At 32.4% G+C, this 72,089-nt stretch overlaps 1 protein-coding gene across 1 annotated transcript; it reads right to left on the reverse strand.

The window, feature by feature from the left end:
- Nucleotides 1-6,928: 6,928 nt before the first annotated feature.
- Nucleotides 6,929-59,454, reverse strand: LOC129223372 (syndetin-like). Its single transcript, XM_054857952.1, has 26 exons — nucleotides 59,319-59,454; nucleotides 56,774-56,848; nucleotides 54,856-54,969; nucleotides 50,187-50,258; nucleotides 49,902-50,026; nucleotides 48,357-48,474; nucleotides 48,183-48,218; nucleotides 46,337-46,419; nucleotides 45,321-45,462; nucleotides 41,995-42,129; nucleotides 40,736-40,868; nucleotides 39,461-39,644; nucleotides 33,953-34,051; nucleotides 32,244-32,334; nucleotides 29,045-29,233; nucleotides 26,316-26,428; nucleotides 26,140-26,234; nucleotides 25,085-25,176; nucleotides 24,476-24,502; nucleotides 24,227-24,337; nucleotides 17,440-17,537; nucleotides 16,419-16,515; nucleotides 14,402-14,560; nucleotides 12,932-13,053; nucleotides 9,773-9,962; nucleotides 6,929-8,170 (listed from the first exon to the last, which is right to left on the reverse strand). Exons 1-26 carry the CDS (start codon nucleotides 59,361-59,363, stop codon nucleotides 8,057-8,059), a joined length of 2,859 nt encoding a protein of 952 aa, XP_054713927.1. The 5' UTR covers nucleotides 59,364-59,454; the 3' UTR covers nucleotides 6,929-8,056.
- Nucleotides 59,455-72,089: the final 12,635 nt, after the last annotated feature.

Below are 72,089 nucleotides of genomic sequence, written 5' to 3' on the forward strand. Positions count from 1 at the left end.
GTGTCATTACATTTCATTAACTTCCCCATATAGAATGAAAAAAATAAATGGAAAATGAGGAGTAGTGTTATTTGTATAAGCGATGTTCAGACTAGTATGGTGTGGGAACTTCCACTCTCATCCACTCTCAGTGATGCCAAAGGGATGAAAGTCCATTCAACGAAATTTTTTTTTAGTATCCAATAACTAAGCCGATACTTACACACGGCAATTCCCTTCGAAAAAGTTTCGTGTTGCGGGCGGATAATTCGCGTTAGGTCTAAAATTCTTTACCGGGGGAAAAAATCGCGTTACAGCCATTTTGCGTAAGTCGGACTGCGTTGTAGCGGGAGTCACTGTATTTTGCTTCTGATTTCTATATAAATAACTATATTACTATACAAATGCTTTTACTAATGATTAATTGATTTCAAACGACGAAATAAGCAGTAAAACTGACTTTTGAATCAAGACCATCACCCGTTATTGTTTGATATTCAAACGTCGATGTAAGTTCTTTCTACGTTGATCATATTTTTTGTGCTACTTGGGGCAGAGAGTTTGACATTGGCGAGGCATTGAGAAGAAGGGACCGCTTCTCTCGTTCTGCATAACCAACCAATGTCTCCTCCCAAAGTAGGGAAATTTTATTTGCAGTAAAGTATACAAACAGTTTTGTTAATTAAAAATATTCATTTCTTTCCAGCTTTCTTTATTACTAAATGTGCTTTTAAGTTGTTTAATGTTGGGTTGTTGTTAATCTTACTTTTGCATTTAGTTATTTTTTTTTTTAATTTTTTTCGCTATGAATTGGGCTATTAATTATTTAGTTCTTTGTTTTTGTTCGTGCATAACACAAAAACGCTTATTCGAACTAGTTTTTTATTATCAATGAAAAAAAAAAAAGAAATAACATGAAAAGGAGGAATTTATTTTTCTTATTTTTTCTGTAGTGCACATAATTTTTTAAAGTCTTTTGTATTGATTTCAAATGAATGCAATTCTTGCAGCTATGCTTGATGATCACACTGTTTCAGGTCCATATTAAAATATCTTACCGGTGTTAGGAAAACAGTGTATATTCAGTGTATGTGTAAAAAACTGTTTCATTCTATTTTTTAAAGCCTCCTTAACTCCACATCTTTATTGGGAAAAATAATGAAGTGTAACGGTATTTTTTTTTTTTTTTTCAACTGGTATGCAGTATTTAAAATTTGTATCCTGGCGGCCAATAAACATAAGTTTTTCGCACAGGGAAGCATCAAGTTTTTCCCGATGCGAAAATTCTTCGCCCACTCTTCATCAGACATTATACTCCATGAACTGTCGTTTTTGCCCAAAGAATTAACACTTCTCAAATTAAGCGAGTGCATCGTATTAAGCAGCTAACTTCGAGAAGCAAAACCAAAACAAACTTTAGAATGCTCTCGACACCAGTCAGTTTTCTCACTTAAAACCTGGTTCTAGAGTATTTTTAACCCGGATTAGCGGTAGCTAATGCGAACAGTGAGAAAAGGGAAATGGGTTAACTTTAACTCGGATCAGCGGTAACCAGGATCAAATGTTGAAGTGCGAACAGGGTATATAACACTGGGTGCGGCGGACGCATTAAAAAACATTTTTCCTTGAAAATATATCTCAATTCGGAGCTTACTGCCGAAAATACGGTATGTATTAATTTTTCCAATTTTTGTGAACAATATATATATATATATATATATTTATTACAATTCCTTAATACTTAAAAAGATCAGTATCAATCTCAACCCTTTTAATTTCTTGGATATTAATGTTACAATTGGCTCCGTATGTGATACCACGATTTATGACAGGAATACCAATTTAAAGTTAACTGCTTTTAGGATTTCTCCTCATGCCTAAGTAGAGAGGTTTTTATTGGTATTATTGTCTCCCAAGCTGTTAGTTGGGAGTCTTGGATTTCACACTAAATATTTGGCACCTATGTTTGAAAATATAAGAAGGGTTAAGACTTTTTGCTGAAGCAACAAAGAGTAATATAATATATGAAGAGCATCCATAATAAGTGGTGCCATCGTTAAGAGTAATATTGATTTAACTTAGACACAAAATCTGTAAAATAATAATTGCAAGTTTATTCCTTTCACATGGGTACATGCTTAGTACTTGACACTTTATTTAAAATGTACATTGAGCTAATAAATTTAAAGTGACACTGAGAAAAAAGGTTTAATGACAACATAATTGAATAATAATAATAAACAGCAAATGCCACAGACATATACATTAAAAACTTACATAGAAGTATAATAGTCAAATCGTGCCTTTAAAAATTGGACTAAAAAAAGCCGAGTTGAATATTTTAGATATAACTCAAGTTTAAAAGGATCAAGAACAACAAATACTCCAGTTTGGCAATAAGCATTAGTAAAAAGATCAAGTTTCTCGTACCAATATAAAAAATATAATACTGTAGAACCTCATTTATCTAGACTAAGTGAGACCAAAGGCAATCCGGATCAACAAAAATCTGGATAACACAGGTCAGTATGAAAAATAAGCAAAACAAGTCCTTAAATAAACAGACATACTTTGTATTATAGCAAAAATCAATGATTTGTAACAAAATTGCATAAAATTGTTTCGGACAATCCACACTTTACCTCTACATAGTATAAAATGAAGTCCCCAAAAAGCGTCTGTGTGTTTGAACTCGCAAAACTCGAACTACCCGACCGATTTCGATGAAATTTTCACAGTTTGTTCCTTTAAGTCCTGAAAAGGTTTGCAGACGAGTTCGAATAAAATTCGATAAATAGTTCTTTCTTTATTCCAATTTACGTCCAATTTACACATAAATTCTCAAACATGGGGGTGAAAAATTACTTGCATATATTAATATTACATATCGTTAGAAAGGGTAGAATTTTCCGCGTTCTACGTAATTTGTTTCAATGCTCTAACTTTATTACAGCCGGAGTTATTTGCGTTTTTAGCTCGATTTTTTTTAGGCTTAGCTGAAATTTAGGTACTACTTTCCTCATTAAATAAATCAATAAAAAGTGAAGGAATTGTCCCACAGCTTTCTTTTTGAGGCCATTGGAAAAAGGGACCTTTTTTACTCCAGATCTAACTCGACCTATGGTCGAAAAAATGAGCTTTTATCTCGAAAGGAAAAAAAGTTACAAGCCTTTTTAAATCAAGTTTAAAAAATTTCGATTCCTTTCAAATTGTGAACCATTTTCTTTCGCATTTTAATTCCTTAAACGTATTTTATTTTGTGTTCACGCATTTTAAATCCATCTTTCTGGATTTCATTTCTTAACAGTATTTTAATATCTGTCGTCATTGTTTGGAAGAGAAATCATGATGTTTTTTTATTTATTTTTTACGCCTGATTGTTGAATATACGTCACTTGACACACTTTTTATTTTCAAGGTAGACCGGGCAAAGCAGCTAGTCATTTATATTACTCAATCAAACACTTCAAAAATAAAAAGCGAATGTTTGGTGCACTTACAGTTCAGCCATCAAAATTTTATAATTAATTTTTGTGTGAATATAAACCGTTTTAAAACTTTGATCCAGATTGACTGGAGATTTGGATGAACAGGGTCACATAAACTAGATTCTACTGTACAGAGAATACTCAGCAGCATAAAGAAAAAACACATGTGTTTAGCATCTTTACATACTGCTTTAAATGACCAGAGAAAAAAGGAAAGAAACAACAAAAAATTTCATGACAACAAACTTACTTTATGAGATATGCTCCCCCGAAGTTGCAAATTTTCAAAAAAATCCAGTTTTCAACGCTAAAAAAATACATGTGGGGGGCCAGATAAAATTTATTTTATTTGTGGTATTTCAAGAACTTTTTACCAGCTTTCTAACAAAATAAAAGTTGTTTTGTTATTCAAAGGTGTTTGGCAAACATAAGGGTCTGAATTTTCAAATAATTGCACTGAAACAAATCAATTTTTTTTCCACTTTTTAATCTTAGTTTTTTGTTGAAAAGTGTGCTTCCCTTGCAAGAATTTTGGTTAAGTGTTGTGAAAAATTTTGAACACCTGAAGAGCCACCATTTCACTGCCAGTAAGCAAGCAGAGTTTTTAAAATAAAAAAAAGACGCTCTGGATAAGGGAATGGGCGCCCATAGGCAAAATTTTAAGGGGTGAGCTGGCTCAGATATTTTCCTCATGGTTTTACAGGATATTTTTCCTGTAGAAACCGATTTCAGTACCAATTAGAGTTAATAAAATTTAACATTTTTAAAAATAACTTATTCGTTAATGGCAAAAGAAGAAATGTTCTAAAGTACTAAAAGCAAGGAAGTTCTAATTTCTAAGGGGGGGTTACCCCCTAAATGCCCCTCCCCCCACCTCCCATATGGGCACCCTTGGATGAGGTAGAAGTTTTGGTACTTGGAGACTTCTCAGAAAATTTTTCTTCTGTTGTGCAAGACGAGATCCAGACCTATCACTGGTCAGGTATTCAATGCACACGCCATCCTTTTGTTGTATACTGTCAAAAAAATTGGAAATGTTCCAACTGAAAGTTTTTGCTTTGTAAGTGATTACCTGGATCACTACACTATCGCAAAGATCCTTGTTAAAAAAATTAAGGCAAACCACACTTCAGTTTCAAAATTAACCTACTTTTCAGCTAGGTTTGCTGCACAATATAAAAATAGAAAGGACTTCATTAACCTCAGCCACCATGAAGAGGACTTAGGTATAAAAGCAGAGTGGCATTTTTTTGCTATGTCCCATGGGAAAGGCCCATGCGAAGGGATTGGTGGAACATTAAAGAGGCTAGTTCGAAAGGCTAATTTACAGCGCCCAATTAATAATCAAATCTTAAATCCATTAGCACATGATTATTGCACCAAACATACTAATGGTTTATGGCTATTTTTTGTGACTAATTTGATGACAGAAATAAGCAGCGACCAAAGCTGACCAAAAGACATTTTGATATGAGCAGAGAGCCATTAGCTCTGGTGTCTAAGATTGTATGGACAACAGCAATATATGAAATTCACAAAACATGAGTAATATAATCAACCAAAAATGAGCAATTATATAATAAAGAATCAAATAGGTTTTAACAAATAACAACAAGTATTAGCTCAATGATAATTATTCCTGAAGAAATTAGAATAAAATTGCTCAGTCATTTCAAAATTTATTAATTTTACACAATATCTTTATGAGGATTCTAGAGACATAATCCTCAAAAATTGCACAGAAATCCGACTCTGAATTTAAAAGAGGACTAAAGTTAATTGAATCACAAAGTTTTATTAATAGTTTTAACATAAAGAAGCTGTGTTTACTGAGTTCCTTGCTTTGCTATTGTAACCAGGATTTATAATTCTTATGTTATTTCTAATAATAGTTCCTTTGCATACTCCTGAATCATCAGTCACATAACTTTAGGGGTAAGCATATTATAGACTTGGATTTGACAAATTTACACACTCACTCCAACTAATTTTTGTACTATTACCACTACACAACAGAAGCAAATTTATGCGCAATGCATATAAATGTTCATGAAGGATGTTGTGAAGTGATAATTAATTTGAGTTTCTTTATTACATGCCACACACAGGTGCATTCTAATAACCTTTTCAAAAATATCTCATGTTAAAACTTAAGCAAAGAATAACTTTAAAAATTGAAAAGATCCTTGTAACCCTTAATTACAGGTATGTAAAAATTTTGCAATCTTTTGTGCTCTAATAATATTAATTTTCTTTTACTTCTGCACACAAATCTTTTACACCTCAGTCCCACTAAAAAAAATAACAAAAGGGAACGTAACAGGTTTGAAAAATCATTCCCAGAGTTTTGATTTGTTTTGCTATAATACAAGAACTGTACACTTGTAATATGACTATAATAGAAGAATATGGCCACTAACATCTTAATTTTTCACGAAACACATACATAGGGATTATAAATAAATAAAGTCATACACCTTTACAACAAAATAGTTGCAAGTTTTCTCGTAATTGCTTGTTCCTCTTATTTCAGAATTTAATACAATAAATTAGAAGAAAAATCATGTACTGAAAATAAATATAAAGCCATTTTGCAGATTGCACTTGAAAAAATTCTACATAAAGCACAGAAATGAAAGTTGAACTGCTTTGGTTACACTAGATTTATTCAAACATGCATGCACATACCAGTACAAATCTATGTTATTAATTTTTTTTAGTTGTAATGTGGAAGGAAAAATTAAATCCTTTCACCCTTCCTCAACAACATAAGTTGCAATATTTAAAGAAAGTTTTCCAAGGAAAAGTAATGATCTTTGACTTCCTCTTGTATTGATTGAACCCTCACACTTATATAAAAGAATTGGAAAACTGTATTGACTTACAACAGAATGAAATAATACTTTTTTATAATCTACATGAATAAAACAAAAAATGTGTGCATATATGTGAGTTTATCTAGTCCCTATACAAATTCGCAGTTTCCATCGGATCTGTACCAAGTTTGGCAGGGAGGTCCTTGGGCACCTGGGAAGGAATGTAGGGAGATTTTCGAATGCCAAAAAGGTACCGAACTGTTCAGATTTTAATTTCACGGCCCGAAAATGGAGTTAAATGGCTCTTTCTATCCGAAATGATCATCTGATCAGTCCAAATTTAGCCTCATTAGAAAGCCTGCGAAAAATACCCCTGATATTGAAGTAATTCCTTTGAATTTCCAAAAAACCAAGGCAATAAAGTCACCGGGAAAAAATTTAAAAGCATTATCAAGCCTAAAGGAACAGAAATTTTATTTTGGAAATTTATCATTTGAGCTATCTCATTTTAAATTAGCGATTTCATTTTAAGTTAGCGTGAATAAAACAATTCAGAAGATTGCCACTTTTTTTTCTCGACTGTGACTAAAAAAATTTTTGTTTGTTTCGAGGTAAAAATTTCCCCTTTTGATTATTATTTGGCAATTTATTTTCTTTCTTTTTTTCAGGATTTTAGGTGTATTTATGGAGGGTTGCGTTTAATTTATTCGGGAATTTTTTTATTTGCCGTTTTCTTTCTTTCAGAATGATTATTTTGACGGGATATTTTATAGTATTTTTTCTTTCTAATTGAAGCCTGATTGTTGAACATGTGTCACTCGCCATCATTTTTATTTTAGAAGACCATGCAAAGCCGGGCAATGCAGCTAGTAACAAAATAAGAATAATACCTCTCTAAATTAATAAATTCAGAATTTTTTTCAGTTAAGGGTTTTTAAATCTGTTATCTATTGATCTGTACAGTAGTCCCCAGTTATATCCTACTTCTTGGGAGACAACAGCATGATGACATGGAAAACATATGTCTCAAGTTACCTGGAAAGTCGAGTAATCCAAAAACCAAACTGACGAGGTTCGAATGTCTATAAATATTTTTCTACATTGCAAAAAAGAAAAAAAATCTGTTCAATTTAACAACTTGAAACATTTATTTCAAGCCGCAAGCAGTTCAACTAGTTTAACAATTGAGCTTAATAATCACCTGTTTTGTTATGCACAACAGAAACTTAATGCAAGATAATCTAGACAGTCACACATAAACTTTTCTGACAGCAGAAAAGATGGACAAACGCTGTTAATTTTTTAAAAAAATATAAAATAATAATTACTAGGTGTAAAAATCAATGCTTTTTATTTGATGTCATGAAAAATAAATTTAATGAAAAGAATATGCAAAAATTTATTCAGCATACTTTTCCATTGATCAAGCAGCACCTATTCTAAAACTTTTTACTAAGTACTAAACGTTTTTATCTTGACTTCATATTTTTCTTTTGCGCTTGAATAAATAGAATAAAAATTAATTTTTACAAATCCTATCAGTAGTTCAAGACGGTATGTAACACAACAAAATGAATTTACTTACAAATTTAATGAGTAAAATCTTATAATGATGAGTTCTTTACAATTATTACAAAATAGAAAAATATGCAATGAATTAATTACACAATTATTATTTTTTTCTTTTACTTCAAACTATGTTATAACTTATACTACACAGTTACTGGCATATCACAAAATGTTTATATTACATAAGTCAAGGTTATACTTTGGTCACCTCTTCAACTTATCGCCCTCTTCTATTTGGCTAATTAGTTTTTGTCTTCCTTTTTTATTTAGTTGTGTAATACAGTTCACCAACCCTATGAGTTGACGATTTGTGTACTCCTGTGGAATAAAAGAATTTTTTACTTTTTAGCTCAACCAGAACATGATCGATATTTGAAAGAAAAAAAAAGAATAAGAAGCAAATTTATGCATGCAAATGCAGGATTACAACGGGGTCGTTTCCAAAAGTTTAAAAGTATTTTTTTTTCTGAAAGAACATGCTTAAAAACATAGGATCTAACCATTTTTTAAATAATTTGTTTAAGTTAAATATTTTTAAAAAATTACTTAAATTGGTGCGCTTTTATTATTTACATTTCTTGTCGATGACATCACAAATGATGATATGCCATTCAGTGTTGCCATTCACAGAGCAAAATATTTAATTCGCATCTTTACTCACATGTATTGGCAACAATATGGTTGATAGCAAGCGTAGAGCACAATTTTAATTCGCTTCTTGATTATCATAACATGGAAACGCGGTACAAAATGCGCCAAAGAGCATCAAATGTGATGTCATCAAGACCACACCTTGTTTGTAAAATCGGACATTTTAAAAAACTAATTAAATAATAACTGTTGGGGAAAATGAAAGAATTTTTTGGGTCCATGTTTTTTTTTTTTTTGCTTATTCTATCAATTTCAGTGACTAAAAGTACTACTTTTGACTGAAGGAAACAACCCCATTAGATTTTTCTCTCAAGGGCAGTTTTGATTCATAAATAATTCTTTAATAAAAATAATACGTACACACATTTCAACAACAGTTGATTTGAGCATTTGCATTTTTAGATTTGAATTTTGCAAAAAGTGTCAAAATGGGTAACTTTACTTTTTTTAAAGGGAAAAAAGATAATGGAGTGAATGCCAGCCACAGCACAGTGAAAGCCACAATTTGAGTATTTGCATTTTTAGATTTAAATTTTACAAAAAGCGTCAAAATAGGCAACTCCACACATAAACCGTTTCATGTCCTGTACATAATTGTTATGTTCATTTTTTTAAAGGAAAAAGATAATGGAGTAAATACCGGCTAAGGCAGTGAAAGCTGCCATTTGGGCATTTGCATTTTTAGATTTAAATTTTACAAAAAGCGTCAACATAGGCTACTCCACATATAAATACATTTCATGTCCTGTACATAATTGTTATGTTCTTCTTTTTTTTTTTTTTTTAAAGGGAAAAAGGTAATGGAGTGAATACCGGCTAAGGCAGTGAAAGCCGCCATTTGGGCATTTGCATTTTTAGATTTAAATTTTACAAAAAGTGTCAAAATGGGCAACTCCACACATAAAGACGTTTCATGTCCTGTACGTAATTGTTGTTCACTTTGTTTTTTTTAATTGAAAAAGGTAATGGAGTAAATGTCAGCCATGGTACAGTGAAAGCCGCGATTTGAGCATTTGCCTTTTTAGATTTAAATTTATCAAAAAGTGTCAAAAATGGGCCACTCCACAAACAAAGACGTTTCATGTCCTGTTCTTTATTGTTATGTTCATTTTTTTTTAAGGGAAAAAGGTAATGGAGTGAATGCCGGGCACGGCACAGTGAAAGCAATATATATGCATTTAACTATTCTTGATGGCTCAATTAAGCAGGCAAAAAACAGAAAAGCTCTAGATCGAAAAAACATTGGAAACACAAGCATAAAATAATTACCCGGTGCGAGCATATCCAGTGCTCTAAATTGGGCTCCAGCATGTAATATGCTTTGATGTAACTTTCAACAAGCTCCTTTCCAGGCAGAGACTTCAGGTCGGTCAAGTGTTGGACCTTGCTGAGAAATTGCTGGTAATCTAGCTGCATCAGGGCCCTCCCGCCATTTGTGCATTTCTTGGCTTGGGAAAACCTACAGGAGAAATTAGATTGCAAGGTTTTATACTGATATCACAAGGTCTCATACTGCTTCGAAACAAATTACACTTATTTATTGATTTGCAAAAATTTGAATTTGAAATTTAATTAAACAAATGGTTAGAGCTTAAGCTAAATGTTTTTGAATTTCACTATCAACAAATCTTTGCTGGAAAAAATAACACAGATAAAAGTTTCATGTAAAGAGATACAGAAAGCCAAGTATGACCACATGAAAAATGAATAAATAGATAAATAAAATCAAACAAGTTCAATTCAGTCAAATAATTCCCAGTCGAATTCCAAACATTCTTCTCTATTTTTTTAATTGAATGATTAAATTTCTGGATATATTAGAATCAATAAGTTTCAAATGTAGGTTAAATGAGAGAAATTTATTCTTATTAAGTTCAAAAAAAAAAAAAAAAACTATCAAGAGCAATGTAACTCTTTCATCAACTGAATACAATAAAAAAAAATAATAATAATGTTTAGCAAAATCATTTTCCAAAAACGTGTAACAAAATGTACACAACAAAGACAAGATAAATGTTCAAGAGTTATGACAACATTTCTTTAATACCATACAGTTACATTGAAAATAAAAGTTTCTGTGTACAAAACAGTGTATTAAACTAAAACATTCAACACACATTTAGTTTTGGTTTCAACAGGAATATTAAATACAACATAGTTAGACAGAATATCAATAAGAAGTTCCGTCCAGAACTAAATGAGCCTAATTCCCGTACATCAATATCGACTTTTATCTAATTAGCATTCTTAAAATTAGCTAAAATTGCAAATTTTTTCAAACATAACTTATTAATATTTAAACTGATTTCAAGAAATAAAATATGCCTTGCTCATCTAAAAAAACAGATGCATAAAAAAAATAGTAGCACCATTTAAACAAAGCAGCTAAGATATTATTTTTCATTAAAAAAATCTTTATTTGCTTTCAAAAAGAATTAAAAATAATAAGCTCAACAAAATAAACACATTATATCAAAAAAAATTGTGTTTTTCCACTGTTGACAAAAAAAAAAAAAAAAAAAAAATACAAAAAAGAATAAATGTACTTAAATTAAAAAATAAAAAAAAACAATAAATAGCAATAAAATGCGAACTTAAAGAAATAATGTTAATTATCAAAAAAAAAACGTCTATGTGCTAATGTTTATGTTAAAATATAAAGGACTCTGAATTTCTCCGCCGAAAACTGAATACATAAATTAAAACTTTAGATTGAAAATAAAAACAAATCATATCAACAATAATCATTTCGCATTAAAAACCATGACTGCGGGTCGGAGTCAATCTCATTTTGGGGTATAAGAGCAAACGTTTTTTAATTCAAAGACTTGGAATCGGAATCGGTCATTTCACAAAGTCCGCAATTCTGCCCAATGTCTGCGGATTCGGATTTATTTCAAGATAAAAGAGTCAGAGCCGGAGTCAGACTTTGAAATTCAAAGAGTCAGATTCAGTCATTTTCCTTTCATGTCCAAATTTTTACGGTCGGAGCCTGACTAATTTTCGGGTACAGGAGTTAGAGTTGAGTGCCATTAAATTTCAGGAGTGGGAGTAGGAAGTTAATCATCAAGAGCTATTTCCAACAAAATTTGTAAGAAGTAAATCCGCCTTTAAGTACGGGATCTATATTGAGTTTCAGTTTCCCCGTAGGCGCTAATGCTAAGGGATTTTAACTGTTCAAAATTGAACGGAAAATTGTTCAAATTATAAAGATATTTTTTATATATGTTCTTCTTTAAACACTTTTTCCTACAAAGTTTGTTTGAACCAAATTTGCCTTATATTCAAAATATAAATTCAATTTATATTTGCCTTGGATTTCTTTGTAGGCGCTAATGTTAAGTTTTTTTGAAATGTTTAAAATTGATCAAAAAATTGCTCAAATTAAAAAAATAAAATATGGGAATGAGGTGTCCTTGCCAAGATCTTTGGAACAAAAAAAAATTGTTAGAATTGGACAATTCTCTCAAAAGTTATTAGGGGGGAAGGATGGGGACAGACAGACATTGTTCCTCATCTCAATACCCTACTTTCCAATTTTAATTTTTCCGATATTTATTTAATTATTTTTGACTCTTTTTTTTTTCGTGATATTTTTAAGTAACTTTTAGCCTTCTTTCATGCTTTTTTTCTTCTTTCTATGACTTTTAGTGGGAAAGTAGGCTAAAAAGGATTTATTTATATCATTAGTTAGTTCCATCATGAATTGACAGGACTCTTAAACTACTCGGGGGGGGGGGGGGGGGGCGATAGAGCTTTTAACGGGTACTTACTCTCGGCAAAATACTGAAATGGGTTCAGGAGATATGGGTCTAACTCTACAACTTTTCAGTCTGGATTATGCATTTTAACAATAAAAAGTTAAACTTTGCAATTTGTGTAGTTGACTTTCAGGGGAAAAAATCTGCTGATTTATGAAGTTAACATAAACCCCTAACAAAACCTTAATTCTTTTTCTCCCCGCTCTCAAGATTACAAATAACATTTCTTCCTAAAAGTCAGCACATAGAATTCAACTGAATGTTAATATTACCCAGGCCATTTATTTTTACTTTCTTCATTCAACTAGGATTTCTTGAAACTGGCAGATTCTTAATTTTAGCAAAACCTTATAATTTTTATAATACACTGCTAGTTTGAATTTTTCATCCTTAAAAATACACTTACATGTTCATACACAACTACCATGCTTATGTGTCTGGTGCCTTGGTGGAATTTTAAATAAATTTTATTAGGTAACTGCTCTGACTTAAGTTCTCATACAAAAAAAGCACCGAGCGAAACCGTTTAAACTGGCATGGTTAAGAGAATTGACAAGTTGTGTCTACATAGTCTTGTTTATCTCAGTCAGGTAGTTGCAAAAATACACGAATAATCTCGTAACTGGAAAGCAAATAATGTTGGTCAAGGTTAAAGTACATAACTCACCCTTCAATAAAGGAATGATTGGCCAAAGTTATACAGTGCTCCCACAAGAGGTCGTAAGCTTCCTTGGGAACTGGAATGCGTTTTGAAACCTCTGACAGCCTCATGCTGAATACTTGCAGTTCCTTTTGACAAAAAAAAAAAAAAAAAAACATTGAGAACATATACTAGAAAATCTGCTTTAGAATATAAGTACAGCAGAAGACACATCAAATACAAATTGGTGAATATTTTATTTAAGATCTAAATGACCATATTTTACTTGAACTCCCAAAGGAAAGAAAACATATTGAATGCTATGTTTGTATTTTTTAGACATTAAGATCTATCAAAGTTTTTTGAAACACATCATCATAACTTTAATAGTATAGTAGAACCTCATTAATTCAGACTGATTGGGAATCAGGTCACCCAAATCAATGAAAGTATGGATTAAACAAAACTGAGCCAAGGTACATAAACAAACTACTGTATACAGTAAAAATTGTATTTTGAATTCAAGAGAAAATTACAAAATATGGTCTACAAAAGTAACACATTATTGCAAGGTTGCCAACCTAGGAGAAACAATTTGAGAAGCATCTGTGGTGATTTTGAGGAGCATTTTGAAATTTTGCAGAGCAGCTCAGTATCTTGTAAAAAATCAATAAAAAATACTAAAATAACTTATTTAAAATTGTTCTTGAGTATAATCATTTTAAGCACTAGAGTAAAAATAATTATTTTTTTAAAGTAATAAAACAGCTTTAAAGATTATTCCATGCTTTGAGTACAACTTTAATTTGCCATACTCACATGTCTGTCATAATAAAATAACAAAATATATCGCAATCAAGTCTTTTCAGGATCGTGATCAACTGAAAATGCTTGGCCGGGAAATGCAGAGGAAAATAATTTCTTTGCGTAGCTATGGAGTTTCGTTATTTTTGGCGGAGCAACTCCGCAAAATGTGGAGCAGTTGGCAACCCTATTATTGCACTAGTTGGCTTTTCATTTATACAGTATGAACATCTAAATGGTTGTCCCGATTACGCAAAGTTCGGTTTAACAGTGTCCGGATTAAATCAGTTTATTATATGCATTTTTAATGCTTAAATAATAATAATTATCAAATTGCATTGTTCAGTGCAAGGTTTCAATATGCATAGTGGGCCTTTTAAAAACATTTCATACTCCAAATTTATAGATAGAGAAAATTGTTTTAAACAAATGTAATTGTTTTCTTTTTTTATTAAATCAAAAATAAAAAAGTAATTCAGTCATTATTTGAAGTTGCAACAAAAGATTCTCCTAAGTACTTGATTCCATAAGAAATATTTGTAAACACAGTAAAACTTAATGACACTGATCCCTCAAAGGAAAGTATGAATCAATTTTGTACTTGGTTAAGCGAAATAATATATAATTGATTTGAAAAGAAAATAATTAAGATTAAAAATACTCATTTTGAACAATGAACATCAAAAAACTCACTCTTAACAAGATGTCAACATAGCTGCTGTGTTGAGACATGATTTCATTGATGTCCCACTTGACAGACCCCATGAGGAACACCACTTGCTCGTAGTCGATGGTCTTTGCAGCAACAGCCATGTAGACGGGACGTCTCAGTTCTGCAGCTTGACTGACAGTCTAAAAGTATTGATAGGAAAAATTTAAAAAACGAGCAGTGACAATCAAGGACGATACAAAGGAGGGGAGATGGGTGCAATTGTCCCTTCCTTGAGGGATCCTGCACAGACAAATTTTCCCGAATTGAAGTCCAAAAACAAAAGTGTAGGGCATCTTTAATGAAGCTAAGGAAAGGAATGGGGTTTTCCCAATTGAAGTTTCAAAAATGCAATTTTAGACTATCTTTCGTGAAGTTAGAAGAAGTTTGAAGGCCTTCTCTCGTGCATTTTCAAAAATTTAAATCTTAATGACATGGTTGTAGGCATCTCAGGTAGTGTTAGGGGAAAGAATGAGTTAAGTGGACTTTCGTCCAGTAACTTTTCGAAACTGAAGTTTCAAAAAGCACAATTTTAGATGACCTTCGATGATATTAGGGAGAGAAAATTTTGAAACATTATCCCAGAAGTAACATGAAATTGAACTTCTAAAACACAATTTCGGAAAATTCTTCCAACAGAAAAGAAAAGAATAGGTTCGGGGGCCGCATTGGCTAAATCTCCATACCTTAGTTGTTTGAAATAAAAATGATGTGGGAGCTCCCCCCCCCCCCCCCAAGCAGGTGTAAATCGGATACGTAGTAAGAACTAAAGTAAAAAAACATTTGCCCCCTCCTTGAGAAATTTCTGGATCCGTCCTTGCTGAAAATACTTTGCTGCATGAATATTGCACTGTATCCTAGTGCAGTGCTTGGATCAAACATAAGTTTTCATTTAGTAGGCTTTTCATATCACCCACGATAGCAGCATCCAACATGGCTATGACTAACATCTCATTACCACAAATCAGATACAGTGAAATCCCGTTACCCTCCTCCCACCCTATGTGCAATTGTGACAATTTGTGATGAGGGGAAGGGAAGGAGTACTAAGAGGCGGGACACAACACATTTTTTTATGACAACATGTCTTTGAAAACAACATGACATGTGACAAGGGGAGAAGAGGATGTACAGTGAAGTTTGACAGTTTGTGACACAGGGAGGGGGAAGAGGGAATTAAAAGAGGTTGAAAAAAAAAAGGTGATATCACTTATGAACAGTCACTTACAATTTTTTTCTTTTTTTTTTTCTTTTTTCATTTTTCATTTTTTTTTTAAGAATTCCCACTTTTACTGGGTTTCTTCATTTTTTTTGAAACTACATTGAAATAATTATAATAATAACAACAAAGAAACAAAAAGAAATAAAGTTTTAAAATTTATTGAATGTAGTTTAAGCTTGAAAAAAAAAGAAAAAAAAGCAGCAGTGATTTTACAAAGTAGTAGTTTTTTCAAGATTAACAAATCTTTCCCGTCAAAAGTATAGTAAAAACTTTTTTAAAAAAATCATCTCATAATTTTTTTTCCAATATGGAAATAAAATTTGGCAGAACTAAATAAAATAATTTTATTCTTGCTAAATATTGTAGATACATTAAAAAATAAACAATTGAAAAAAAAATAACTTTAGTAAAAAAAAGTTAGAGTTTTAACATTTTTTTCTGCAGCTATATCAACTCTGACCACCTTTTTTTCATGCATATAATAAAGTTTAAGTAGTGATTTGAAGCAACAGACACAACTTGAATTCTTCACTTCATTTATCAGTTTAATATCCGAACATAAAACACATATCTTTAAAAGCATGGAACAAGTACAGCATTTCATTTACTTTTGAATAAATTCTGAAGTTTCTTGAGTTTTCCAGATTTTATTTCATTTTTTTAAAATAGCTTTAAGATTTGTCCAAGTTGTGAACAGCTCTATAATTAGGAATCATCATTTTGTTGCTTGGAAGTATGGATAATTTATACAGCAGAAGAAATGCACGGTAAAGAAATACCTGAGAGCAAAATTGTTGCAGAAAAGCTCGTTTTGTGGGCGGAATGAGTATTTCTAGATGAGGATGTAGTAGTTCAAATTGCTCAGCTAAAAATACTCTGAAAATAGAAAAAGGGAAAATTATGCACACTATTTAAACACCAATGCCACTAATCACAAAAAAATAATATTTAAAAAAAAAAAAGCAAATAACGAGGATATTCCTGATTAGATGAATCTCAAAATGAAAAACTGGAGCAGTTATAAAACTAGATTAATCACTGTTTAATATGATTGCAGTTTAGATTATCAATCTCCTATTGTTATTAAAATAAATCGGCCCTAATTTTCTCTATGTGTATGTTAATATTATCACTTTATGTAATAATTAAAACATTTAACATTATCACTATCCAATATCCCTAAATTGAATTTCTGTTGAAAGTCAGAAACTGCTTTAACAATTTAAGATTTTGAAAAAAAAAAGAAAAAAGACACGGCCAACTAAAACATGATAGAAAAGCTTTCAGATCTAACACTCCAAGAGTTCGAGTCATGGATAGAAATTGATCAAAATATTGTTGAAGCTTCTACAAACATTATCATAAGTTTGAGAGTTTGTTGTAAAAATACAGACAAATGATGAAACTGATGAGTCAGAATATAAATACCTAGATGCTGAGCCTCTTCCTACAAATACTGAAACCAGGAATGCATTGGTGGTATAATTGAAGCATGGAGTACAACACCGCTTCAATGAATTAAAAGAAAGATTGGATATGATTTATAAATGACAGAATTTATAGAACTGACATTATTTTTTGCTAAACAAATATTTATTTTCTTAAATAATTTTCTTTTTCTAACTTGGTTTTTTTCGGCATTCTGAAAAGGACTAGGGAAGGGTTATTGAAGACCCGGTAAACCCTAAATTTTGCTGCATGCTGGCTGATGCAGAGCAACACAATATTAAAAGAGCTACCATAGAGAAAACATGAGATACCTAATTTTTAACATCATTAATTTCAAAACTGAACACTTACAATGATTCTGCTGCTGCAACTCTTTCAGCTAAACCATACAAATCTTCCACTTTTCTCAAGTTCACTGCACTAGACAAACTAGGAGGAGGGATTTTATCCTAAAAGTGACGTAAAATGATTTGGATTAACACAAATCTCTTTACACATCATTTAGCTATTCAACAACTTCCAGATTATGAGCATTAACTGCTATCATAAAAACAGTTTTGCCTGCTGATTTTGATTTGTAATAAATATTTATTTAAATTTTACTTTACCCAAGACAATTTGGGGAGGAAAAAAAGGGGGGGGGGAGAACACACTTGTATTAAACTTATAATAAAGAGGCATCCTTGATCATTAATAAAATGACAGGGTTTGCTTTTTTCTGAAAAAAAAAAATGATTATCATCAGAAAACATTGATGATCTCAGATTTTGATGGTTTCAAGAATTTACAGGAATATTATATATTGTTAGAAAATACAACGGCCTAGACAGCGAAGGAGCCAGGGGGTGGGGGAACACTCCTCCCCAAAGTACTCGCATAGTTCAAGTCTGGAATTTAATCGAAGATATAAATTCCTGCCAAAGCCAGCACGCCTCAGCTTAAATTATAGCGAACTTTTCTTATGTTCTGTAATGCCCGTACGCAGAAAAATTTTGGGCTTTTATACTATGACGTAAGTCTGGCATTCATGGGCTGTTACTCTATATTTACATGGGCGCAAAAAATTGCATTCACTCCGCCTTCTAGATACAAACCCTCAAAAAACTTAAATAGCACAGAAAAATCAACAAAAATACCCGTTCTTGTCTGAGTCAGTAATACTTATGAGAAACAATAGCTAATTCCATTTGTTCTTTTTTAACTGAAAGAACCCAAAACACAGCTTTGATGTGATTAAAAAAAGAGCTACATCCTTGACATTAAAACGTAGATGACAATAAATATAAAGATCAAAATAGTATTCATTTAGAGGGGGACGGAAGATTGACATTTAAGCATATACAAATTTGTAACATTTCCAAAATAGGAAATTAAACTTCACTTTTGAACATAAAGTCTGAAACCTTCTCCACATGGCTGTTGAAGTACAAACTGTTTAAAAAAAATGTAGCCCCACCCATAATCTCCCTCTACTTGCGTAAGTTATAGGAAACTTCAATTATTGTGGCTTCTTGGCATGATTTAAAATGTTGCAAAATTTGTGGTAATCGTGCTGGGATACCTTGGATAATGCTCCCCCTTTTTACTTGGAAAAATGTATGTCACTAATTTTCGTCAAAGTGATATTGTCGCCTAATCCAGGGATACTTTTGGTGACTGTAAAATGATGCTAAAGACTTTCATGTGAAATGTTTCTCATATAAGTATTAAAATTTGGAGACCGTTTGTAATTGTGCAAAAAGACAAATTAATGGAAATTTTTGGGCCATCTAAGGATTGGCCGAATTTAGTTGGCGGAAAATTTTACTAATTAACAAAAGTTTAAAGGTTTTCTTCCTGGCAATATATTGGTTATATCGTGAAAGCCAAGAAACAATATTGCATAGTCTTGGGCTTCAAAAACAGTGAAAGTTAAAAAATGCTGATGGTCTCAGCCATTGAAATCTTTTTGAAAATCTTTTGAAGAGATTCCTGGGCGATAGAAAAAAAGTAAGTATCCAATCAGTGCAAATAAATAAGAAAGCCATTAAAATTGAAAATAATTAGCCAAATGCATTTATTATTTTCCAATCTCATTGAAAAAACGTTAATTCAATATTTGACTTGAGAAAAGCCTTGAACGGTCACACAAAAAGCAGAAAGGATACACAATTGTAGCTATCGACAGATAGTTGAGATGATGCACTAAATACTGAATTGGGTTGAGGAAAGCCTTTGAAAGTGAGAACAAATAGCTTATAACTCATTTTTTATTCAAATTAGAAATTTCGAACAGATGCCATTTAGAGCAGAAAAATCAGCGCTTTCGATGGTCATATAATGTTAGTAGGTGCAAGCATTTTTTCACCCCCATATTAGGGAATTTATGAGAACCTAAGGACCTCTGTGCCAAATTTGGAATTAATCTGACTTAAACTGGATTTCTGTCAGGAACATACACACAAACACACACAAATAAATATTAATTTTTATAAAAATAGATTATTGAATGAATAATATTTCCCCGCTGAACCAAATACCTCGCTATATCAAATAATATTTCTTGGAACTGACTATATTGGATTAAGTGGGGCCGACAATATCTGCACTCTTTAAAATCTAAGACTATTTGCATTGCCCGGCTTTGCATGGTCCACCTTGAAAATAAAAGTTACGTCAAGTGACGCATGTTCAACACTCAGGCTTAAACAAAAAAAAAACAGTAAAATTTTGCGGCAGATTGCAGAAAAATAATCAAAAAGGAAACATGTTAAATCTCCCGATTATAGGAAAAGCCTCAAAACAAAACCCACAATTTTATTTCTTCATATTCGAGAAAAAAACGGCAACACATCTTTCTTCTCAATGATTTTCTTCATGCTACAAATTTTAATAAAAGCACTGTAGCAGAATGTTGATATGAAGTGCTGAATAATAATTTGAATGGAGGAAAGCCTTCGAAAAATAGTGATTTTATGTTGAAATCTAAGCATCATAATTAATAGTGTTTATTTGATATCTCCGCTAATTTTTATCAGAGGATTATGTTAAATAGCCAAACATAAAGACGGGAGAATTAGGAATCTGTCAATACCTGGTTTGATGGTCAGTCAGTTCATTGGCGTTCGGAAGAAGTAACTTGGACATACATACATATGTACATACATAGGTACATACAGGGCCGGATTATCCATAGAGCAGAAGTAGCAAATGCTACGGGCCCCGTGCTTCTGGGGCCCTGCACCATGAGTAAAAATTCCAGAAAAAAAAAACTACTTTCCGTACTTTAACCCGTTTAAATTTCTCCCTATCTTTCTCTTTTTATTTAGATTTAGCTTTTCTAAATACAAATACAAATGTGATGACCAGCAACAGGCTCTGGGCCCAGCTAGGCTGGTCCTAGTCAATTAATTAGTCCCCAATGAAGATCAATGGCCCTCTTAAAGCTATCCACTCCCTTGCTCATTACCGCCTCTTCCGGTAAGCTATTCCAAGTGCCCACGGCCCTGCTAAAGTAGTAGTTTTTCCTGATTTCCAAGTTAGCCTGAGATTTAAATAGCTTAAAACAATGACCCCTTGTCCTGCTTTCCCCGCAAAAATTTAATCCATTTACATCTTTCATTTTGATAAATTTAAATAACTGAATCATGTCCCCTCTGACTCTCCTTTGCTCCAGGCTGTACATGTTAAGCCTATTAAGTCTGGTATCATAATCTAAATCTGAGAGTCCCCTTACTAATTTAGTTACCCTTCTTTGAACCCTTTCCAATACAAAAATATCTTTCTTCAGATAAGGCGACCAAAACTGAACAGCGTACTCCAAATGAGGTCTTACTAAACTCCTATATAAAGGCAGAAGAACTTCCTTAGATTTGTTTGAAATAGATAAAAATGTGATAAAGTGTAAGTAAAAATGTGTGTGAGATTTGAAATAAATGCTCAGGTAAATTAAAAATCTTATTTTTCCCATAGATTGCTTTCCAGAAATTTCTCCCAATTGAAGTCTTAAAAACCCAATTTTAGTTGATCTTTCTTAGTGGAAGGAGAAAAAGCTTTGTTGGGTCAGAAAAGTTTCAAAACTGGCCGAAAAATTACAATTTTAGGCAAAGTTTGGAGAACGGAGAATTGGGTTTTCTTTGGATTTTTTTTTTTTTCTTTTTTCAAAATGAAGTCAATTTTAAGATATCTTAGGAAATTTAAGGGAGTTAGGGTCCTCAAACTTTCAACTATTCAAGCCTAAAAAAAAGAAAGTTTTGGTTGTTTCATAACAATAGAGGAAAGGGGAAGGGGTTCTTTCCTGAAATTGTGCTCAAAACTGAAGTCAATTTCAGGATATTTTTGGGAGGGTTGGGTTTGAGGGATCGACCCATGGTATAGCTGAAAACATATTTTCAAGCTACGTGGGAAGATTAGAGAAAGGGATGAGGATCTGAACTCCCCCAGAAACAATTCTGACTTCAAGTTTCAAACCGTGGTTTTAGATTATCACTGGAGACGTTATCGGGTGGGGGGTGGGATACGGGTTTGCTAAGCAAAATGTTAGAAACTAAAATCTTCAGGACACAGGCCATCTTTAGTTCTAACTTTAGGTAAAGAGTGATGCTTTGGAGCTTTTCCCCCGAATGTTGAGAAGCTAAGGAAGTAAATGGGTATTCTCCTTTGGAACTTTTTTGAAATTTTGAAATCGAGATGGTTTAAGTTCTTTCTCCGGAATTTTTCGGAATTTAGGCTCTAAAAACTCAAATTTAAGCAATTTTTGTTGATAGCAAGAGAGAGAGAGAGGATGCTGAAATTCTTAAAGCACAAATCCTAAAACCACATTTTAAGGCTTTCTTTGGTGATGTTAGACAAGAAAGGAGAAAGGGTTTACATCCAGAAATTGTTTAAAAGTAACTTTCTTCTTAAAACTTTCAAAATTGGAGTCCCGAAAAGGTCATCCTAAACTCTCTTTGGTTACTCAACTTCATGTGAATTTATCACCCTCAAAATTTTCCGCCCGTGACACGAGCCCGTAAATCCGGCACTGTAAACAACAATGAGCAAAATTAAGAGATCATGATGGAAGAAAAGAAAAAGATTCTGAGACTTCACACTAATGATGAGCGAAATAAATGAATTGTAATGAGAATATTATTTTTTGATGAACTAAAATAATTATATGTAGAAGAAAGACTTTAAATATCGTTTATAATTTTTTCCTCTGAGTGGGAGGGAACTAAAAAGCTGCCACCCATGAACCGAACCTAACCCCTTTCTTTTGCATCACCAAAGGTAACTGAAAACTTTCTTTATTCGAACTAGAAATTCAGAAAATTTCAGGAAGAAAATTGTTTAACATAATCGAAAACCCGCTAAAACTGCTATCTAGAACTTCAGTTTCGAAAAATTTCCATAGGTGTAAGCCCGATCCCATCCTACAACATCGTCTAATAAGCTGGCCTGCAAATGCGTATTTTGGACTATAATTTCGAAAAATTTCAATGTAAGTATACCCCCCCCCCCCTCCAACATTGTTAACAGTGGTCTAAAATGTACTTTTAAGACTTTAACTGCGAAAACTTTCCGGGTTGCCTCGGAGAGTGCCTGAATCCCATCCCATACCGAAACGTAACCAGCAATGGCCTACTATCTATCACGTTTTCACAACTTCACTTTCGAGAAATTTCCAGGGGATGGCTTTCGTGAACTCCGCCCCAAAATCACCAAATAACGTAAAAAAATACCATTTCAGAGTATATAATTTCGAGAATTTTTGCTTAAAATTGTGTTTTTAGATTAATAACACATAATAAATTCAAAAATTTTCCAATGGGACCTCCTTGAACACCACTCTTTCCTATTTCTACAACATCATTAAGGATAACCTACAGTTTTATTTAAGACTTAAATTTTAAAAAACTGCCTGAGAGTCGCTGTGAACCCAAATTTTTTCCTTTGATCTTACCTAAGATGGGAAGCAATTACGTTCTTTGGCTTCAGTTTCTCCAAAAAATGACCTCCGAATCTTCTCTTCCTAATATGATCAGGGGTTGAAATAGGGGGTTAGAATTGAATTTTTAGAATTGAAATATCAAAAATTTTCCGGGGGAAAGTCCATGGACTCCCCTCTCTTTATATCATCCAAAAATTTGCGTTTTTGGAATTAAAAGTTAAAAACGTGTAGTAACGGGAAGACGAGGGGTAATAGAAGGAGATCATAACCATCGTATTGCTCTAAAACTAAATTCACATTTATGTATTCATGCATGTTATAAGTACACCTCCCGTCTCCATGAAGAAGTGCTATATTGTTTACTATATCATTCGAAAACGAAGGGCCCCTTGGAAACACTTGCTACGGGTTCCGCGCTGGCTTAATCCGGCCCTGGGTATATATGCTGAGTTCTTAATTATATAACATTATTTTTCACTAAAAATTTTGGCTGTTTTTTAAATTAAGAAAGAGAGTTTTGTAATTTGCTCAAGAATTTGGGATGGTCATTGCTGGGAAACAGATTCTGCTACCAGGAGCAAAACTAATATACACAGCATTTAAAGGGTGTCCCAAAATTAAAGCAAGATTTGAATTTCCCACCATTTTTTCCATAAATTGTTGGCAGCCATGAAAAAAGAACAATTTGACAGTTGAGAGTTTAGAGTTAGTAAAAATGTGGTGTTATTGTACCATACAGCTAGAGAGAGTGAAACATTTCAATTACTGCATAAGGCATTTCCTAGTCGCGTACTCTCTCATTTCGGTCATCAGAATTGGCACCCTAGATTGTGTGATTTAACATTTTAAAATTTCTTCTTATGGGGTTATTTGAATTCAAAGGTCTATGTCAACAAGCCCACAAACACCCGTGCATTACCGATACCGAGCGCCAATAACAGTAACTGCTTGACTAGCCTCAACTTTCATTATTTTTGAAACAATTGTTCAATAATGAAAGCACGTTATTGTATTGTATAACGCTCCATTTTTGATTACCCTAAACTCTCAGCTGTCAAATAGTCCTTTTTTCAGGGTTGCCAACCATTTATTGCAAAAATGTCGGCAAATTCAAATCTTGCGTTAATTTTGGGACACCCTTTATGATCAGCAAAATGCAGCAATTTTTAGGTGGTTTCTAATTGCATAGATTTAGCTAAATTTGTAGTATTTTCAGATATAAATTACCTTATTTCGGTTATCAAATGTTTCAATTACTTCTTCACACATCAAATTCTCTCTTATGCGCTTCAGTGATGTTCTTAACTTATTGCTCAATGTGTTTTCAGTTAGGTCACTCTGAAAAGAAAAGAAAAAAAACTCAAAACCCCCATGCCATTAACAATTCATTTTAATTTCAAAGTAGAAAGAATTTATTTTCAAGCAAAACCTTTACTTTCTAACTTAATGTTGCTTTAATAAACAGGGAAGTCTTACCATTTCTTTTGCAAAGAAGATGTATACCTAAAAAAAAGTATTCTGTTTTAAATTTTTCAAATAATTTTTAAAAATTTCAAAAATTCTAACAAAAGTAAAGTATTAAAAAACATTTTGTTTCCATAAATGGAATTGACTAATGGAACATAATTTTCTATTCGACTTCTTGGGCCTTCAAACAAAATGAAGAAATTTTTTTAAGTTAATCATTTTATAACAAACAACTAATCTAAAAAAAATAACACCACAAAGAACATTATAAAAAGTATACATCAACAATAAAAGTATTTTAATTAATATTTTAACAAGTAAGAAAAAATAACCAAACTTTTGAAATTACAAACTTTCTTAGCACATCATAAAGATTTAGTATAACTATTTCTATATGATTTTTTGCATTCAACTTTACATATTTACATAATACTCCCGACATACTCTGATAGCAATAAAACAGAAATGTCTTTTGCTTTTTAATTATGATTAAGATTTAAAAAGAACCACATAGTTAAAAGGAAAATATGGAGTTTACTAATCATAATTAGCAATTAAATGTATCATTCAGTTCTGAAAAAAAACAGGAGAGTGGAAAAAATGAGAAAAACTACTTACCGAGTACATATAATAGTCAAAGAGCTGAGACATGCAAATTAAGACATCAAAAGCTATTGGCTTCAAAACACTCATCATTTGCATATATTTACCTTTAATAATGGACAAACAGAATCCATTAGAAAAACATAATCCAAAAGTACTTACAAATTCAATGGTATAATTTCAGTTAATTTTCTGTTCAGAACAAAAAATACCTCCCAATCCCAATTACACCACCAATACTGTACTGGAATATATTGTACATAATTGAGTATTACATGGCGCTGGGAGGGGGGAGGGAATACAGTAATGTATTTTTGTATATGAACATTTACTATTTCAGCAGTGAATAAAAAATAAAGCAAAAAAGACTTGTACAAAATTTATTCCAACTTTTCAGAAAAATATAAATGATGTTCAATATTATATACTTCTTATTAATTTAAAATTAGCATTATACAAAAATGACGTGATCATAACAATTTTATTAATTATAGGGTGCCTACTCAAAAAAAATTTTCAACTTCCCTGACTTTTCCAGGTTTTCTATACCCTAAACAAAAAATTTTCCAGGTACTTTTTTAAAGGTTAGTTTAGCTACTTTCGCTATTTTTTTAATGGTTGGCTGTGCTAATGTGACATTTTTATACACCTTGCGTTTATATAACTGTTTAAACAAAATGTGGGGTTGAAGAACTAGTTTAAGGAAAGAAATATTTTCTTTTAGTAAATTCAAGTTGCATGAAATTTTTGACCAAATTTATTTTAATAAACTATGAAAAACAAACACAAATCCTTTGAAACTGGTTATAATTTTTTAAAAAATCCATCTTTTCTGCATACAAAAGTGAACTTCTCTGACTTTTCCTTGACATTTTCAGTACAAAAAATTTCTCTGACATTTCTAGGTTTTCCATGTTTTCCAGTAATTATAACACCAGTATGATCATGGTTGATGTTTTAAAATATTACAACATGAGTGTTGGTTCAAAGTTGTACAGAGTATTTGGGACTGGATTTATTAAAATTACAGGTTACAGAAAGCAATTCATTTCACAATAAAAACTGCTTACCAAATGATCTAAGTACATTCAAAGCTGTATTAGTCAAAATTGCAACATGTTTTTTCCTTCCTCCAACACTTCCTTTCTTATTTAATTTGGAATGACTGCCAAGAAAGAAAGATAATGAAAAAATAACAGTTGGTAAGTGATAAATGATTAAGAAACTCAATAAGTCATCAACTTACATTTTACGTGGAAGATCTTCTGTATTTTCCTCGATAAAATCTTTTTTAAGCTCATCAGGAATTTCAGAATCGTCACTGTCTGAATCATAACTTGTCCTGTTCTGTTCGTCATTCTAAAGCAATGAATTTTTTTGCAGTAAGTTACCAGCCCTAAGGCAGAAATACATAAAATACACCGCCAGCTCAGTCATTCCATCCGAGGACTGCAGTTTGAGTTGAACCGAACCATTGCTGCGGCCACTCATCTGGTGTGCTAATTCTACATTAGCTACCAGTTCATTTGGCTCTCTTGGCTCCTTTAAGATGGTTTCCGCCTCCAGCTCAGTTACTTCCTATTCTAACCTAAGGCTGAAAGTTAAGAGGTGGGGAGTGTGTGGAGAAAAGTTACTTTCTATTCCGGGCTGATGAGTGCTAAAACGTACAAAACTGCTGTCCTCGGATGGAATGACAGAGCTGGTAGTGTATTTTATGTAATGAATTTTTTGCTTAATGGAATATTTGAAATATGCCTGCATTCACAATTACTGTGGTGATGCACAGAGATGCAAATGAGCATACTGAAGTAAAGTGTAATGATTTACTTTTTTTGAAGGTCAAAGTGAATGATAAGATGGAGAGAAACAACAACTGTTTTGACGCCATGTCAGCGTGAAATGGTGTTGAAACTTCTTAATCAAGCTTTTACCTCTCAAAGTATTCTTCAAGTTTTATCTTTGAGTGTTTTTGAAATACATGTTCAAATGTTGATTGTGTTATGTGCTAAACTGGAACTTGCATTAATGCCTGAATTATCGCTTGAACAAAACCCAATAACTACCTTAGCCACAAAATTCAACCATACGGTGTCTTAACAGTTTTAATTTTTCTAGCTTTGAAACTAACTCATTTTGTTGCAAAGAGAAAGTCTCCAATAAGATAGTATGCTTAACAAAGAAAAAAAACTTAATCGCTATCTAGCATTTGTATTGTATACAAAGATGATTTTTCTTAAAATCAATAGCCATATTAGAATAGCTTTTACATTCCAAATAGAAAATACCAAAAATCTGCACATTGATGCATACATAATAGCAGAAATAAATGTTAGTGTATGAAATTACTAGAAGTACTTACCATAGTCAAAAGGTTCAGTCCCAAAATGAAAAATGATTGTGCATTGAGTTTGAATAATGCAAATAGCGATATTGGTTTTCTATGGAAAAGGAGTACATACTCTTAGGACTATTTGGCATGACAACACAGCCTATTTTCAAGTACTTAATAGTCATACCTTATTGAATCAATATCATCCATATTGTGATAGCATCAAAATAAATAAATAAATATATAAAATATCAAGGCAAAAATACCACATTTTGTCAAACTGATAATGCACCCCATGGTTTAAGAGCAACATAAATAATTTCGCTATGTTGTATACCCTCACAGACTCAGTATCCAATAAAGGTATGTATCGAGTAAAATAACATATTACAACTAACATGTCTGTTTATTTAAAATAAAGAGCAATTGTAGGTAAATATGGATCTAAGGGATTGATAAAAGGTTTGATAATTTGGGTACTTGATTTGATCAGGGGCGGATACAGACTATAATTGTGTTTTTTTTTGGGGGGGGGGTCAAGTTGAATAATGCCCTCTTTCCCATGAATGAACCTACTGTTTTGGGGATGAAATATTTCTGAAACTGCTTAAAATGTAATAGAAAGCACCGAATTGGTCAGGAATAAGGCACCTAATAGGTAATAAACGTTACAAATTAATTTTATAAGCAATGAAAACAAGTAGTAGTTCCAATATTTGCTTTCAAAAATAATTAGTAAGTTGAAAAAACTACTGAAACTGTTCACAATTTATTGATAAAATGTTTGAACACAATGGACAGATCCTATTGTCTGCAGTTTAGAGGCGGGGGGGGGGGGGGTCATGACCCCCATGACCCTCCCCTTGTATCCACCACTGGACTTGACTGGGTGTACACAATTATTGGACGATTGAGTAATTCTTTCATTACCCTACACCAGCATCTCTTAAATTGTATTCTGTGGAACCCCAGGGTTCCACGAAGGTCACTCAATGGCTCTGTGAGACTTGCACTGCTTCTATTGAGAAATAAAGCTCAAATTATTTTTTAGAAAATCGATGAAAATAACATCTCTTCGAAAAGAGGGGGAGTATAACAACTAGTTCTTTTGTTACCAATCAAGATCAGGGTTTCCTTACGGGGGCTACATGAGGAAAATCTGGAGAGGGACACAGAAAGTCGAACTTATCACAGACATCCAATGGACACGACATGTTTCTTATTGTAGAAAAAGAATAGCACTGGAAAATTTAAGCAATGATAATAAAATTCTTCTTTGTGTTGTATGTATGCTGTATTGTCATGTTTAATCAAATAAATCACTCTTAGAATGCTGCATTAAAACAATACAGTAAAACCTGTCTAACACGATACTGTTGGGCCCTAAAAAAATAGCTATAGACAGATTATGGCTATAGACAGTTTGATTATTCATGCTGACATTTTGCTGGGACCAAGAAAAATATAGTTATAGACAAGTTTATTGTTACAAACAGTATCATTATACACAGGTTTCACTGTACCATTAAAGAAAAACTATGGGTTCCACGAAAAAACTAGAAATTAAAAAGAGTTCTACTAAAAAAAAAAGAAATTAAGAAACGCTGCCCTACACAGATATAGCATAACAGCTCTATGCAACTCACCTCTTTAAAGTAGAGATTCTCTTCTCCTTCATCATCATCAAATTTTTCATCAAAAGGATTATTGGACTCTGTGTTTTGCCTCTTGAAGAAGCTTTCTCTGCGACCGGGACTAGAAGGCTTATCTGGCTTTTCCGATGGAGATGAGAATGATTGATGCTTCACGACGGAACGTGTAAGAAATCGGAATTCCTACAATGTTCATGATTGAAAAGTAATGAGATTACTTTGAAGTATAGTTAAAACTTAATGCATGTCAAAAAATAAATTATTTTAAAAAACCAAAAAAAAAAAGACTGCAAGAATACTGTCCAACCACGGATTGTATAGAATTTTCAAACGTCCAGACGAGACGAATCTATCAGAATGAAGGGGAAAAGTAAAAATTTGATGACGGTATTCCGCTCATTTGAATGAGACTCTGCTTCAAGAAAGCTGGCATCGCTAAAAAATAATAGATTTGTCCATTTCCGGCTGTAAAACGGATGTTTGTCTTTCCATACCATCCGTGGTCACAGTATTTATTTACAGGTAGCATGATACAAATGCTATCACCTGACTTACAGCAAGCTGTAATGATTTTGATTAAGAGTCAAAAATTTTGGGCTACCTAATGTTGGCTTTTTAGTAACTGCTTTGAGAGACACATTAAAATGGCAGTTCAACGCCATTGTCAAGTCACATAATAAATAATGTCTGGTATTCTCCTATTCAATATACAGAAATGGGCCAACTATCCTTAAACAACTCTAGAACACCTTCTCCTTAATGTAGTTGGCACCATAAAAGGCACATAATAAACTTTGTATGGCTTTAGTTGGGGTAAACCCAACCTGGCAGTGTTGTGAAGGCTATGCAGATACTAATCATAGCATTACGACGTTGCCAGGTTAGGTTTTGCCTCAAGTATAGTTTATTGAGTTCTTAGGCCTTCAACTACCAAAACAAATAAACAAGCTAAGGTTGCCAGGGCAAAGCTTGATTCTGAAAAGTTAGTTTACTAAAATCCCTTGTAGTAAACACAAACAAGGAAAACAGCTGCAGAGATTCATACACAAATAGAAAAGAAATTACAAACAATTGATAATTTTCATACATCTCTTATTAAAAGATTTAGTGCAGTGAAAATTTACTGTTGTCGCCAGATTATGCTGTTTAAAAACTTAAGATACATTCAGTATGTTTTGACAGTATTTGAAAAAAGATATTCTAATTGGAGAAATCAATTAGCACAGTGAATACCAATTATAAACAAAGTGCAAGCAAAGAAACATAACACAAACCAAATGGATAGAAGAGAAGAAGTATAATTGCTGAACTGCATTTTTAAAATCAACAGCATTTTGATGTCATAAGTACAGGGTGACAAGAAATAACTTGGACACGTATATCAGGACATCATAACTGTAATTCTAATGAAAAACATTATGACCAAACTTCAAAATTTATATTAATATGTTATTTTGTCATAATATATCACAAATTTTCAAAGTGGCTGCCTTTCGTCGTAATACAGAGCTTTAAATGTGTCACAAAATTTTTGGTTCTGGGCCGCAACTCACTTACCTGATCTTTCTTTCCACTCCTTGCATAAAGATTTCTTAATCTTCAAAATTTTATGAGGTTTATCACACATCCTTGTCTCCAAAACCTCCTTGCATTGTTGATTGGCGTCAACGACCCCAATCTAATAGTTGGGATGGGATTTATGCTAGTGAGAAAATATCACTTGCTTTTGATAATCAAGGGATATAGATTAATCAAGAAACATATGATAAAATCATTTTGGGAGATGTTGTCTTACCTTGGTCACAAAGGTTCTTTGGAAACAAAAAATGGATCTTCCAACAGGATTCCAAACTGCACACAGAGCTAAAGGCACTCAAGATTGGAGCACGACACATTTTTCAGACTTCATTGGAGCTCAAGAAAAGCCACCATAATCCCCAGATTTGAACCCAATGGACAGGGTTTGCTGATATATATCAGTCCATATATATCATGATATATATCATGATGTATATCCAATATTTATTTTGAAAATAACATGATATTTTGATATTTTCGATATTTATTTTTTTGAAATACGATATTTTCAATATAAAAATTCTATTAGTTATATTAATAGCATTCATTTAATATTTTAAATGACCAACGAATAAAATTCTATATTTATATGCTGTATTAATTAACCTATCATAAATATAATATGTTTATTTTGTAGCTGATAATGTTTTTCTGTGATATTTACAGGGAACACGTAAATTAGTTGGTAGTAGCATAACAATTAGTTTTACAGAGCATATGAATAAAAATCTCAACATCCAATATTACAGCCAATATCAATGTATATTCTGCGTAAGAATTTATTTTTTAACATTAAATTATCAGATTTTGCAAATAATTGTAACTATCACTCATACGAAATTACTATTTAAAGACATACATTTTTACATGAACTATATATTTAGACATAAATAATGAAAGAAACATTAACATTAAGTCTACATATTATAACAATAATATAAAAAACTAAGCAACAGTGATTGGAGATGCATTTACTAAATTCAAAGGCTTTAGTTTGCGCTGATTGAAAATATTGGATATATATATCAAAAAATCCGATATATATCAAAATATCGGATATTTTCGATATTTTTGAAAATATCACAATATTTTCGAACCCTACCAATGGATAATTCTGTTTGGTCCATCTTGGAGACAAAAGTGTGTGCTAAACCTCATAAAACTTCGGCATCCGTAAAGTAATCCTTATGCAACGCATAGGATAAAATATCAGTAAATGAGTTGTGGTCCCGAGCTGAAAATTTTGTGACACATTTAAAGCTCTGTATTAAGGCTAAAGGTAACCACTTTGAAAACTTGTGGATATATTAGATGAAATAATGTACTCATACTTATTTTGAAGTTTGGTTGTTACATTTTCATTAACATTAAAGTTATGGATGTGTTTACGTTTGTCCAAGATATTTCTTGTCACTCTGTTAATATAAAAGTCTAATCCAAAAAAATATCAAAATCAAATGAATTTTAATGCATTTTGTATGTATGTAAATGAAAGCACAGGATTTGCATGTGTCCATGATGGGATTAGAATTTTTACACGAAAATTAAATCATAAGATGAAGTTTATAATACCAAAATTAAGCTTAGAGTTTCCAAAAGTAATATTTTTTTTTACCTGGAGATGAACTGCAGAAAAGGCAGAATGAACTGGGCATATTTCCCAACTTTCATGTTCAAGGAATGTACGTAGTTCTTCCATGAAGCCTCTAAAAACAAGAATATAAAAAAAAGGGTAATATATTATTATACATACATTCTAAAAACTCAAGTCAAACTTATTGTGATTCCAAATTCATCATAAAGCACCCAGTTGTTTACTTTTTTTTCGAACATAGGAACTAAAAAGATTTTATTTTTCAGTGATGCAAATGTTTCAAAGCCATTCTTCAGTTTGATTTCTGTTCAGTAATTTCCTCCATGTGTTTGAGAAGAAATATTAGTAAATTAACCGTGTTGTAGAAGTACCATGTTATACGAGGAACACCTGCACTTTAGATAAATGAAAAAAAATACTACTTTTTAATAAATAGAAATTTGTAATACAGGACTTAGTTGCAAACAAGCTTGGCAATACAACATAAAAATATTAAAAACTATTCACTCACGTAACTCAATTTTTGAGTTCCGGTTTACTTCCCACAGTTGCCAATTTCCATTATTTGTGCTTATGTACTTCAAACATATTCTCAACAAAAACTACAACTTCAAAAACTGTGAAACAAGTAATTAGAGCCCCATTTTTTGCTAGTTTACTTGCTACAAATCACCACATATTCGACAGTCAACAAGCAAATAACAGTTCAAGGATTTTTTTTTTAAAGAAAATACGAACAATGTACCTTTTATTATCAAAGGTTACTTTCTACCAAAAGAAGTGTGGGAGCCCTTATAGTCTTCAGAAGTTATTCTTTGGCATAAGTAGTCTTAACTCTGTATAATATATAACAATTTACATAAAACAGAAAAGAAACGAGCTGATTTGTGCATCACATGACTTCCTTTTACTTCAATTTAATGTCATTTCCCCATTATTGGAAATTTTTATATGATTCAATAGTTTACTCTCTAAATATCATCAACAGTGGCCAAATTGAAACAGATTTGAAAAAAAAATCGCCAAATTGGCAACAAGACTTAGCGACCCAAAGACTGGCGATATATCGCCAATTGTCTGACAAATTATAACAGCACTTGAGTTTACATCGAAATGAACAATGATTTCTCCCCAAAAAGGGGCAAAAGACCCCTTTAGAAACACTCGAATGCAACCAAAAGGGAAGGTGCACAACTAGACCCCACTAGGAGGCTACGTACCAAATTTCAGCTTTCTAGGACATACCGTTCTTGAGTTATGTGACATATCTACACACATACATACATACGTACATACATACGTCACGAGAAAATTCATTGTAATTAACTCAGGAATCCTCATTACGGATATTTCGCGTGTCTATACGTTCTTAGGCACTTATACGAGTCGGAAAAAAACTCGACATTCATTCGGGGGTGAGTAAAATAGAAATTAAGGTTGATTTTTGAGTGAAATTTTTTACGAATACAATACTTCCTTTTTTGTAAAAGAAAGTAAAAATGGACAGGATCTGACGTAATGGGAGCGTCGATGAACATGAAGCTGTACTTATTGAAAACCAGTATTGTGTGTACAAGTTTCAGAAATGCAAGGAATGAAGATACACAGAAATACATGTATGAAATATATAAGTAGCAGTTGAAGCTTTAAAACACTAGTTTTTATATAAATGATTTTTGCACAAGATAAAAGTTTGCTTTTCATTAAGGTAACACATTTGATAAGTTTACCTATGATAATTCCTGAAATAATTAACAGATTGCTTTCGCACTGACTCCTGCAAATCTTCCGAGCGACTTCCACAAAAATCTTCACCGATATCAATGAGTCTAAGAAAAAAAATACTTAATAAGATTTTCATACAGCAATCACAAATTATGCAGAAAAGTATCAATTTTCTCAGTTAAAAATACAGATCAATTTAAATTTTCACTGAGATTTAACTAAACAATTAAAATGAAAACATCACTCAGAGTTTGTACTCAATTTCAGATATAAAAGGAAGGAGTTTTGGAGGAGTAAAATGAGATTTTGAAGGAGTACTAATGGGTTATCCTTAATGATGTCACACTTTTTTTCAACATATTTGACCCCTCCCCCTTTGTCACAAAGTGTCACACTTCACCTTACTACTCCTCTTGTCACATGTCATATTATTATAATAACTGTGTGATGTCACTTTTTGTCACCCTCTCTCTTCCCTTAGCCACAATTTCATGAACCTGTTTCCCCTTTAAGGCATGACATCACTTGTGGATGTGGATGACCTTTTTTACAATATCATAACTGCAATTTAATAAACAATTTCTTTTCAACACAATTACTTAATACAATACTGCCGTGCGCAGCTAAACGGCAGTATCTGCAGAAATGAGTTTTCGAGATATTTGAAGAAACGTATTTTGGATTTCATACTAATAATAGGGAAATGTTGGAATTAGATGTCTTTTTCGCGTTTTTTTTTTTCAGCGGAAACCAAACAAGCAAGCTTGTACAATAAAGGTAACGTACTATAGATGACAAAAATGCAAAAAAATGAAAAATGAAAAATTTGTAGTTACTGCCCTCTACCTGCACACGTCAGAATACATCTACTTATGTATTTTTAAATATTTAAATAATAACTAGAAAAACTGACTACTACTGAGAGTTTTCTGGAGGGAAAAGCAATAATCATAAAACTTGAAAAAATAGCCAAGCATCATTTAAGAATGTTTTAATTCACTTATGAAATGTCTTAGTCATCTAATAATATTTTCACCTTCAACTTTTACGACTTGTACGATCAATTTGTTAATCACACCTTTCGAAAAAAATAAATAAACAAAATTACTACATCAAAATATTCCTTATACCTTTGCCCTTGTGACGATGTTTTGTTGTCGATCAAAGCAGTTTAAGTAACTGGCATAGAGGAAAATTATGTAGTATTGAACTAAAAAAGGAGTTAAAACCAAAATGAAGGAATTTGAAAGGCCCTTCAAAAAATTTCCTGAATGAAGGAGTATTAGAGAAGTTTTGAAGGAGCGTATGAACCCTGACATTAACAAACAGAAACACATACATATCTTCCAAAAATTGCAAGCATATATTAGTCAAACACATTTTTATTAATCCACAAAATAATTTACTATTATGAAAATGAGCTATCATAGTAAAATTACTGGAATTCACAATGTACTAATAGCCAGTGGCGGATTGGTTGAAAAAATCGGCCCTGGCATTAGGAGGTGTAGCGGCCTTATAGCTCTTATCGATATTAAATTTTACCTAACGATTGGGATATCACTTAAATATGAGGAAATTATTCTTAGCAACTAAATATGTTTCATTTAAAAAATATTAACAGATATGGGCACTTCTGCGCTTTAACGGTGAAGAAATTGATACAATATTAGCTAAACCTTATTTTGGGGGGGGGGAGTTGTAATTGTCCATTTAAGTATTTTTATAATGCCCGGAACTTGGTTGAATATTTTCATAATGATAACACTGCTTGGCTAGTATGTCCTTTTCTGCAGTCATAACAAGTAAATTGCCCTGTTATATGAACGTGATTTAGCGATGTTCATGGGTGAAAGACTAGGGCCGTCTTAGAACGTGATGGGTCCCTCGACACAAACATGATTTACTGGGAACTGTCATAAACATTCCTTTTTTTATACTGCCATATCCTGACGACCCCCCCCCCCCCCCGACTCGATGCAACGTCAAAAACCTGGTGGGAGAGGTCGGGTACGAGTTTGGCAGACCCTTAATATTTTTTCAAACGCATGTCTCAATACAAAGAGAGAGAGAGGACTTAGCTTTCTGGCTTCTGGGAGCCATTAAAGTATCAGCAATATAAACTTAATGGAAAGATTAACATTGAGTCTGAAATAGGGGGTCCGGGAATTTACCTCTCCCCCGGAAAATTTTCGAAATTGCAGTCTTAAAAACTCAATTTTAGGCAATATTTGTGATGTTAGGGGAGCGTAGGTTCAGAGTTCCTCCTGCTGCAATTTTTCAGAAGTGGAAATCCCAAAACAGAATTTTAAATTATCTTTGAGTATATGGTAAGAAGAGCGGTTCCCGGGCTCTCTTCTGAAATTTTAAACTTGGGTGATTTTAAGTCGAGATAGATTCCAAGGCCATCCTCCAGAAAATTTTCAAGTTCAAGTCTTAAAAGACTTTTTTGGTAAAGACTAGGACACCGACAGTTACTCGAAAATGAAGTTCCAGAAACGAAATTTTTGCTGAACTTCAGCGATGTTAGGAAAAGGAGTTTTCAGGAGGCTCATCCCGGAAAATTTTCGAAATTGAAGCACTAAAAACAAGATTTAAAAGGTTCTTCATTGATGATGCCAAGAGAGAGGAGGGGACAGGGCACTTTCCCAGAAAATTTTTGATACTGTTGATTTAAAACCACACCACACCACTTTGGGAATGTTAAAAAAAATGGGAGAGGTTCGAGTACTTTCCTCCAGTAAATTTTCGAAACTGGATACTCCGCAATGGTATTTTAAAATTGCATATTTTTAAATAATTTTACGGAAAAAAAATATTTTGTCACTTTTATTCCAATTGTTATAAACAGGGTCGCCGAGAGCAAAAGCGGATCCGAGAAAAAAATGACATAGGTCAATTTTTTCACAAACCGCCTCCTACACCTTTTACCATTAGGATATTTTACCCTCTTCACGAGTTCAATTCCGAGCTGGGCCCCTATTCTTCAACTAAGCTAACATGACCTTACGTCGGCCCTTGTTGTAAGTTGCATTTTATAGCAGTTGTAAATTGTCATTTATAAATAAAAGCGTCAAAGAGACCAAAATAATTTGAACTTTTTACAACCGCTCAGGTTTTCCTGTTTTTTTTTTTTTTTTTTTAATTTATTCATTTATTTTTTATTCCACCACTAAAAATATATTGGCAGCCCCAAAGCCCGACTAACCAAAAGTGAGGCCCTAGGCCCACATTAATTTGGAGTCTGAAGACTATACAGTGTTTGATTTACATTTTTAAAGCACGAATGCACTTTTGGAGGCCTTTTTGTCTAATCACACAACTACAGAGTGTTTCAAAATGAATAGCGGGTTTTTAACATGTTATAATATTTATTACACCAAACGTACAGCCACAAGTGATATATGAAATGAAAGAGAAACTCAAACGGTTTTTTATATAATAGCCTACAAGTGTTCAATGTGAGCACCATTCGTCACTCAGCACACATCAAGACGATATGCGAGTTCTTTCCAAACTTTGATGAGTGTCTCATTAGTAATTGCTGCAACAGCTGTTTCAATCCTGTTCCTTAATTCGGGAAGGTCGGCTGGCAATGGAGGCACATACATACGGTCCTTAATAAACTCCCAAAGATAGAAATCACACGGCGTTAGATCGGGTGACCGTGGAGGCCATGGGAAACAAGCCCTGTCATTAGGCTCCTTACGGCCAATCGCGTACCTCATTATGGCAGTGAGGCGGCGCACCATCTTGCAGAAAGATGAAGTGTTCTGTAAAACACAAACGCTTTCTGTTCTTTAGTCGCCATCTTTGCTACAAGCACTTTCTAGCGGATAACAGCAGAAACATTCCACGCGCATGCGAACTGATGCCAACAAACAAAACTGTTTGAGTTTCTCTTTCATTTGATATATGACTTGTGGCTGTAAGTTTGGTGTAATAAATATTATAACATGTTAAAACCCCGCTATTCATTTTAAAACACCCTGTATTATGTATAAATCATTTATGTGCATCCCCTTTGGGCCCTCTCATAATCGTGACCAAGTAAATTCGTTACTGGCAGAAAGATTAAAAATTCCCCTTTAAAGAAGTTTTTTCTAATTAATAAGTCATAATTTTTAATTTTTTTAAATACATGTATTTTTTATATCTGCTATGCAAAATTCTTTTAAAAATGTGGGGCCCCTTAGGAACATGGGTCCCCAGGCATAGGCCTAGTCAGCCTGTGTGGTAATCATACCCTGGGCAGCCCCATTTCAAACCCCCCCCCCCCTTTTAGTGACGGCCCTGCCTCCCTCCACCCGCAAGCTTTAGCCCATGCGTAAAGAAAAGTGTGTTTTGCGAATTTGTGTTATTCTAAACCCATGTGCGCAAAATTTACATTTTGCTCTTAGTATACAGGCCCGAAAGACTTTGCTGTTAGTTGATCGGCCCCAAGCATGACTGGCCCACCGGGCAAATGCCCGGTTGCCTGCTGGCTGTATCCGCCGCTGCTAATAGCTATATAGCCTTCTAGATGCAGTCGAAGGGATACTGAAAGACTCCAACTCCAGGAATTGTAGAGCATATGACTCTGATTCAGACTCTGCAAGCACCAGCAGAGTTGTGGTCTTAAAAAGAAAATCTCCGACGATGACTCTTGGAATTTTTAACTTTTGACTCCCGACCCCGATTCTGTTACCCCAAAATTTGTTCGACTCCAACTCCACAGCCCTGGTTAAAATATCATATCCATCAAGCTGATTTAGACAATATAAAATGCAACATGAAAACTTAATGATATCCATACTTACCAACCTTCGAAGAAAAAAAACAGGAGATTCCACTAGAGGTATATAGGTGATTCACCAGAGACAAATCTTCACAACGTATTAGTTGTGCTTTTAAATAACATGAATACTAAATTTAAAGTGAAATGGGGATTTTTCGCAGATGTAAGCTAATTGGTAGCAGAAAGAAAAACATACTGCAAAGGAAAAACCTAATAATAAGTAGTGAACTTGCTTAGAGTTTTGTACATTCCCCAGTCTCTTCCAGAAAAGTAGCTACCAAAATTTAATTCCTAAAATCCGAAAAAAAAAAAAAACAATATATAATGAAAATAATATATATAATAAGTAGGTATAGGGTAGTACATGCTAAAATAACTTCAAACTTTCAAAATAGTTGAAATATTTTCATGATGCAAAAAGATTGAAATCTGCTGCAATTTTCGGCAGAGCACGTGCTTCGTTGCACATGCTATGTGGAAAACTTCCAAAAAATTAATTTTTTCTAACGGAGTTATTAATTGGAAAAATTCTTATTCCCTGACATTGATAGACTAGAAAGGGGCGCCATCTATTGAGAAGAAAGTAAAACTTTTTGATTATTGACTGAAAAAACGGGAGAAAATCTTAAAAAATGGGAAATTGGGAGATGGAAGCAAAAAACGGGAGTCTCCCGTTAAAAACAGTAGAATTGGCAAATATGGATATCTTTCATTAAACACCAAATTACTTACTAACCTTTGAATTAAAGCTAAAATATGAATAAATTCATCAAACTTGAAAGGAGATAAATCGGATGCCAGAAGATATCCCTTAACTTTCTGCTGAACATCTTGCCAAATTCTTAACAATCCGTGCTCCAGCTTTTGCTTGGTGTAAGTCCGATTGAAAGACGACTCCACAGTTGAAACAGTAGAACTTTCTAAAAACATAATTATTTTTTTAAAGAACGAAGGAATGTTAGATGTATCAAAAATAAAGTGCATTATAATCTTTTGCTTGAAATCACTTAGTAAAAAAATGCATTATTTAAGCAATTATTTTTTTATCCGAAAACTCTATTTACCATTCCCCCTCCCTCCACGTTTCTCATTTTTTTTCTTTCTTTTTTAGTTGTATGAAACTTCAGGTCCCATATAGCATGAGGCACAGGTATTTCTATTATTCACTGGAAGAGTACAAGTACACATATAAATATGACAGTTCATTCTTGTTTTGGTTTTGGAATAGCTTTAGTTTTAAGATCATATGCAGAAACAAATGACACATATAAATGTGCGCAATCTTAAAAGGAAAGAAGTCTCAGTTATAAAAAGAAGATGGGTCCTAATTGCTTCAGATAATCAAGGTTCAATTTTATTAAAATACCTTTTGGTACTTTAACGAGTTTGAAATGTAATGAACATTTTAGCTCGAACATCATGAGAGAGACTCATGAAGAGAAAGTCGAGCCATACATAAACATCAGGAGCAAGATTAATGGATCAACTTTCCCCAGTTATGCTTATAACTGGGGAATTATTGCTGGAACTGGATTAAATTCCAAACTCCTCTCAATGTGATCACTAGGGCACAGTGGTTTTGATAACAATTGAGCTATTGAATGAAAATATTTCAAAATTTAACAAGTGTTTAAAATAATAATAATAATAATAATATATTTATTTTATTCAATAGTATCTAACTTTTTATACCATTTTTATAAGTTTTCAGATATTTACCAACTTTGAATCTTAAAGTGTTTTTTTTTTATAAAACATTATTATTGCTTAAAGTGATCTTGCAAGTAAATGAACTTTAATTCTACTATACCATAATCAAACACAAGACAAAGTAATTTAAGTCATTTTTAACTCTATGGTTTCTACTTTCTATCACTATAATCGTATTAAAGTAAATTGATGAACAAAGTCATTCAGAAGAAATGTACAGATAAGAAGAAACAAAAATTCCATTCTTTTGATAAAATTATACACAAAGAAACTATTTCATTGGCAGAGGATTATATATTACCTTTTTCTCCTGATTTTATGCATTCATCATTAATTTCATGCCATTCAATAATATGCCAGTAGCTTTGCATGATTTGCCACAATGCTTTACACAATGCCGCCAAGCACGCGGAAAAATTATCTGAATTGACTAACTGGAAGAGAAATAGAAACAAATTAATAGTTTTAAATCTAAACTATTTCAAAGCTATTTCATAGCCACTATTATACTTATCAGTTACTACCAAAACAGAAAAGAGAGACAGAGAGAGAGGAAAAAAAAAGACTTCTTTACTTTTGATTTGTGGTACTTTAAGAGCACAATTATCAGGAAAACTATAAATTAATACAAATAAAACTAAAATTTTTACAAAATTTTGAAGAGTTTGTTTTTATAAATTAAATTAGTTTTAAAAAAATATTTTGCACAAAGAAAGTAAACACAAAGAATGGAAAACCAGCAAAAAACTTCAAGTTTAAAAAACTTGATTCTTTATTTATTTATTATTTTTTTCTTTTTTTATTAACCTTCTTAAGAGTTTGGGATCCAATGAAAACTTTGAGATAAAGGAATATTAGAGTTATATGGCTTTGTATTATCGAGAGTTAGACACATTTCATAGTGGAGGAGGGGCGAGGGGGGGGGGGGCTACGGCAGTTAGAAGTAAAAATTTTCAGCTTTTATCAGAAATAATAAATTAGAAAACTATTGTAGAAAAACCAAATGTATTGCTTATTTGTGCATTCAAGTACACTTTTTTGCTTACTACAGATTTCTTCTACTTTACGAGAGATTAATATATTTTCATAAAAATCACGTGATAAGTATGAAAAAACATAAGACTACAGTTTGTGTCATGGAAAGATATAGCAGAAGTAAATAAAGAGCTGCTGTTTTATGCGCAACATTCGCCACAAACAATAGGTTACTTTTTTTGTGAGTGTGAGAAGGAGGAAATTTTTTTTTTTTTTTGCATTTCAACCACAGAAAGCTGCTACACATATGAGGCAGTGAGAAGCAAAGGGATGTAAGTACATATTTTCAAGTTTTGAGCAAAACGCATTTAAAGATAACATCCTAGGTAGGTTTTCATTGATTTTTTTTTTTTTTTGAATCATGCTATACAGCAGCACCTACCAGGGCTAGTACCAGAAAAATATTTTTTCAACAAGAAGTGCCGTTCAAAGCAGTGCTGCTTGATTTTCAAAACAGCATTGCCAGGCATTATATTGCTTTGTTTACCTCTGCTAGCATTTTTTATCAAACAGATTACAACTTACCTTGCACAAATCAAAGTACTGTCGTTTTGGAAAACTTTTCTCATTCCCAGATTTCTCTACAAAATCCAACACTATCCTGAAAGCAGTATTGTGTATGGCACTGGCAAAGTGCATCAAGAGTTGATCCAGAGCAGTCTGGTGGGGTGAAAAAATTTGATTTTTAGTGGTGATTAATTATGGGATGCATGTAAAAATTACTAAAAAAAGGAGAAGGAAAGACAAAGTATTATTTATTGTCACTCCCTTTTTGTATAAAGCCACAACGAAAACACAATTTAGAATTCTTGAACATCCATTTGCAATTTTTCTTGTAATAAAACATTTGTATAAGTTTAATTTCATTTATAATATTTTCAATGCCAAATTTATTCATTTTTATCTTTCAAATGCTGCATCTAAATATTTTGAGCAATAAGTGCAGCACTTAAATCCTTATTTTCTAAGACATAAAGACAGTGTAAAAGCATCACGAAAATGTTCCTTATAAGGTCCCCTGTAAAATGTCTAAAAATTCAAGAAGATATCTTAACATATCATTAGGTATATTTTCAAAATAAAAGTTAAAATTAAATTTTTTAACAAATATAAAAACTGCAATTAGTTTCATTTCTATTAAGCTTTTATCATATTAGGCTAATTATTCAATATTGCAGGCATTATTGTTATGACACATGAGTAACCACATTTCTCAAATATAATTTAATCTTTTTAACATTTGTAAAAGTTATCAAGTCCATTTAAAATATATTTATATTTTTTATGTGAGAAACAAAAATTGTGATCTAAAGCCTTATAAAATATTGAGGTGTTGAGGTTTTCAGAAAATTAGTTCAAATTATTTTGAGGCCTATATCAAGGTCTAAAACATAAAGCTACAATTGCATATTCAGATATAATAGAAAAAAATTGCACAACTGAGGGATCCAGGAGGAAGAATCTCCCTTCAGAGGAGACAAATTGTAAATTAATAATATTATGCCAATTCATTATTTTAAACCATTCCACCACTTTTCATGTCCATGCTCCCCCTTAAATATACAATTTAAAATTTTTTTAAAAAAGGTCTAAATCGGTCAACACTCATCCAAAGCTTTATGTACGGACCAGGGACGGATACAAGGGAGGGGGGATGGGCTTGATCGACCCTCCCTTGAGAGACTCTCCACCGGTAATTTTTCGAAAATGAAGTTCAAAAAACGCAAATTTAGACGAGTTTCATTGTTAATGATGGGAGAAGGAAGATTTTGGTTTATGACCCCATTTCGGAACTGCTTCTTAATTAAAGTCCAAAACTTTTGTGATCAATATTTTAAACTCAGTATACATAGTAAAAGTAAAGGGTAAGTAATAAAAAATCAACCGCCCCTCCCTTGAAAAAATTCTGGATCCGTCCTTGGTATGGACAAGTGATTGAACCCAATTGCAATAAAATGTTGACTTTTGACACAAAAATGGGCTTGACACAATTAATCTTGTAATATGCTATCAGCCTCACAAAAAGGTCATTCTACAAAAAACACACTTTTTTAGGTCCAGGGTGGTCACTTTCAAAAATATTTATTTTTAAACACTTTTTTGTGAGATTTAGAAAAGTATTACAAATTTTGAAAATGATCAATACAAATTAATAATGTTATAAATTTTTTTAAATGTTTTCTTCACTGAACGGAGGGATACTTGTATGCCTCCGTTACATGTCCCAACACATTTCTTCCCATCTACTTTTTCATTTATTTGCTCAATACAAAAAAATATAACAGATTCAATAGTGAAATTTGAATCATTTGATGTTTTTTTAATAGGTTAAAAGAATTATGTTACAAAATAAAAAATATATATAGCATCTTTTGAATCACTGTCACAGTATTTCTTGTATCCTCCATTCAGGATTCAATTTAGTAATAGAATTTCCTATAGACAGCAGTACTGGCAGCTCATTACAGAGGTTTATAACCACAAATTAGCCCTTTTCAACTCTGGGTCGTCATAGTGAAGCTAAAGAACTTAGTGTGAAAGAATTTCAGCATTATTCTCTTTGAAGTCAAATAGGTCCTTAACTTTGGGTATCCTCTGTTCTTGAGTTAAAAAGGAAAGAATTGTTTGTGTACAAAAAAAAAAAAAAATAGTTAAAATTGAATCACTTTTTTAAAGTAAATTTTAAATAACATGTTGCGTTAACCCTAAATCAACACAATGTGCATAGCAAAACATAAGTATTTGTATCCTCCATTTCTGTATCCTCTGTTACAGTATAGATGTAATGGAGGATTTACAATCAGAAATGGAGCATACAACTTTCTTTAAAAATCCATTTTAAGAAAGATGTGTACATTTTAATCAGTTCAAATCGTGTTCCGCATACAAGATGCAATGTTTATTTAAATGAAAAGTATAAAAATAACATTTAAAATATATATTTACTATCCGTTACCCTCCGTTCACATCCAAAATTTTAACTACAAAAGAAAGTTACAAAATAATCATTAAAGAATGTGACTAATTATGTAAGAGCAAAAAAGTGCCTAAAAGGAACAATATAAATTAACTTTTAAAAAATGTGAAGGTTTTTTTTTTTTTTCATGAATTCCAACTTCAAAAACCTACATTTTTTGTATAATGACCCATAAAGGTGAGTGGAAAATATTTTGTACTTGCAAACAGATTAAATCTTCAACTACTACATTGCCATGACTTAGCAATTATTGCTGTTACTGATGCGAATATATAAAACATACTGTTAAGAGTTCGTGATACAACTTCAAACTTTCTTGAAATGATGACACAGTTCTTGAGAAAACACAGAAGATTTATTTACAGTATGTACAGGAAGCGTAGCTACAACTGCTAAATCAATCATCAGCAATTAAGCAAATATCCATTAACACCGTAAACTTAACGGTTACACACATATTTACATCCAAATACGCAAAAATACAGCTCAAAAGGCTTCACAAAACAGAGCTAATACACATGCTTGCTGACACAATTCACAAGCAAAAACTCACTCGAGACTGACTCGGCATGGCTATTTATAGACATCGAAAGAGAGCTTCTCAACTATTCCAGAAAATCATACACGGTCATACAAATTTCTCATATCTTCCTTTTATTCATTCATAAATCGTAGCGTGCAGAATTGGCGGGACCATATACTTCATTCGGATGTTAGGGGGTTGTATACTCATTTCAAGAAACTATTTACAGGTTACGTTACTACAATAATTTTAGATGAAAGATAATTTAATAAACGCCAAATTTAGCTAGATTACGACAAATTAATCACAAAAATAACTACTATTTACAGAATTTGTAACAATACAGTGTACCTGAGTCTTTCCAAGAAGACCATAGGCTTCTTGAAGTTTCTCATAACGAACTTGATCGAAATTTGTGCACACTTTTGACAAAGCAACGTCTAACTGTTCCTCTGTCATCTCTAGAGTATCTTGTAACTTGGAGCTTAATTCACTGAAGAAGAAAAGGAAAAAATCATTTAAAAAAATGCCAGAACATCAAAGCATTTGGAACATTCAATTGATCATTTTTTTGATAGTGTGTGAAAATAAATAATGGGTGACATGATCATCATTAGTACTCTAAATTCATTCAGACATTTAGAAGCACCTGTCTGAGATTTTGTGATTTCTTGGTTATCAGAAATATGACATCACAGGTGCAGAATATGTCCGATCCGGCGATCTAGGATCGGGGGAAATTTGAACCATCTGGGGAAAATTTTGCAGATTCGATTTTAAAAAAACGAAAAATCCAATTTTTTTCTGCAAGTGTCTTTTGAATGCATTTTCTTTTGCATCACCACTCTTTATATTTTTATCAACTATTTATTGAATAATAATTTACATTTAAAATAAATGTAGATATGATACTTTAATTAAAACTTACATGCATTTACTTAATTTATTTTTTAGATACCGAGTTCTAAGGCTACTAGTTCATTCTATTAGTTTTAAAGATGCAATTGCTTTTTTTTCCCCCAAAAAACTATCTCTACCTATAGTAATAGGAATGAATTTTTATCTGAAACATATAGCATATTGCAAAATTTTGGGGAAATTTTCATACAGATTGGGGGAAATGTTGGTGTTAAAAAAAATTTTTGCACCCCTGTATGACATTACTAAGGTTGACAGGATAAGGAAAAATTATTTATGAAATTAAAAAGGATAAATTGCAAATAAAAAAAGGGCAAGAGTTTTCTCAACTAATTTCTTTAAAAATATCACAAAATCTCTCATTAAAATGAGAGTTTCAAGAGCAGTTTAACGAAAGAAGACGGAATACAAATCCACCACACTTTTGAAGTACTTATGCATGAAAATACCTGATGCATGAAAAATGTTTAAAAGTGCTGGCTGCTTTTTGGCACTCAAGACACAACTGGATTGCACCAGGATAATCTTCTTCCTAAAAATTACAAAAAATAAATAAATAAAACTTGATATGAAAACATTAAATTTGTTAAATTAGTATTTTCAAACTTTTAATGACATTCATTTAAGTTGAAGAAATAAACTTTACTGCTACTCATAATCCTAACATATTCACAGATGTAGTGCATTCAGGAAAAAGTGATCATGAAAGAAAACAAGAATGGCTGCTGTTTGGCGATAACATTAAGCCTTTTTCAAAGAATCAAACACTGGATTGGTGATTTTGTTCATGAACATTACCCTTATCTGATTGGCATTGCTTTCAACCATCCTAGTGCCAAGGGGACAACAGTATCGCCAAGTGTCACATTGCTTTGTTTACTTTCATTGCCCCTTCTTGCTGAATACACTATAGTAAAGCATAACTACTGTAACCTTACTGATAATATGTTTTGACTGAGAACATTCAAAGGAACTAATAGGGTTGTTTCCAAAATTTTAAGTATTTTCTTCAGAAAGAGCATGCTTAAAAACATAGGATCTGACCATTTTTTGATAAATTTCTTAACGTTTAATATTTTTAAAAAATTACTTAAATTGGAGCGCTTTCATTGTATACGGCTTCTGCCGATGACATCACAAATGATGAAATGCCATTCAGTGTTGCCATTCACAGTGCAAAATATTTAATTCGCATCTTTACTCACATAAATTGGCAATGATGTGGTTGGTAGTAAGCGTGGAGAGCAATTTTAATTCCCTGCTTGATTGTCATAACGTGAAAACGTAGTAGAAAGATGCGACAAAGTGCAACATTTGTGATGTCATCAAGACTACGCCTTGTTTGAAAAATCGGACATTTTTAAAAATTTATTTAAAAAAAACTGTTGGGAAAATAAAAGTATTTTCTGGGTCCATGTTTTTTTGTTTTTTTTTTGGTCATTCTATCCATTTCAATGACTAAAAGTAGTACTTTTGACTGAAGGAAACCACCCCATTGACATTAATGCCTTTTTTCAGGGCCTGTTCTCAATTTGCCAGTATCGTTTACAAACTAAGCATTACATTTGTGCTTTTGATAAATACCCAGAAAGAAAGACAAGACAATATTACATACTGCCCTATGAAATTAAATTTTGTCTTTTTCACTCCCAGAAGATGAAAATCTGAACCACATTTTCTTAAAAAATTAATACATCAAGTCTCTTTTAGAAAATAGGTAAAATTAGCAACTGCATTTTTTAGACTTTTATTTTGTCATTGTTCTCTTGAAAGCATAACATATTACAACCACAATATCAAAACTAAGATTTCTATTCCTACCATCACAAGTTATGGAGCTTTACTAATGCTCAATTTTAAGAACTTCACCATTGCTTCTTCTAACAGAACTTTAGAAATAAAAATTTTAAACTCCTCTTCGTTGAAACTGTTTCAACTGCAGCACAAAGATAAGACATAGAAGTCTATCTTTGTGTATTCTTCCTCTACAAGCATACAGATACATACGCAACAAGCAGAGCTGGGGGGGGGGGGGGAATATTAGTAGCAGTAACTACTTTTCGAACTGAATACACTGCTACACAAGATATTTACAATCTTAATAGGTCACTGAAATGATACATTTATCGGCATTTTGTAAACTGATGCTTCTCCTAGAAAATAATTGGGTTAGTTAGATCACTTCACATCATAGTTAGATCACTTGAATGTTCAGAAAACACTAAATAAATCTTAAAAATAATATTTTACATGCTTGTACTTTCAAAAGTTTTTAAGGATAAATTAAAAGCTTACTTCTAAGAGCTCTCTTAATCTGACATCTGTTTCTTGCTGAAAATAAAATCAATCAATAAAATAAATGGTAAAAATGAAAACTTAGATAAATTGGTCAAGTAAGGCAAAAAAAAGGGGGGGGGGGGAGACGATATTTTCAAATTAAACTACTTGAAACCATAGAATAAAACTTACCAGTGTTTTTATCATGTATAACGATCGAAGCAGACATTTTAACTGCTCTCTTTTGCGATAGCTTGCCAATATCCCAAGACTAGCAGTTGTAAAGTTTTGTTTTGTCTTTGCAAGTAAACTGAAAATAGATTGCAAAAAGCAAACATGTAAAAAGAAAATACAAAACAAGAATACCAATTAGCAAAAATACTTCCATCAGAAAATTAAACACATGCTTAATTTAAACAATATTTAGATTTTTTATGCCTAAAATTACAAGCATTGCATTGTTCAAATCCATCTATCATTGATGTGATTCAGTTTGATTTTCAATGCCTTAGAGGAACTAAAAGTGTGAGTGATTTAAATAGATATAAATAATTCATTTTTTCTGAGTTTTTGATTTCAATACATTTAACACTTAAAATCAAATCTATAAACACATAAAATTTAATGCTCTATACAGAATATAACAAATACAAACATTCTGTCTAAAAAAAAAGATAAATAAATAAAATCAGGAGTTGACACATTTTTAGGCATGTTGTTATATCTTTCTATATATATATATATATATAATATATATATATATATATATATATATATATATATATATATATATATATATATATATATATATATATATGTCTTATAAATATCACAATATTTGTTTTTTATAGGTGCAATGAAAATGAAGAATTTTACTAGAATTTCAATAATGTAGTCAAGTTTAGGTATACTTTGAATGATATCAGTCATTTTACTGATTGAAATTCAAAATTAAGTATATCACTAATATTTTCAAAACTCACATAAATATCTAAAACAAAGATAAAATTAAACTGCATTAAAATATTTTAAACCCCAATAGATCCCCCTCTACTTGTTATTTAGCATTTAGTCAGTCCACAGTATGATCAAGAGAGGAATGATTTAGCACTTGATGATTGAGACCCCAGGGCCAGATCTAAGGGAAGAGCAAGCCTTCAGAGCTGGCACCAGACAATTTCTGAGGGGTATTAAATAATTAACTTTATTTCTGTGTGCATGTTTTTTTTTTTCTTTCTTTCTTCTTCTCTTTTTTTTTTTTTTTTTTTGAAAATCAATATGAAAACTTGATAAAAGATGGGTAAATGCAGCAGTTTTAAGATTTGCCCCCACTTGGAAAAATTACATATCTGGCACTCATTGGCCCCACATGGCCATCAGACCTAAAACCATGTATTTTATCTGGTGAGGCATGGTAAAGGATACTGTGTTTTATACCACCCTTACCTGCCAATATCGATGAACTAAAGAGTAGGATCACTGCAGCAATTACTTCTGTGACCGTGGACACGCTACAACATGCTTAGTTTGCGTACAGGTGTGGTATTGTTCAGCATTCAGGAGGAGGGCACATAGAATTTTTTTTAGAGTGATTCAAATATATAAAAAAAAAATTTGTTGCACCATTTTTACTCTTAAGAAATACACTTGCTTGAAAACCCACCATTCTTTTTGAACCATCCTGTAAATGCAGTATACATACATTTAAATTCATAAAATATGTGTAAAATAACAAACCTTCTACTCATCACACATGTGTTATATGCTTCTTCTAAAGTCTTCTGCATTTCCGTCACACGTTGCAGTTCTTCCGCTAAAGCAGACTGGTTTTGTAGAATGAGATCAGATAACTTCTTTGAAACCTTGAAAAATGTTTTTGTTAAATATTACAAATAACTTTAATAAACATTCATATATTAAGCTCAGATGCCAAAACAAATACTACCTAATATGACATTTGGCAAGGCCAAATTTTGAATATCACCAAAAATTAAATTATTAAAAAGTGAACCTCATACTTACCACGTGTAACTGAGATACCATTTGAACTCTGTCTGTTTGAATTTCACTGATATCTGGTGATTCTGAAAATTTCTATTGATGAAAAAGAAAAAAAATCAATTTGTATGCATCAAACTTTGAAAACAAATCAATTAATTGTTGTTGTAGACCCTTACATGATCAGGGGGACCCAACTTTGATATTACTCTCTGTACATTCATTTGTTATTTAAATATGAATAATAAAGTTAAAAGTAGAGTGTTTTTGTAATACAGTACAACTTCAATAACTCAAATCTCTCGGGACAAGAAAAAAATTGAGATATCGAGTTATCAAGGTTTTAAAAAAATTACACTAGTAACTCTCATAATTAAACACATACGCAATACACTTTTATATATGTACTATGGAACCACTTGAAATTATTATTAACAAGTTTTTCAACATTTTACTAGATTTGAAATTTATTTACATCTTTGTTCCGAAGTAACAATATCTAGTATCCCATTTTTAACTGGCTCCTAGATATTGTTTAGCTGGATTGTGAACTGTTTCTGACTAAATAGACTTACTAATTTTCATTTTTCAACAATTTCTATGAATCATAGTTTATCTCACTAGCCTGATGGTTTTTATAATTGTACAAAGTGTACAAGAATAAATTTCGAAAATGATCAGCAATTTCAATTTCGTTTTTATCTGAAAACTTTGATGAGGAACGCAATTTTTGTTTTTGCTAGAAACCAGAAGAAACACCCACCCCTTCTTCAAAATGGACAACATGTTCCAAAAAAATGCACAAAGAATCAAAACTCTGGGGACTAAACACTGAGATAAAAAGGACTACAGCAACCCACTCCTACCCACTCCCCTATTATCTCCCATCAATCCTCTCTTCTCAAAATTTCTAGGAAAAGGAATGAAAAACTTCAAGCAATTGTCTCTGGAACTGGTTTTACAAAAAAAATTTGCCAAGGAAAAATGACAATTAAAACATGCTTCTGTGCAAAAAATTTGACATATCAAGGGTGTCGAAGAATAAGTTTTGAGATAACTATGGAAAAAACAAAGGAGTTTTTATGGAAAATGGAGGGGGAATTTTTTTTAATGGAGAAATCACGGGTTTTGAGATAATGAGGTTAAAGATACCAAGGTTTGACCTTATTTCAACTACAGTATAACCTTGATTTAACGATTGTAAAGGGACTAGAAAAAGTTATTGTGAAATCAAGGATATCGTTAAATCGAGGAGCAGACACTTAATACAGTCAAATCCGAACTTTTGAAATATATCATTAAATTGAGGAAATCGTTAAATAGGGTATCGTTAAATCGAAGAGTATATTGTACCTGTGATCAGCTCCAAGTATAAATTTTAGAGAGGAGTTTCCAAATCACCATATGAAACTCGAACATAAACGAATGAAAAACGCAGGTATGCACACATACTTGCATCGAATGAAATAGATATAAGGAATCATTTGAAAAACATTGATGCCTCCAAATAAGGATTTTTTGGGGAGGTCGCAGTAACCTCCTATTGGGGTGTTTTCGAGCAATGATCTCTACAAGTTTATTTTAACGAGCTGATGTGTTCATCACATGACTTCCTTTTACTCCAATTTTAATGTCATTTTCCCATTATTGGCAATTTTAATATGATTCAACAGTTTCCTATCTAAACATCACCACCAGTGGCCAAATTGAAACCAGATTAATAAAAAAAAAATCAAAATTGGCGACCAAAAGACTGGCGATATATTGCCAAGTGTCCGCCAAATTATAACACCACTTGAGTATACATCCAAATTAACAATGATTCCCCCCCCTAAAAGGGGCAAAAGACCCCCTTAAAAACACCCGTAAGCAACCATAAGGGGAGATGCACAACTAGACCCCACTAGGAGTCTAAGTACCAAATTTCAACTTTCTAGGACCTACCGTTCTTGAGTTATGCGACATACATATGCACATACATACATACGTACATACGGACGTCACGAGAGAAGTCGTTGTAATTAACTCGGGGAATGTCAAAATGGATATTTCGAATGTTTATACGTTCTTAGGCACTTATCCGCGAGTGGTGGGGTTGAAAAAAAAAACACAACATTAATTCGGGGGAGAGCAAAATGAAAATAAAGGTCAAATTTTGAGTGAAATTTTTTTTGCGAATACAATACTTCCTTTTTTGCAAAAGGAAGTAAAAATGAGTTAAGTTGTATAAATAAACTTTCATCCAACTTTTCTGCTTTTTAAGTTGCTCAAACAAAACATTAAATGTTTTAAACAACTTTTCTACTAAGATAAATAAATACCTTTGTGCTGAATAGAAAAGTCAGAACAAACAACGTAAGTAGAAGCACAAATTTGTAAATTACAGCAGACACGTGTTTCGGCGTTACAGGGAACGCCTTTTTCAATGCAAAAAATATTGAGCTTATGGATGAAAAGACATCCGACAAAAGCCAAGAGCAGATAAGCATGCAGCTTAAAAGATAAAAACAGCGGATTAGCCAAACACCAATGACAAAGTTATAAACCGATCAGGAACCAATAGGAATGCAAGCAAAGGCCAGGAGCTTTCTCTTAGGTACGAACCCAGAAAGAAAGAATTCAATTGGACAAGGATTAAGCCAAAGCTTAAACAAAAAGAAAAGAAATTGTCAGTAACCGTGAACCGCAAGAAAGGAAAAGCAGAATGGAAAACCATGAAATAAAATAAACAGAAACAAAAAATATTCGAAAAAAGGAAAAATAAAGATAAATAGAAGAAAATGGGGGGGGGGTGTCAATCAAGACAAAAAGGTAAAAATAAACAAAGGAAGATAGATAAAAATGAGTGGGAAAAAAGGGGAGTATTAAAGATATGGGAGCCAAATGTTAGAAAAATATGGAACTGAACTAAGATCGTTAACTAATTTAGAACTGTTCCTCAAAATATGAAAGGATTCCCAAAAGTCAAGATCTGATGAATTGGGGCATTTTTGGATAATCTGATAAGAGTTAAAATCAAAAGAGTGATTCGAATCCCAACAATGTTGAGCAATACTAGACTTATTTAATTGTTGTTTTTTCACATAATTTTGATGCTCTTTCAAGCGAATTTTTAAAGCACGCCGAGTCTGTCCAATATAGGCAAGTTTACAACTACAATTAATTCTATAAATTCCACAACAATTAAGAGGGTGAATAGGATCTTTAAGAGAAGAGAATGAAAGTTTATTAATAGGAGAGAACACCACCTGGAATTGGAAATGTTTTAGAATCTTAGCAACCTGATAGCTTACAGATGGAAAGAATGGCAAAACAACCAAATTCTTTCTGATGAAGGTTCGGTTAAGAACATTAGTTTGGGATTTATTTGAAAGTTTTTTATAAATGGAATCAATCAAAGTTGGCGGATAGTCTCTATCAATTGCCACAGCTTTAAGATAATTAAGTTCCACTTTAAGAAGTTCCGACGAAGAACAAATATTAATTGCGCGATAAACAAAAGAATTGAAAGCAGAATATTTTTGATTTGGAGGATGAGACGATAGTCTATGAGGAGGTAAAGAGACAGCAAAAGGTTTGCGATAAACAGTAGTTTCAAAACCAATTTCAGTACGAGAAACAAGTACATCAAGAAATGAAATGCAATTATTCCGTTCTTTCTCACAAGAAAACTGAATATGAGGATCAATGGAGTTTAAAATAGATAAAACCTCATCACTCTCAAACTGATTCTGGTTCATCAGAACAAAACAATCATCAACATACCGAACATAAAATTGGAACTGCAGTTTTTGAAACAGCTTAACCTCAAAATAATGCATGTAAATATCACTAAGAATGGGGCTAAGTGGGTTACCCATAGCCAGACCATCTAACATAATATAAAAATTCCCATTAAAAACAAAAGAACATTGCTTAAGACAAGTACGGGTAAGGAAAATTAAATCCTCAATTTCCGTATTGGTGAAATGAAATTCAGAAAGTCTTCTACGAAGGCCATAACAATGAACCCTCGACGGGAACGTTCGCAAATAAAGAGTTAACATCAAAAGAAGCCATAAAAGAATTATTTGGAACGAAACTATGAATTTTTTTAACAAACTCAACAGAATTTTTAATAGTAAATAAATGACAATTTCTTTTCTTTTTGTTTAAGCTTCGGCTTAATCCTTGTCCAATTGAATTCTTTCTTTCTGGGTTCGTACCTAAGAGAAAGCTCCTGGCCTTTGCTTGCATTCCTATTGGTTCCTGATCGGTTTATAACTTTGTCATTGGTGTTTGGCTAATCCGCTGTTTTTATCTTTTAAGCTGCATGCTTATCTGCTCTTGGCTTTTGTCGGATGTCTTTTCATCCATAAGCTCAATATTTTTTGCATTGAAAAAGGCGTTCCCTGTAACGCCGAAACACGTGTCTGCTGTAATTTACAAATTTGTGCTTCTACTTACGTTGTTTGTTCTAACTTTTCTACTATCTGATGTTTTGAAAATAAATACATACATAACTTAAAATAATAACAAAAAATTTTGCATAACAATAAATTTTACCCTTTGAATTTTATATCTTTTCCTCGGCTACTGAAGTAAACAATATACTGATTAAGAAGTAAAAAATGCTATTAAGCAACACAAATATCAAGTTGCAGCATAGCACACTGTAAGCAGCAAAACAAATAAACAAACAAGAACAAATTACTTTGAGTTTGTATTCACTTGAATCAAATGACTCATCTGAGAAGAAAACATCTTCAATGGAGTTCAAAATTTCTTCTTCCACTTGGGGGTTGTTTAAGGCCTTTAAAGGAGGCTCCTAAAAATTAATGCATGACATCAATTAACAAAATATGTCATTCTAAAAGCTGAAATGCAGTTCTAAGTACAGTAAACTCTCGATTGTCGGCGTAATAGGGTGCCACACAGAAACAAATTCATGGATAACATGTAAAATAGGTATTAACGATCCGAGCGCATGCAATAGCTTAAGAAGATGAATAACACTCGCATACATTTAAACTATAGCTGAGATGATAACAGTGTACGTAAAAGCTAAAAACGGATTGCTCATTATTGCAAATGAATCACATACATAGCAAATGTTATATTAACGGAAACAGATCAAGCTAGGTTACACCAAAAATGTATATGGGAAAGGTAGAGAATTTGTTTGCGTAAGACTGATGGTGTGGTCTCTCCTCTAAGTGTGTAAGTAACGTAGATCTAAAAACCAGTTTAGTGTATGTAGATCTAAAGCAGTAAGTAGTGTCTATTTAATAATCAGGTTTCAACTTCTCATGTTTTGGTGACCATGGAAGGTTTGATGTCATTGGAAGGGAGTAAAAAAAAAATAGGAATGTCTAAAAATAGAATTTGCACTTTTTAAGTTAAAATGTGCGCATTTATCTAATTTCAGTTAATCATCAACAATATTTCATTATTATTTTTTGAGTCTGAAAGGTCGTGGATAAACCAACCAACAATAACTGGGAGTTTATTGTAACAATAAATGAAACTATAAAACAATAAAAAATAGTTTAGTGAATGAAAAAAAATTTGTTAAGATTAATCAGTATGTAGATCAAATAAAATGCAAAATAGTCTGCAATCTCAAATAATTTCTTAGACCAGGACTCCAGTCTCTGGATAGCATAACCGGGCGGTTGGTAGCTCTAGCTTACAGTGGTAACTTACTGCTTAATACCCTAGCATTGTCTTCCATAAAGCCTGATTACCGCAGGGGCACGTGGGGCATAGGTCCCTCCTCTTCGATTTCAAGGGGCCCAAAATCCCCTTAATTTATTATAGTAATTAAAAATAAATGATAATTTCACTCAGAATCTAGAGTACAATGATATCATTGATATTTTTTGCAAATGCCAAGACAAGCAAAAAATCTCTTATTTGTGGATAAAATTTCTCCTTAAAAATTTGATATCTTTTGCAAAACCCACTCCCAGTTTAGTCTGTATTTACTATTAAAAGTTGTATCCAAGATAATTTTTATGTTTACGGTTACGGGTAAATTTTAACCACATCCTATATAATTATAATATATTATCTCTACTACTTTTTAAATGTACCTTTATACTATATTGTGATATGAGGTACCACCAAATTTAGCACAGCTGTGTTAATAAGCAAATATCGAAATATTTTATTGCTTCTTTAATAGCATAAGGGGGAATAGAGTGGGGGAGGGGCACAGAATGAATTTTGTGTGCCAGTGTCTTCAAATATTTTGGGACCCTCCGCGTGGGGGGGGGGGGGCTGAAATAGAAATGTGCCGCATGTCCAATATAAGAATGATCGGGCTCTGGCCTTCCATTTTCGAGTACAATTGCTCCATATCTGCAGACTCTCGCTGGTGAGATAACATTACTTTAGCTATCAGTTTATTGGCGCTCTCAGCTCCAATGAGATGACATCTACCTCCATCTCGGCTATTCCCTATTCCAGACTGATGAGTCTAAACAAGGACAAAATCGCAGTCTCTGGATGGGATAACCTGGTAGTTGGTACATTGCACGTAGTTCTCCCATTAGCCCAGGCATAGGGGTAGTAACTTACTGCTGAAAAGGTTTAAACTAAAATTAAAATTTATAAGAAGTTTCATTTACCTGATCTCTGCTAATTATTTGTTCCTGTGCATCAAAACTTTCACTTTCTGGTACATCAATGGAGGCTCGACTAGGCTGTAAAATGAAAATAAATCAGCTTCAGAATATTTAAAACAATATTTGTATAAATTTATTAACCCATAATCAAAAACATCTAAAACACCAACTTCTAAATATGTAGAGAGCTCAAGCAGTTTCCAAAAAATTCACATTTCAAAATATTTTTATCAATTAGAATCTATTTAGTACTTATTTGTTTATTTTTTATTGTATTCTAAATATGTGTTACTTAAATAAGATTATATTGTTTTTAACGGAACAAGAACCTAAAAAGGTGATATTGTACCAATTGATAATATCAAGCTGAAGAGTTTGTTTGTTCGAACGTGCTAATCTCAGGAACTACTGGTTCAAACTGAAAAATTCTTTTTGTGTTGAATAGTCCATTTATTGAGGAAGGCTATAGGCTACATAATTTACATTGGTATTTTAATTAGAAAAAAAGTTAATCAATGTTTTATGTCATTTTTAACAGTTTTAAGTAATTTTTACCCCACAGACCCCGAAACAATTGCACCAGAGAAATAGCTTTTGTACTAAAATGTTGGAAATTTATTTTTAAGATTGCTGAAAAAAAAGTTTTAGCAGATAGAGTAATTTTTGTATTTTTGATGAATTTTAGAAAAAAAACCTTTATTTTGCATTTTTTCCTGGGATTATTTTTTTTTAAACTCATCCTCCAAAAAGTATAAAGGCCTCTATTTTGAAATTTAAATATGTAATAGTTAAGCCATATCACCTTCAGATTTTTTTTTTTTTTCAAAACCATGCAATAGTTATTTTTTTTACAATTCTTTTAATACAGAGCACGGCACGACTTCTGAGCATAGCCGAAATTTTGTTAATCTTTAATTTAGGATGGTCATCACATCATGGAAATGACGTCATGGCCCCGTGATCCAACTGCACCACTTGCTTTTGCTTCTTTTTTATTTCCAGTTAGGAATTTTATTCATTTCTTCTCCCCCCCCCCCTTCTTATGTTTTACTGCTGTTATTTAAAGTTACATATTTGTGTGCATTTGATTCATTAAAAGCAGTGATTTTTTTTTTTTTTAAATCTTTTTCACACTACGGGAATAAGGTTTTTTTTTGTGCTATTTCAATTAAATAAATAAATGGCCCAGTTTTTAACATAATCTTTTTTTTTTATATACATAGAAAAATATTGTTAATTACCATTAGAAGTAGATACATATAGATAGATCGATAGATAAATGGAGGTTGATATAGGAAATTGGTCAGTAAGAGATAGATAGGCCCGTATTTACAGAACTCCAACGGGTGATCAATGACCCCCCCCCTCCCTTCTGACTTTGAAAAAAGAAGAATTACCACAAACGTGGATGAACTTTTTGTTATTTTCTGACAAAACGGGTACTGAGAGTTCACCTCCTCCCTCCCCCGTCTTCCTTTGGAGCTGTTTGCATAGAAAAGCGAACCAGCTGGTTGCGCAGGCGACTATCCTTTTATGTGTTTTGGCGAATAGTTTTAAATTCCAAAGAGACTTTAATAGGTTTTTTTTTTAAAAAATTGTGCATGCATTTCAGTTGAAAAAAAATTATCATTTCACATAAGAAGGGGGGAGGTGGCTGAATATTTTTAGTCAATGGACTTCCTTCAAATTCTTAGCACGAGCAACGTCGTGCGGGTACTGCTAACAGTTTCAAATACACTATGGGGGTATTGTGATCAATGCCTCCTAAATACTAGCCTATCGCTTTTAGCTCAAGCAAAAGTAAAGTTCCCAGTAAGAACAATTTTGGTACTCTCGCGATGCCATCTATCGAAGGTAGAAAGTATTAGAAATTAATAGCGGAGAACATAATTGGTTAACTTCTAAATTTAAATTTTGTAATTGACCAATTAACAGTTTGAGTTCAATTATTTGGATCCATTGTCATAGCAACGCCATCCTTGTCCTGCCACCAGGTAGCGTTGTTAGAGTACCGGAGGAGGATTATTTTTAGAAGTAAATGCGATAGCCATTTTGTATTTAGGAGGCAATAGGCATTTAGTATTTAGGAGGTGTTGGATGTGGCACCAGTTTGGGAACCCATGGCCTAAATGATTTGTTAGAATTCATTGTGACAAAAAAACTCGACATTAAAGCCATTGATCTTCCTTTGTAATTCTTTGAGTGTTTCGAAAAATGAATGAAAAAAAAATGGAATTAGCAGCAAAAAGAGAATCTCTATATTAGGAAAAACAAGAGGATCCCCACATTTGATGTTGATTGACACAGAAACACAAATGTGACGCCATCAACAGGCGGTTCTAATCGGGGAAGTAAGGAGCAAATGATTCTTTAGATATTAAATTGCGTGTTATACAATAAAGTTCTAGCACAACATACACTTCGAATCAAAAGAGAAAAGTTTTTAATATTTAATCTATCAATATGCATCCAAAACAATTAAATTATTCTCAAGTAATTCCATAAAATTTCAAAGAAATGATAAAGACAAGAGTATTGTGGTACCCACTTGTCTTATGTTTACAAGAGATTTGATTTTTTTCGTTAATTCCATGATTCTTAATAAAACTTGTTTTGCATGGAAAAAAAATTAAGTTCTAAACGAAGCATGATTCCTTGTTTGCCGATACATAATAGGGTGTTTTCACATCATTTCGACTTTCCGACAACATTCTAAGTTTCGTACACAAACAAATGATGAAACGAAACGGTTAATATAATTTAACTGTATCCGCAAAAACTCTTATGCACTTACAGTTAACCAAAAAATCTACGGATATGTTTTATTTGTTAGTTTTTATTAACACGTAATTTTTAAATGAATGATAATTTAAATAATATAAAAACTTTCCGAACAAACAACAAGTCAATAATGAGGATTCGAGAGCAATCACAAACACATAAATAAATAGACTACTTCTATGTATGATAGAAAACGATGCGAATAATTTTTAAAATTGAACAGAAATTTATAAATATTCCTGAATAATTAAATATTTACATTTTCTAAAGTTACTTCTTTTTTTGTCTTCTGCTTTTAGATTATTTGTTTTAGTTTTGGATTCTAGGGCAACAACTCATCTCGCGTTAAGTAGTGTTGATCTTCCCTTGACACATCTGAAATTTTAATGAAAATGTTTAAATTCTTTTAGGAAAAATTCAGATTTCTTGTTGAAAATCATGTTTTTCGTGTAAGTTTGGTCTGTACAACATTTGAAAATGTCAACTGAAATTGATGTATGCGAAATCTCTACCACAGACAGTTCTTCTGGGGACACCGATTTGTCAAGTTTCGGTAAGATTTTCTTTAATTTCTTAAATTCTGTAATTATAATTTGATGGAACTATTGTGAAAACTTATTTTAAATTTTGATATTTGTTCATTGCCGATTTTTTTTTTCATACAAATTAGTCTGAATGTAGTATACTAGTTTATTTCATGCAAATTACAATATACCTACTGCATTTTATATTCTGATCAACTACTTATGGGGCATTCCAAGGTATTTGTGACATAGGGGTGTCCGTAACAAAACTTGTTATAAGGTTAAAGTTTTTATATATATTAAAAAAGCATATTCCAAAGGACACGCATGTCATATTTTTTTCTTCATTTACTTCATATTATCCATGTAATCGCAATCAAAACATCAAAAATACAACTTTTAACGTTACGGACTCTACATTGAATTTTTCTTCAATAGTGACTTGAACCGAATTTCAAGCCAAAACTGGTGCTTGGGACAAATAAAGTAAAGGATTATCTCCAATACATATAATAATTTTAATCAAAAAGTGCATTCGTTAAAAAATTATAAGTTGTGAAAATGGTGATTGTAGAGTCCATAACAATAATTAGAAGAAAAGTTTTGTTAAAATTTTTATTTATGCATTTTATATCACTAAATTGAATTTTTTTTAACTTCACCTATGGTGTTACAATATTCTAAAATAAGTTTCATGATTATTTAAATTCGGTATTTTTAATTAATTTTCTAAATTTGGTTACGGACTCTACAAAACGTTACGGACTCTACATTTGGCAACCGTTTCAACACAGCTCTTTCTTTACCAAAATGTGTGAACAGCCTGCACAAGAAAAAAAAAGTAGCCCTTTAATGAAATTACAACTTATACTTAAAAAAAAACTTTGAGTTTCAGAAGAATTTTGACTGAACAAGTAAGTGTATAGGGGGAATCAGGGCACATTGGTCTGGTTCACTACCTTTCTTCTTTTTTTTTTTTTTAATCTCATCATAAATTTCAATTCGTAGTTTTATTTTCTACCATGAGTTAAATATTTCTCACCACCCTAGAAAATTTTCAATTCATTACCATTTCCCCCCATTAATACTTTAAGAGAACTTTCTGAAGTGAACCAACCTGCCACAGTCCCGGTGTCCCCACATTACAAAACCAACTTCTATTACAATTTTAATGTTAAATATTATCCAACATTTGTACCAAACAAATGTTTTATGATTAAAATCAAAAACCAAAGTTTAAAGATCAATCAATATAATTCAAATTGACAAATATCTACTCTTACACTTTTTCAACAATCAGCACAATTTGTGTTTTTAGCAACTTCACTATTGCTAATACAGGAGTATTGCTTTTTTAATTGTTCTAAAAGTTTTTGTGTGTTTTCTAAAAAGTAAAGCAACATACCCCAGGTACTTGGTCTAAAAAAATTGTCCTGATTTTTTCCCTACAACAAAAAATAAACTGCTAATACTTAAGAACTAAAAAAACTTATTTTAGGAGAGGAATTCAATTTATTGCTTCATTCTTCATGAAAACCATTTAAAAAAATAAAGTTGCTTAGTTATAAGAGTTAATCAATTAAAAGTAGCACTGCAAAATAAGTTTCTGAAATTTGTTGAAAATAACTGTACAATATGATTTCATTGTAGGAATTGTAGAACTATAGGCGCTACTTTTTGTTGGTTGTAAATTAAAAAAAAAGGTATTAAAATTATCAAGGCCGGTCTAACGAGTCCCAATTTACCCTATTATCTTATGGGATGTTGACTGATCTAGTGATCCCGAATTTCAGTATATTTCCAGTATGACATTTGAAAATTTTCGAGCATAAAATACGAGTATATATTGTACAAAAAAAATAGAAAAAAATCACTTTCACGTTAAAATAAAGGAACAAAGTAAGGCATGTCAGATGCCATTTAGTACATTAATATTAGGGCCATTAAACAAAAATATAAGATCTTTCGTGCTATACATGAATGAGACTGATCATACATTTAATTAATTAAATGCAATTATTTAAACCGGAAATGAACAAAATTTTGTTGCTTAAAAATATATGTGATTCCTGAAGCAAAAAATGTAGCCTTTTTAAATTGAATTAACAGAAAATTTAACTTAACTTAAAAAATGCAATTTAAAAAGTATTGGCTTAAAAACATCTTATTCCTAACATGTCTCCCCCCCCCCCCCAAAAAAAAAAGGTATCCAGAAATTTCGACTTACCGAAGATGGTCCGGTATTGATCACTTCAGATAACCAAGGTTCTACTATAAAAGTTGAATTGTTAGTGAAATTTGCATTAAAACCTATTTTTTCTAATATCAAATTCAAGACTAAAGAAATCAACATATCACTTGGTCTGTTCCAACAAGAGGCCACCTTCAATCTCGTACCCCCCCCCCCTAGAGCTTGGGTGCACCTCCTCTAAATATTCCACAGACCCCCCTCCCCCATAATATCAAAAATCTCTCCACAAAAATGAGAAAACTACCCCTCAAAACACCCCCTAAAAAACTTCAATGGCACAGTCTGCGGCATGCCCCCCCCCCCCCCTTCCTCCCCAGGTGGGCACCTTTTACATATATGATGAAGAAATAGATTGTTGATTCTATCATTGTAACTATTGAACAATGAGGTAGTATTGTTGTTGTTTACACTCTATAAACAATAATTCAAACAATACTCGAACGTGACAAATATGTAGAGTCCGTAACATGTTCATAATCGTGCAGTTCTTCAGTAAATAATTCCGTAAAAAATATTTTTTACCTTTTCAAATAATATTTTGGTGCTTAAATGTATTATAGATAAACTGAGACATAGTGGAAAACATTCATTAGGTAAGAGTAGTTATTACTTTCACAGAAAATTTGAAGATAGTTTAGGCAAAAATTTCCATGTCTTTTTAGTGTAGAGTCCGTAACATGCTATATATCTTCCTATATCTTTAGAAATTCAACACAAAATTAAACTTTTTTCAATGTTATGACATAACTACACATAGGACTAATCATTTACAAAAAGTTTAATTTTACTATTTGCTCTAATCATGAGTAGGAGGCTAAAACATCTTTATGAAGTGTAGAGTCCGTAACAGCCAAATACCTTGGAATGCCCCTTATAGTCTTAAAGTGCTCCATGATTTTTAGCTTATTTACGTTGTACTTTCAAATCAAATCTAGAAGGTTTTTGTATCGCATTTAAGAGAGTTTAGTTTCACTTAAAGTAAATTTTAGGAGTGACATTTAATTCATCTAAACTCCTAAATTACTTCTATGTGTTAGGTCACTAAATATTTAATATCTCCTGAAAGCTGGAATAAGTACTTATAAGAACCTCGGGTCCTTTTATTGCAAAAAAAAAAAGTGGGCATGTACTTTTAGTGGGATTGAACATTGTACACAATGTGCCCTGCCCACCCCAAATTTGACATTTTTAATAACTTATTCACTAATTGCTGGAGAAGAAAAGATTTTACATTTTTGAAAAGAAAAAAGTACTAAAAGCAAGGAAGTTCTAATTTCAAAAAGGGGACTTCCACTTGCCCCCCCCCCCCCCATATGGGCGCCCTTGAACGGGTTATTTTTAACATTGCACCTATTCGTTCTTATGTGCGGCCTAGGGTGTGTCTTATAATGCACTTTTTGAAAAATATTTGAATTTCTTATGGGGCATCCCTTTAATTGCTTCCTTTTGTTGAAAAAACACCCACTTAAAGGTTTCATAGAATTTGAACAAAATTTAGAGGTTTAAACCAGCGATTAAAATTACGTTCATTGTGAAAAAATAAAGTAAAAATATATTCCCAATTTTCTATTGCAATATTTAACATTAACATAAAATTGGGTTGGTTAGGGAAGAAACATAACCGAAATACTTATTTCCTAGACATACAAAAAAATAATAAGCATTTCATGGTTGCTATGCTGTGTAATAATGTCCAACAAAAATCATGCAAAAGTTCCACTACGCCATTCATATCATTGGTTTACAATTTCTGCCTTTTACATTCACCAATACTGTAATTTTTTTCCCCCTTTATTTCTAGTAATGTGAAATATACAAGCCTTTTTCTGATTGCTACTCATTATCCAAACTATTTGATAATATCTCTTCAAAAAAACTTGATGAAAAGACCTTTATGGTGAAAAATCTGAATGTTAGTAATGAAATCCTCTATTTTTTTTTCCTTTGGTTTTAGTTCTACAAAATCTGCTGTTCAGTGTTTTATTGGAGGAATTGTTCTTTTAGCTTTCTTTAAGAAAGAGACCAATTTGGAGTTTGTGTGTGTGTGTGTGTGTCTCTCTTCAGAAATGACACGTAGATGTCAAATAAAATTACTTTTTACTTTGCAACATTTTCCTTCATGTAAGTGAAAATGCTTTTCAAGAACATAAAAAAAACAACAAAAGGCCAAATCTAGATAAACTTGATTGCAAATTCTTGTTCTTCAGAATCAGTCAAAATACATTCAGTTACAACAAAGGCAAAAAAAAAAACTGCTTTCACTGCAGTTGATTCAGATTCTTCATGATTTTTCTTTTTTTCAAAATTTCTTCTTTTCACGTAAGTTCTGTTGCCTTTTTAAATAAAGACTTAGTTTTCTTTCAGTCAGAAATAAGTTCTTTCCTGGAAGTGAAATCTTGCGTAAAGTATCATCAGCAAGAGCAAGGTCATGCAAATAATCTAATGATGGATTTCAATAATTTTGTTTTTGATTATTGAAATAGAACTCTTTTAATTTTCTTTCTGAGTTCTTAACTGACAACTTGTGTTTCTTTGAGTTGCTAACCAACAGTTAAGAGGTTGAGAGTTGATTGTAGCTACAGTTAATTAGCATGATTTAAAAAAAAATATGAAATAATTTCAAAGATGATGATTAAAAAAAATGATGAAAAAAAATATGATTCATGATTAAAAAAAATATGAATTTATTTCAAATATGAAATAAATTCAAATAATTTCAAAAAATTTATATAACAATCTAATTTATTACTAATTAAAATTAATGACAAAAAGATAACATAAATAAATATTATAATAATAGATGCAAAAAAAGTAAGATTTCAAATTTTGAAGCAATGGTAGCAACCTCAAAATTTTATCCAATTTTCACTTTTAAGATATGTGATTTTTTTTTTTTTTCATTCAAAGGAACAAAATGACAGGGTGCCTCATGAAAAAATAACATCTTCAAAAATAAGACGCACTGCGGCCTTTCCCAATTAAACAGAGCTGACAGTATCTTTATTAATATTTTCTTATTCTGATTTAACCACTAAGATTTAATCTTGCTCTAAACTGGTTAAACTTATTGTTTGCATAAAAATATGATTGCAAGAAAAAAATTTAAAAGAAAATTTTTTTAAAAATATGAAGGTCTGTGAAAGAAATTTCAACCATTGAATTCCTCTTAATCTTAATCTAATGTTTTTTTTTTCCTAATTATTTTTTAACCAAGTGGAGCAGTTTTGCTCATGATTTAAAAAGTTGAGGATTGTGCTTTTTAGGAAGAAGTACTTGAGTAACACTTCTTAGTGTTACTCAAGTACTTCTTTCTTAGTGAGAGTGTTTTACTTTTTCTGGAATCATGATGCTCCATAATTAATATTTCATGTCCACCTCTGAAAATAAATAAACAAAAATAATTATAACTGTGTGCAACAGGCCCATCATTTGAAGACTCAGGAGAGGTCAATCCCCCCCCCCCTTTTCCAGAATTCTGAAATTTTATGTAATTGTGTATCTGTAGTTTGTTTATACTCAAGCTCTTATCATCACGTTTTGATATGAAAGAGTTTTGATATGATGTGCCATGTTTGCAGATGTTTTTCTGGTGTGCTGAAATATGTTTAGCTACCAGTGTGAAGATATACTCAGCTTCCATTTCTTCCATATGATGTTTTTACCTTAAACTCGATTGTGGAATGGCTATTCCAGGCTAATGAGTTCAAAGAAAGGGTGAAACTGCTATCTCTGGATACTATGATTAGCAATTCAGTATTTGCTTGCAATTCTGCCTAAGCTCTGAATATAGTATGATTATTTATAGCTATAAGACTTTCAGGGAGGTACACAGGGGAAGAAGGGCCATCTCTTGACCTGGTACCAAGCCTGAAAGGGGCCCCGAGAAATTTAAAATGAGCCGTGAAATATATGTAGGATCGTGGAGGTTAAACAATATGAAGGGAGGCCCGTAAAAGTTATTTGTGACAGGCCCCTCTATTTATTTTAATTCAGCTGTCTTCCCAAAAAAATTGCTGTAGTTTAATCTTGTTTACATTTTTAATAACAATGGAATCTGAGGTTTGGGGGAGGGGACAATTATTCTCATTGCCTCCTCTCTTATTTCTTTGCCTGTACTACCTTATTAGGGTTTAAAGTGTAGCTAGATAATACAGACGCACGCCATGCGCAGCTACATTTGATGTGCATTGGTTGAAATTGTTTATAATCTATAGATATAAAAATGGAGTTTGGTAAATTTTTTCCCTAAGATCTCAGAAACTACCCAGCAGATTTGGCTGAAACTTTCACCGTTTGTTCAGTTTGGTACTGGGAAGGTTTATAGACCAGTTCGAAAAAAATCCGATTGATAGTTCCCTTTTTATTCCAATTTTAGTCCCAATTTTCGCATAAATGTCCCAATATTGGGGTGGAAAAAAACGTGCACATATTAACATTATATGTCCTCGAAAGCGCCAATTTTTCTGCTGAAGATAGCATCTGTTCGAAGTTTCTAAGTTGTATAAAAAACGAGTTATGAGCTTTTTTGTTCCCTGTTGGAAGGCTTTCATCAACCCAAGTCATTATTTAGTGTGTCATCTCAACTCCCAAGAATTGTTGTATTGTTGAATATTTTTGCGCTTCGTTTGACTTTTTGAGGCTTTTCTCAAGTCAAATCTTAAAGTAACGTTTTTCCACACGATTGGCTAAAAATAAATAGATTTGGCTGATCATTTTACTTTTAAACGGAACTTATGTAATTAATGGTTGATTATTATTATTTATGTTGATTGGACACTTGTTCACTATATCCAACCAACCAGCAGAAATATCGCGAGAATTTTTTCAGAAAGATTGCAGTAGCTGATGAATTTGGCAGTTTTTTCCACTGTCGCTGTTTTTGAGCCCAAAGACTACGTAACAATGTTTCTCAGCTTTCACCATATAAACAAAATATCGCAAATCAAAGATACTTCAAAAAAAAAAAAAAAATACTGTGTAAAATAATTCAACAACTAAATTAGGCAAATCCATAAACCGCACAAAAACTTCCATTAATTTTTCTTTTTGCACGATTTCAAACAATCGCCAAATTTTACTACTTATTTTGGAAACATTTCGCATAAAATCGTTTAGCGCCATTTTATTTTGACCAAAAGTATTTCAGCATCTGGCAACAATATTTCTATAATAAAAATTAGTAAGGAGGGGGAGTATTATCGAAAGTGTCCCAAAATGATTCTCGCAAATTTGGTAAGATTTTAAACCGCACCAAGTGCCCACAAAAATTGAAATTTCCTAAAATAACTAAAGCAAGTGTAAGGGGAACACGGGCGGCTACATTTTTTAAAACAGTTCGTACATCAATAGCCATACAGAGAAGGTTTTAGATTTTTTAAAAAAAAGTACTAACAGATAAATCTTTTTAAACATGTAAAGTTTAATTTCATATTTCAAAAATTCTTCAAATTTGTATATGCTTAAATGTCATGCTTTCGTTTCTAATTGAATACTATTTTGTTTTTTATACTTATTGCTATTTTAGTTTAATGAGTAAGGAAGAAGCTCGATTTTTAATCACGTCAAAAAGTAAAGTCAGACCAAACAACGTAAGTAGAAGCACAAATTTGTAAATTACAGCAGACACGTGTTTCGGCGTTACAGGGAACGCCTTTTTCAATGCAAAAAATAATGAGCTTATGGATGAAAAGACCATCCATAAGCTCATTATTTTTTGCATTGAAAAAGGCGTTCCCTGTAACGCCGAAACACGTGTCTGCTGTAATTTACAAATTTGTGCTTCTACTTACGTTGTTTGGTCTGACTTTACTATTCAGCACAAAGGTATTTATTTATCTCACGTCAAAAAGGTTTGTTTTAAATTCTTTCGCTTAAAACAGAAAGCAAGGGCAAGTAACGGTTGTTTCTCATAATTATTACTGACCCAGGCAATGCCGGGTATTTTTGCTAGTACCTATATAAAACACTGATTGTCTTCAAAATTCGAAGATAAATTAATGAAAAATGCTCATTATTGTGTTCATGAATACATTATTGAAAGCAAAAGGCATTTTCTTACTAATAATTTCATCTACCCATTGAATGTTGATTTTCATCTGTACTTTTGAGCTATGTGCTCAGATACTTTATATTTTTATCTTATTATGGTTTGAAGTATTCATAGTAAAAGTGATATCTAACAAAAATTAAGTCAGCTCTAAAGAAATTCAATATTTTGTGAGATTTTCAATTCTTCAGTCAGTAGTTTTATATTATTTTGTTTCTCATTCACTTTATTATTTTACATTGTTTTTAAATGTTATTTTTTTATTTCCATCGGAATTTTTAATTTGAAAGTTCCTTTTAGCCATTTGAATAACAGAACAACTCCCCCACTCTCCCCAACCAGAATTAGTCATACAAATTGAGCAAAAATTTAGTTCATGCCAGTTGACATACGCAAATATTTTGGTCGTTTTAAGCGAAATCACGAGCGAAGGAAGTTTTCCACGTTGACGCGATTGCACTGCATTTCCGTTTTCCGCAACCCCAGGAATATTTATCTTGCTGAAAAGAAACACCGAAGTTTATATCAAACAGCTGAATGCCTTTCGTGTGTGTTCCTCGACTATTTTTTTCACAACTCTGAGCTCCCTTCTTTTCTCAGTCGACAATGCTCTCAGTTGTGTTCAAACAAAAATCGTTCTCCTCCTCCACCCGAGAGGCCATCCACGGGTCTCCGGTCGATGCGTCATCGCGACAGATGACGTCAGGCGCCGTTAGAATGGCTCTGGAGCGATTAGTAGTTTACTCATTATTGTCTTTTTTTTTTTTTTCACTCTCTCTCTCTCTCTCTTATCGCATGACGAGTTATGGCATTCTATTGCTCGTAAAAGGAGCTGCTAACAGCCGCGAGAGCGATCGAATCTGGGTGCTCTTGAAGGGGAGGAGGGGGCCTCTGGTAAGAATTGTGAGGTGTTCAAGATACTGTAACTTCGCTTCACGGATTTGTGCTTTCGAGTGCTTGTGCTAACGAAATTTGCATTCGAACGGGCGCAATTGAGGGTGTGAGGCTTCTCGGCCCCAACATGGGCGGATTTATGGGGGGTCAGAGGGGGGCAATGCCCCCCCAGTTTTGGGAGGACTTTATGTAGTAACAACACATCTTCCAAAAATTAAAAAAAAAATCATTTTTTCGTTTTTGAATAGTTTAGAAGAGCATGGGTGGATTTATAGGGGGGGGGCAAAGGGGACAATGCTCCCCAGTTTTGGGAGGAGTTTATATAGTAACAACTTATCTTCCAAAATCTTATAACAAAAAAAAATCATGATTTTTTTTCTTTTTTGAATAGGAAATTAAAGTTTATTTTTTCTTTTAAACTTAAAATAACTGTTTCTTACAAAGTTTGAACAAAACTGTACAAGTGTATAATCTACTACTCAATTTCAGAGGCTGGAAAGTGCAAATTATTAATAGGTTCTAAAATCCCTGAAAAGAATTGGCGCAGTATAGCCTACAAGGGCTCTTGAACCAAAAACCCAATGTAACCAACCAAACCTTGAAAATAATTAGACAAGTCCTTGAAACTCCTAAGCAAAGTGTGCTTCAATTTTATTTCTTATCAAGTGTATAAATTAAGAATTGTTCAAATGGGTAGTATGTTACTCTCTTGATACCTATTCCCTAAATCTGTGCACCATTTCTTTTAAAGTATTAATTTGCATCACAAAGCATTTTTAAAGCGTAAAACTTATAAAAAAAATTATTTGCCTATTATTTCCAATTAACCCTTATAAGACTTAAAAATGCAGAATTTTATATCCATTTTAGATAATTTCCTTCGGGGGAGTAACCCCCGGGCCCCCTAAAAACTGGAGATATTCTATATCCCACTTAAAAGGGAGCACTGCGTTACTCTCTTAATACCAGCCCCCTCTCTTTCAAGGTCAATTTAAAAAGGACAGCATGATTGCACACAGTAATGAAAACGACACATAAAAAAAGTAAAGAATGACCTTACGCATCACAGAAAACAGACAAGAACATGGGAGGGGGGGAGGGCAATTAAAAATGTTGCTCAAAAAAAAAAAAAACCTGCCCCCCCCCAGGAACTCAGTCCTAAATCCGCCTATGGGCCCCAATGGCTTAAACAGGCCTGACGAGATTCCATGTCAGCCTGGTCTAGGGACCCGAGCCTTGGAAGGGGAAGGGGGCGACACTGGCGCAAAAAAAAAGGAAGAAAGGAAAAAAAGGTGGGGGGGGGGAGGACTCCAAACAAGAGAAAACATAATTTTAATGTGATTCAATAGTTTACTCTCTAAATATCACCAACTGTAGCGAAATTGAAATCAGATTTTAAAAAAAAAATCGCCAGATTAGTCGCCAAGTTGACGACCAAAAGACTGGCGATCTATCGCCAAGTGTCCGCCAAATTATAACACCACTTGAGTTTGCATCGAAATTAACAATAATTTCCCCCAAAAAGGGGCAAAAGACCACTTTAGAAACACCCGAATGCAACCAAAAGGGGAGGTGCACAATTAGACCCCACTAGGAGTCTACGTACCAAATTTCAACTTTCTAGGACATACCGTTCTTGAGTTATGCGACATACATACGCACATACATACATACGTACATACAGACGTCACGTGAAAACTTGTTGTAATTAACTCGGTAATCGTCAAAATGGATATTTTGCTTGTCTATACGTTCTTAGTCACTTCACCACGTGTGGTCGAGTCAGGGGCGGCATTTCAGCATTTCATTTGGGGGGTCGAGTTTCTTAAACTGTATTACAACAGTGCGGTACAAAACACACATTAGTTAACAGGAAGTGCTCATAAAATTGGTTTAATATGAATAAAAATTAGTGTTTAAAAACAATCAAAATTTTGATTCGTTTTCTAATAAGTTATCATACAAAACATCTCGATACTAAAGTTTTTATACCTTTTGGAAAAATTATAATGCATGATTTTTAGAAAAATGGAAGAGCAGGGAATCGTGTTACTAATTTATCAGTGCCCAGTATCAAGCTGTTTTGCCAGTACAGCTAAATAGAAAAGGTTTTTTCTTTTTCTTTTTTTTTTTTTTTGCTCATTGTACTTCGAAAATATAATTCTCTAACATCCTGAGACATAAAAAAAAATCTTTCTCTACTAGGAGCTGATTGGAGTAGTTAAAAAATAATTGAAGTAACAAAGTTATATATGAAAACACTCTTTAAATATCTTGCTCTTCAAAATCACCCTGGCAACTTCAAAAATTGTGAGGAGCTTAGTTTTTACTCATTGAGTAATTTAGTCTCTTCGGCGCTCTCAGCTTCAATGAGATGTCATTTTCCTCCTGCTCTGTTATTCACTATTCCAGACTGAGGAGTCCATAACAAGAACGGAATTGCAGTCTCTTTGATGTAATAACGGTCTTTCGGTAAATTGTTTGTAAATTTCTTGCCTCATGCTAAAAATTTTACTCATAATTGAAACTATTTTTCGCTTTCAAAACCAAATCCAGATAATATATAGAGCCAACCATACAGAAAACTAATTATCATGAAATCTTGTGTTAATTTCATTTGAAACTGAATCTATTACTTCATACAAAATATTAAAAAATCTATGTTTGACTTCAGATCATCATGTGGTTTTTTTTTTTTTTTTTTTTTAATTGACTCGGAGGAAGAATTTTTTTGAAAAGTTTCACGATTGATTGAAATACAATAATACATCTATGTAAAATCTATTTTCAGTTTCAATTGTAGATTGAACCATAGTAGTACGA

The sequence above is a fragment of the Uloborus diversus genome, chromosome 5 (assembly GCF_026930045.1).
Source record: "Uloborus diversus isolate 005 chromosome 5, Udiv.v.3.1, whole genome shotgun sequence".
Taxonomy (NCBI): domain Eukaryota; kingdom Metazoa; phylum Arthropoda; class Arachnida; order Araneae; family Uloboridae; genus Uloborus; species Uloborus diversus.

Coding starts and splice junctions, on each gene's coding strand:
- LOC129223372 (XM_054857952.1), bottom strand. CDS start 59,363: ATGGAATTAACGAAAAAAATCAAATCTCTTGTAAACATAAGACAA. Junction 32,335..33,952: donor TATTTCAGGAATTATCATAG/GTAAACTTATCA, acceptor TCTTGTTTTTAG/AGGCTTCATGGAAGAACTAC. Junction 25,177..26,139: donor GAATGTACTTAGATCATTTG/GTAAGCAGTTTT, acceptor CCATTATTAAAG/GTAAATATATGCAAATGATG.